Below are 60,948 nucleotides of genomic sequence, written 5' to 3'. Positions count from 1 at the left end.
AACTCTTGACATTTTGTTTCAGCTGATTTTGCAACTTAGCAGCTTTTCAACAACAAAGGGTCACAGCCCACTAGTTGGGGATTGTACTGAGGTATGGGATGATTACTGTTTAGCAGTTCTTTATGTAATGTATTTCTAAAACTTCCTGTTGCCTCTCCTATGTATTTCTTGCCCTTGCTCCTAGAACATTCACAGGCATGTTCTATCCTAGCAGAAGGCTGATTTTCTACTTCTCTTCCTGTACTTTCACATTGCCTCCCAGGTTACCTCAGAAAAACCTTCCTCTTGCAAGTCACTAAACCCACTGGTACAATGTAAAAGAATGTCATTCCCTAATGCATCCTGCTAACTCCAATCCAATAACAGAGGTAAGCACTGAAGACAAGGAACACAATTTTTACCTGGTTTCTGTTCATCTGGCCCAGCTCCAGCCTGCTGATCGGGCTCACCTACCTATCACAGATCTTGTATAAGCCTGTAACCCTCCATGAATGGTGCTATAATTTTTCTGATGTATTTGTCTCACATGCATATACATAGGGGCTAGAATTTAAATTAAACCACATCAGACAAAGCTCCTCATTGCCTTAAGTTTGAGAACCTTTTTCTAGGCAGCAAAGATATATTGACAAAGCCTTTTCCCAATCATTAGTTTAGAGAAGGGCTGTGAAGGGTTCCATCTGTTTAAAATGCAGAAGGGTCCAAAAATTTCCCATCTCCTGCTCCTCCATCTTCATGAATCAGGACTTAGCCCCACAACCTGTGTGAGAGCTTGGTCATTCAGGAGTCTCTTGTAAGGAACAGACAGACGTACTGAGCAGGCAGCAGAGCTGCAGCTCATGACTCTTCCTGCCAGTGGAGCAGCCATCGTGGGCAGATCTGTGCAGCCTTTCTCCTCCTGCACCTCCTCACATAAGACCAAGGCTGCATCTGCCCTGTTTCTGACAATTGGCAATTCTGTAGCTCTTCTCATACTCATGGTCTAAATTTGATCCTGGCAACAAACCCATGGGGTGAGGAGCTCTTATCTTCCCAATTTTAGAGCCAAATAAATGAGCAAGTCACATTGTCTTTCTGTCTCAAAATTATCAACAGAAAAGGTTTGAATTCAGAGCCTTGTACTTAAGCTTTGAACGTGGCATGCTCAGCACTCTCTTCCACACTTGACTTGCATAAGAACTAAGACACATAATATTTCTGAAACCGCCAATTATTTTTTTTCAAGCCTGTAAAAGTTTCACGATGCACAGCTTGCAATTCTGCACACCATTCAAGCAGAAAATGCACCCACAGGAGATCACAGAGCAAAGGAACAGACAGATCCTTATCCAACCTCCAACAAATGCTGCAAAACTTTAACCCACACGATGACCCCCTGACCTCTAACTCTAACAGGCATTAACCACCAAACCTTTCTCCTCTCTAACAACTTCTGCTCAGTAGATTCAGATTCTTAAATTCAGAGCGGCTACTTTTAATCCATAATTGAAGTATGTTACTTGTATTTCACACCTGTGCCTTAAAACTGTTTCCCCTGGGCTGTTAGCTCTAATAAATCACAGCTTGCCATGAATCCAAGTTCTTTCAAATAACAGGGATTGCCAGCAATTGAGCTTCTCAGCCAAAAGCAGCATCAAAGACAACTTTGCTAGAGCTGTACAAAACCAGGCAGCTGCCAGCAAGATTATGAAGAGAGGATGGGTTTAGGGCAAGTTCCTGATGTTGGGCTGGAAAGAGAGAGAGATGGTGGTGGCTGGGTGTATGAAAACCTGCAGCTGTGTAAGACTGCTGGTGTATTGATACTTCCTAAGAATGTAGATAAGGTCATTCAAAGTGCTGGCAGCAAGTCTGGGAGCAGTGCTGATGTGGACCCTGGGTGGTCCTGCAAGGACTGGCTGAGGATGGGCTTTCACAGGTGCCTCAGGAAAAAGTGAGGGAGGAGAAAATTAAACATTGGGATGTTTAATACTCAATGCTGCAGATATTTTGCTCCTAGTGCTAATGGGACTGATTAACCCACTTGTGTTTCCTGTATAAGGGAATGCAAAGCTGTGTTTTAAGGCTTGGAATTTTTAAAGTTATGCTTGAGCTATACTTCATAAAGGTTTTAAATTTACTTCACTAGCTACATAGATCTCAGTTTTACTTGTAGTTCATTTGAGATCCTGGATAAAGCAGGACTACATCTACTGGTATTTCTCATACAGAATTGTTAATGCAAGATCCCTCATTCCTTCTGCTTTTATGTGCAAAACCTGCCTAACACATTTACTTCAAGACAGAGTCTAGTGTCTCAAATTTTCTGTGCAAAGCCTAAAGCTCTTGTAAAAGTTAAGGGTCTTTTCATAAAAGAGAATGAGATCCAGCTGTGAAGTTTCAAATTTCATCTCTTCTTCAAACACAGAATTTGGACTGGAGTTCACAGTTCCTAAATTGCACTTCCCTGTTTGGATGCTGTGAATTAGCTGGTCTGTTCTTTGGGACAGCTCTTTTTTGTTCTCAGCAGCTTTGCTATTAAATGCCAATTTAAGACATTTCCAAGCAGTGACCTTGCCTTTCATTTAGGTCTTGAAGAGAAAAGGATTGTCATACAAAGAAGTAAGGGAAATACATTGCTAACAGGCGACATCTATTTCTGTCGTGAGACAGGTCCCATGAGAAAGACATAGACTTTGTATCAGCTTCCTGTGCTTACAAGAAATACGTACTTTAGAGAGGAAAGGGATGAGTTTCAATTTTACTATTCTTCAGTTTCACCTTATTTTGACAAATATTTATCCCAGAGACCTTGCAGATCTCAAGAGAAGAAAGTGCCAAGTACTATTCTCAGCTTTAGTAACTACTAGCGGTACATAACAACTCAATAATGAAGGCTGAGATTTGTTCTTTATTCTTAAATTAGGCTTTATTATGCTATGAACAAAGACAAGGAATCTACACTATCAGCCAAGAATCTCCACAACTCATCCATCATGCTTGCTAGCCAACAGAAAATGAGTTACTCAACATCTTATTTGCAGTGTAGAAGTACAAAAAAAAAAAAAAAAAGGAGGATTTTGTTTGCAAAAAATGGGCAAATGGCACTAAAGCCTTAACAAAAGTTTGTTTGCATAAACCAAATCCAAAGTAAACACTGAATTGTCTTTGGCTTTTTTAAGACACTGTACTCTCCAATAACCTCCGAACAACTAACACATGAAGTTTTAAGCAAACATTAGGTTAAACATGTGTTGCAAGTACTAAGCAGTACTTTCCTTGCTGAGTTGCTCTAAATACTACACTCAAATAGTTCATGCTTTTAAATCAGAGCTGACAAAAGAAAAAAAAACAAAACCCCACACCAAACCCAAAATCCAACTCCCACCCAAATAAAAATCCCATGCACACTTAGGAGCCAACTGGTTTTAAATCCTATATTGAATTTTACATATTGGACTACTCCTAATCAAGATACTGATTGATCACATGCACTAGAAAATAATTTCAAATGGTAAATACCCTCTTGAGGGCTGAAAATTACTAATAGATTATTTGACAAGAAGCTGACATTTAATTTCCTGAGCTTTTGAGTCAGTACAAGTAAATTGTTTGTCTGTGGACACAAAGATCTTCAGAAAGAACCTTCAGAGCACTGTGAGCATTTGAATAAACCCCAGAGGAGGGATCAACATTATTGTAATCAGATTATTTTTGATCTTCTGCCACTAGATGGTGTCCGGTTACCTGAGCTGTAACCACAGCTGCATTAATCAAAAAACAAACTTCAGGCTTGCTGAATTCTCCTGCTTACAGCTTTTGCTGATGTTTTGGGTAAGGTATTTTCAAGGGAGGTTTGGCTTTTCAAGTCTTACTTTTGATCTCTGTATGGTCTTTTAAATGGGAAAAGATGAAGTCTTTGATGAGGATTCTTGCATAAACAGAAGCAATGAACTACAGAGCACCTTAACTGCAACCAAGGGAATGTGAGCCAGGCTTGAGCAATGCAAAATGTTTTTTCTAAAAGTAAGGGGGAGAACAAAAAGCAGAGTAATGCAAAGTCCAGAGGGCAAAAACCAGCACCACTGTCCAAATTAGTAAGCATCCAAGGATCATAAAAGTCAGTTTGAAGAAAAACGAAACCTTCCTGTGTGTGTTGTGCAGTTTGGTATCTGTGGTGTTTTACCTCTCCTTTGAGAGCTACTGCAGAGCTATTGAGAGGAAAGCTGCAAGAAAAAGAAAGGGTACGATAGCATGGAAGAAATGTGGGGTCCAGGCTTGAATGTGCAAAGGCAAAGAGCATTGTCTGTTTTACCCGTGTAATGAAACACAAGGACAGACAGAAAACTGCAATGCTCCCCTCTGTTCCCAGATCTGCTAATAAATAAGGCACCAGGGGGCCTCAGTCATTCACGAGCAAGAAAATCACATTATCTCTTTGCTGAATGAACACACTTCAAAGACTTCATTTAAGCAAGAGAGGCAAGAAAGAAGCAACAGAAAAGGAGCATTAAAATTCAGCTACGTAGAAAATTGCAGTATAATGACTAGAAAAGTGACTCAAGCTCAGTCTTACTTTTTGCATCTGAGTTTCAAAGTACGGTTTTGTGGTGGAAAAATAACAAATCCCTCTTACTGCTATCAAAATTGGGGATGGAGTGATTTAAAATTGAGTTTTTTAAAAGTGTGTTTGAGACTCTTTGATCGGCTCAAGTGTTGAGAGTGTTTGGAGCTACCTGTGCTGTGTGTGAAGGAAGTCTAGTCAGTGATGAAACTCACAAATTCAGAGATGTTTAGCCATAATTTAAGAGAGCCCTCTTCGAGCTTTTCCTTAGTGATACCGCAAATACAAGCACAAAGCAGATTCTTATTCGATAAGAATATTACAAATCAGTGCACCCACCACAATTTCTTTTCACTGATGTCAGTCAGGTTGCATGCAGTCTCTCCCACACATCTGGAGCTTGTAACTTAGCACACTTGAAACCATTCAACAGCTGCCTGGCAATAAGATTAATTCAAAGTAACATTTTCTACAGAATAACTTCAATTTTACTTTCTTTTTTTTCTCTAAAACACAAGAATTACAGCCATTTGAGTGCTGTAAGGAGACTGCGCAGCAAAGTAATAGGGTTGTGGGATCCAGTTGCAAGCAGCCTAAAAAAACCCCAAACCTTCTCTGATGTCCAATCTATTTTCCATTTGAGGCAGCTGCAGCTGGATGCATCTTGGGAGTTCAAGGCAGCACACTGATCCAAGATACAAAGAATAAAACATTGTTCTCTTGCACAACTCTGGGAAGCTTCTCAAGTCATGAAAACAAACAGAAAACCGTATTTAAAGGCTCTCCCTTTGGAATTAGTGACTTGCTTAACCACCTGAAATGCTGAATCAGAAATTAATGTAATTTAAGTGATACTGGGCAGTTTTGCATTAAGAAAATTATACCTGAGCCATGTGCAATGTTATGGCTAACTTGAAGATGATAAACTGTAGTTAGATGGCTATTTAGCTGATTACACTAATGCAGTATTTAAAGTTTAAAGCATTAGTTGTGTTTTGCAACTTGAAGGTATACATTGGCAGTAAGGAATAAATTCTGAGGTTTGCCTGAAGGTACGTCTGCATTCAGAAGTATTTTGCTGCTGAATGTTTCAGCATCTCAATGAATGGACTCACTGATTTTTAAACATTCCATGAGACCAATGGCAACCTAGAGCAGAACAAATGCAGAATCCGAAATACAGAGAGATACAGAATATAAGAGATCTCATCTCCAGCATAGCCTGCTGTGATACAGCAGCAGTTCTTTATTTTCCAAACCCATGATTATACTTCAGATTTCTATATTAAAATCATTATTTTGTTCATATTACTCCTTGTTAGTAACTGAAATGACAGAATCTTTAATTTAAATGTGTTTCATATGACAATATTAATCCTGACTTCAACATATCAAATCATTTGGATTAAGGTCCTTCTTGGCCTACTGATTTAGTCCCCATCCTGCATTTGCAGCACATGTATCTTTGCAGCAAATTCTGAGGGCTGCGCTCTTGAACTTCATGATTCAAGACTGCAGCCTGACAGGTGAGCTGCTCACCTGATACCTATGTCAATAGCCTTGCTTTTAACCACTTAAATTTTGGAAATTTTCACATCCCACTAGTGAGTTTGAAGCTGCTGCTATAGCCTTGTGCCAAATATTTTTAAGCAGAAAGTAATTTGGCACAGAATATCTCTTGACACTGAATAACACTGTTAGCCATCAGTGCTCAGTGAATTGCACAAAAGGAATGAGGAGCAGATCCAAAAGGGGGTCTTACTCATCATAGCTGTGGCACTGAGACCCTCATATCCCCTCCTGCACAGTCAGCCACTACAAGGTCCAAATTTCACCTGGTGCATACACAGCTCAATATTTTGACCTGTCTAGGGCCCAGCAGAACTTCAGAGCAAACATCTCTTTGTGTGTCTCACAGCACCATTCCCAGGGAAGCTCCCTCTAGGTTCTCCTGCCTTCCTGTATCCAGAAAACTTTTCAGCGGCACTTTGGCGGGGGGAAGATTTCTGTGTTTGTGTCAGTCCTTCTAAAGTTGAAGTTTGGTGGATTAATTCCCCTCTCACATGGGGTATGAATACAGCTCTCACTTTTCAAGGCTCCTCTCAGTCCTAGGGCTCTCAGGGAATGGGAGTTGTAGCTCTAAGAATTCAATCCAGGACCAGCAAGTGCACAAATACCAATTTTGTGTGCTGGAATAGGGCTCCTACAAGACAGAAACGCCAAGAGCCATGAAGAATAACATACTTTCAGAATGACCAGGAAAAGAAAGGACACAAACTCTCCCAGCTTCCAACACACATACTCCCTAAAGGCAAGCTTGGTGTAAGTCTTCTTATATCCTAAAGAAAGGGCCTAGAACCAAACCCTTTTGGGGAAATGACAAGAAGCAATGGCCACTAGTCACATTAAAGAAATTTTACCATTGGACTTGGACTGAAGTGTCCAAGGCTGTTGCATCTCCATCTTTGGGGATTTCAGAAGCTGACTGGACAAGGTCCTAAGCAATCTGCTCTTACATGGAAGTTGTACCAGCTTTGAGCTGAAGACTTGACATGCTCCAGAGCTGCCTTACAATCAAAATTTCTCCATGAATTTTCTCAGAATGCATATAGTTAACAAACTTGAGAAATAGTATCATGACGTTGGTCATTTTATTTGCCTTTGAAGTCAAGGTTATTGAGGGTCATGTGTATAAAAGCTATGGTTCTAGAAGAAAAAAATATTCTGGACAAAAATCTGTGAAAGAAACTTCCTGTGTGTTTCTTAACTGCTCTACATTTGCTGCTTATTAAAACAATGTTTGAAAGAGGGCTTTTTATATAAGAACATGCTCATTCTCCTTTTACGATTCTTCATTAAAGCAAAAACCAAGCTCAAAATGAAAGAAATAAAAATTGCATAACTGCAGAAACATAAATTTGTCACAGCACTGGAGAATGAAAATGAAGCTAAATTTTCTCGCTCCATGAGTAATAGAATACTATTTTAGAACAAATGTGCAGGCTACAGAGGTTTTCAGACCCTAATGTCATTTCTCACAGGCAGTCAATCTAACAAAGTAAGAAACAGACAAATATGAGTACCTTCAAGTTATCCTTGAAAAACTTGGATTCCAGGGAACACCCAGTGAGGACTGAACTTTCACACGGAGCACATAAATCCCACAAGAGAAGCAATTTCCTCCTTTCTGTCTTAATCAATGGGTAAAATTAAAAACATATTTACTGGAAAATTACAGGCTCCAGGTCTGTAAAATTAATCAGCAAAACCTAGCAGAGAGATGGGTATCACAGACAGCTGGGGTAAAGCACATGAAGAACACAGACATCTGTCATTACTGAAAGTTTTCCTGCCATGACAGAGCACAGACATGTCTGTCTGGAGGAGATACATCATGCCAAATGTTTTTGGCCCAGGACCAAATAGACTTTATTTAATAGATACAAGAGGCCATATCAGATGTCATCCTCTGACTTAATTGCAGAGTGTAAAAGTACAGAATCTAGCAGACATGTCAGGATCTAGGCTGAAACACCTAAAAAGCAAAACCCATGGGTTCTTCAGGTTAAGGTCAGATAAAAATGCCAGTGTGGCCTGTCAGTACAGAAATCTATCTACAGAAATCATATAAGCACAGAAATTTATTGCAGTATATCAGTCTTTTACTGTTTTCAAGAAATCAGTGCCATGGTTGCACTGTCACTTGGGAAGCAAAAGCCTAGCAGGATACTCTGCCTAGAAGAGGATGAAATGTGTGGTTTGCCATCTCCCATACGTGTATGTTTGAAGTTACAACCGACCATTAAAAAGAAATTACCAATTACAGTGCAATCCCTTAAAAATACATGAGATACATTTTCTCAAATGTTAATCACTAATAAGACAACCTGTAACACAACCCAAGGGGATAAATCTCATGCTTACAAATGCATCAACAGGGACCTCTGGATTCAAGCTGCTGGATAGGTTACCAGCTTCTTAGCACACTAGTGCTTTGCTGCTGTTTGGTATTAAAGGAGGTCCCTGTCACACACCTGCTGTACAGTTAACATGCACAGAAAGTCATAACTAGAGGATCTAGTCCCAGAAAAGGTGGTGCAGGTGGGTATTAGTTGGGAGTACCAACTTGAAGGGGAAGCTGCACCATGAAATGCCAGCAGTGGCTCACTGGAGTATCTGGGGCTGTGTCAGAAATGAGGGAAGTTATACACAGCAGCCTGCTGTCCCTCTGGTTGGGAGCTGGATGGACTATTACTGTCTTCTGGCTTATCTCGTTAGGTGCCTTATCCACAGAGAACAGAGATGTAAAATACATCACCTGCTCTTGGGTTTTGCCTTCAAGCAGAACAGGGTCTGAAATCAACAGTGCCTGAAGTGCCTGGGATAGTATGGTTCTAGTGGGAAAGGAAGAGACCTGGAAAGGTTTCTGAAATCCAGTGTAACACATCTTGCTAATTGCTTACCCCACCTCCCAAACTTCACACACTTCTGCATCCACTTCCATAAAACCTTCAATTGCCTTCCACAACATTTTCCCTTTTGCTATAACCCTGAGAAGTTCCTGGGAAGATTTCCCCAACGCTGCTGTGCAAGTTACTGGGTAAGATCCAGAGGCACTGTGTGCCACAGCCCACTGACATCTGTACAGCCGACCAATTTCCTCATGCCAAGGGCCCTGCACTACACAGCTCCTCTGTGTGCTTCCTGTGTGTTCCAGACACCCCATGGATAAGGAAACACTGCCTGCTTGGAGTGAGCAACACCACCACAAACCAGATGGATTCTGGTGAATACTGAAGACTCAGAAGCCAAAGGCTGAAACACAACATATCTTGGTTATTTGTGGGAATGACAGTTTGTCCTCATTCATCAGCTCCAGATTCCTTCTGGTCAAAAACCCCATTAAGTTACTGCAGTTCCATCTGCTTTGCCACAAAGCAGCAGGGTAGCTCACTCACTGCATTCCACTGCCAGCTGAGCCTTTTGTGTGCCAAACAAAACTCCAGACTCCTCAATATGTACATTTGTAGGATGCAATATACTGACCTTTCACCAATTTTACTGCCATGCTGTCCTAAACTTATAAATAAGCTAAAGGACAGACTTCAATTAGACTAGAATTTAAACAAAGAAAGTGATTCAATCAGTTCATTAACAATCTCCTGCCACATCCCCAGCTGGGCACTCAGGTACTGGAGGTAGTATTTAATTCTTACAGACAAGCCAAGCAGAGGTCTTCTCACAACTGTATTCTCTATAGCCATACCTGTTTCATATCCTGTTGGCTTTTTTGTGTTTGGTTTTTTGGTGGTTTTTTTTTGTGTGTGTGTTTGTTTTGTTTTTTTGTTTTGGTTTTTTTTCTTTCCCAACAAATTCTCCAAGGAATACATTATGAAATACTACACAAAAGCCCCCAGTTTGCATTTAACCATAGGTTAAACTGATGCATTGTGACACTGCCATGGAGGGGCCATTATCCTCTAGTAATCACCTGTCATTCTTAATCATATGCAGGCAAGTTAAAAATTTAATATGTTGTGACAAAACTGTGCTAGTGGATAACTGCAGAGTAAGCTGTTTGTCAGCCTGGAACAACACACTGGTCAGAATGCTGAGCTTCAGAAAGCCACACTGAATTTTCACCATGAGAAAGGTTATTTGCAAGTTAAAAAGTGAATAAAGTTGGGGTTTTCAAACACCCTTCAGATGGAAAGGTAGCCAAACCATCCAATTAAGCCATTAGGAAGCCACCCCTACTTTCAGTAGTTTCACTATTTTGCTACTATTACAAGACTGGTAAACATCATTAATAATCCTATCAGTAGGTATATTCATGTGTCCTGGAACATCTGAACAGATGCATTTAAGAAAATCTTTAACTTACCTCTGGAATAGCTCTAGGAAGTATTTTGTCTTTTCTTTAAACAATGAAGCAATTGTTCTTCATTCCTGGAAAACCTGGGAATCTACAGATTTTTGTAGCAAAAAACCCATGAACTGCAGTTAAACAGAATCTTTTCTTCAACCAGAGACTGATATGACTACCAGACCCAGCCTATTATAACAATAAAAATAAAAACTTATCACATCATAGTTTCCATTATCCCTTTAACCTCAAACACAATGTAAAAATACATCTGAAATCTACTTGCTCCTGAGACAAGTCTAGAGCAATTGAAAAAGCAATAGTTAGAAAAAGGACAGAGTAGGTGAATTTGACCCAGGTCAGCAGGAGAAAACCCTGTCTTATGGAAAGATACCATTAACTCTCTAGGTTTAGAAGAAGGAAACCAAAACTTCACATTTTCAGCATCCAAAATACTTGTGAACTTTGAAGTGGAAAAACATGATAGACACAGGAAGACTATCCCCAAGTGGATAATGCTAGATATGTCATCAAAAGTTGACATATAAGTTTATTACTGTAATTAAAATAAGGAACTCCACACCACTGATCATTTTTAGACACCAAAGATTTAGCAAGATTCAATGAGAAAGCCAACAGAGGAAAAGAGAACTCTGGAGTGCCAGCACACAGAGACCACCCAAGCACCAGCAGCATAGCTGGCTATTCAAGGCCAGCCAGTTAACAAAAGGTATGAAGAAAACTTGAGGGAACTTCAGCAGACACTCATCCTCAAACAGCTCTGTTGGGGGTTCTCAGCAAAGTAACCCTTTTGCTCTGCTGTTAAACACTGCTTTAAAGCTGGGGCTCTCACCCTGGTCCTTGCCTGAGCTGTGCCACATTGGTTCAGGTTCTGGCCAACTCCCCAGTGTAGCTGTGGGCCTGTCTCACCACTGTGCACTTGGCTGGCAATCACTGATCCTGGTCACTATGCCCAAACCTGAATATGATCTATGATCCTGACTCAGTTTCCCAGCTTGACATCAGACCTACTCTTTCCACTGCAGATTTGCTTGGTGTTCTGGCCCCTGGCTGAACCCAGCTACTCTCACTGGCACTGTCAGCCTCACTTGGGGTACAGCGGGACTGGTCTGTGACTGGCTCCCTTCTCTGAGGGAACAGCTTTGCCCTTGCTGCACACTGGCATTGAGCTACAACAGTTGAATTTAACAACAAGCATTAGCTGAGAAACAAAACATCATGCTAGGGCTTTTTAAAAGTTCCTCATTCTTAGGGCCTGGAATGCTGAAGTTGTGCAAACTTTTGAAGATTTGCAGACTGCCACATCTACAGTACTGAGATGGATCTGCTAAGGCTTCCCCTCATTTAGTGCGACCTACTCCCAGATGCAATACCTGAGTTTCTCAGGCTAAAAACTCAGTTCACAATGATACTGCTTCTCTTTGTGCTACAGACTACTCAGACACTCACAACATCAACACTAGAAGTTCTGCTGAAGTATTGGTGATTGATTTGCATAGAATTAGCTGACTAGTGTTTAGGAAGTTAACAACCATCATAATCCAAGAAGAAATATAAAGTTAAAAAAAACATAAAATCAATGCATACAGTCAAATTCCATGTGCAGTCCCCAGAACAGACCACAAGTAATCTCCTGTTGTAACTCCAAATGCCACCCCTTGGATCCCAGTAGTATTCTCCTTGCAAAGCACCCAGAAACCCAGTACCATTTGAGCATAGGGATAAATTCTACCCCTTTTTATGCTTGTCCTTGGTCTATATTTTCACTGTTAAAAGTCTGAAGTAAACCTAGGTGTAACCCTAACCCTTACCCTAACCTTAACCCTAGGCAGGAAAATCAGGCCTGGCCTAGGGCTGCTCCCAAGGAAAAAGCCATGGAGGCAGGCATGTCGTGGCAGTTTTGCACTCCCCTTGGGATGGCTTTCACAGCTGCAGTGTGTCTGGGATAACTGAATTATGCTTACTTGACAAGGATTAACAAGAATTTACAACCAGCAAAAAGATTCAGCCAAAACAATCTGAATTGAACGCCCTTTGTTCTTCAAGCACCCTCATATGTATTTGTTTTGAAGTATCCTACTGCTTCCAGAATACAAAGTCCCAACAACAGTTTTTTCCCCCTGTGATGCTGCATCTTGGAAGAGAAGCACCATCACTAGATATGAGTTAGCTAAAACACAGAACACAACAAGAAAATATATCTGAGACACCACATATCACTTCCTTCTGCAAGCAAGACATTATTTTTTATAGAAAATAAAAACCAAACATTTTTATTGACTGTACTGTAGATACCTGTACAGAGTGTAAACTTTAATATTTCACCAGATATGTGAATACTTCTGGAGAAAGAGTTATCAAGCACCTTCATTTCAACAAATTTTTGATATTTACAGTAAGACATACCTGATTAAGTGTATGAATAGAATGAATTAAAGGGTTATAAAAAGTTATACAAAAAGATCTTTAAAATGTTTATATGTTTTGTTATTTTATGATAAATATACAATTAAAGAGGAAGATGTTACACAGTTAAGACTCAGAATTGGCTCTGTTTAAAACTATCACCATTGTGTCTGAAGAGGGAGTGAGGAAATGGGGATGTTAGCTTACTGCTCTGATCATGACACACAGTGAAATGTGCTCTGGCAGGAGCCCCACAAGCCCTGTTTTGGTCTGCCACAGGTTGGTTTGCAGGCAAGCTTCCTTTCCAACACACAGTGGGGAAACCAAATTTCATTTCCAGATTTAGTCTGCTAATTTGACATAAGTATCCATTTAGATTTTCCCTCTCCAAACTTACTGGTGATGATGAAAACATCAACTTCACTTTGATTTTCAGAACACCGTTTTTGCTGTTCCTGAACACTGGCACATAAATGGGGCATCAGCATATTTTTTTCTTTTAAGCACCAAACTGGAGGTGAGCTTTCTGAAAATCAGATTTTAACTGCCATGGTTTCTTATGGTCTATAAAAAGACATGGCATGGTTTGCTAAAGAAGAAAGATTGCTAAAATAGAATTCAGAGACCACTTTGAGGCTTATAGGATCATAGAACATAGAACATAGAAATACTATTTTAAAACCTCTCAGAAAACAAATGTAACTATCTCTTTAAAACCACTTGCCTCCCAATGAATCACCATTCATTCTTTGATGACCTATCAGCAATTGTTCAAAATATCTAAATTTTGTTTAGTGGATTTAAGGGAACTACCCAGGAATCTACCTCAAACAGAAGAAAGATAAATCTCTTAAAACCTAACAGAAACTTCAAATATATCCACTGAACAGTGTTGATTATCTATAACAAATCATGTGCTGCAGAAAAGGATCACATGAGCCAGAGTGAGAATTATAATCCTTAGAACACATGGATAAAATACTTCTGTAGTACAGAAGTCAAAAGTTGATATTCGAGTTTTTGAAGTGGAAGAACTGGTAGTGAGATGGAACGTGGTTGGGCAGTAAATATGTGCTCTTACTGGGTATTCCCCCTCATCTGTTCAATCTTGGGACCCTCTGATTATTTCTCAGCTAGAGATAAGCCCAGCCACATGTATGATGGGCTAGCCATACCACTTCTGCAGAAAACTGCTGCTCACTCCAAGGTACAATTCAGTCTCAGGATTTGAGTAGTTCCATTCTCGTTACTCTGTTCTGTGTTTTGTTTCTTCAATTTTGCCAAGAGACACATTCTCCTTGTCTGGGGCAGATGCAACTAAGACCTCCTCATTTACCTTTAAAAGCAAAGAGATAATTTTACATGGAATAAGGTGAATATGGATCCAACCTGGGCAGCTCTGTCTTACTTAACTGCTAAAAAACAGGCTCTGTGTGTGTATGTGTGTGTGTGTGTCTGCATATGTGCATAGTGGCTTGCTGTCAGCAGCATGGAGCACTTATCTTTAGGGCCTGATTGTGTTGATAGGAGTGAATTGTTTACAGCACATTTCCAAAAGGTGTCTGCTGCTCTAAAGCTTATTTTAATGCTCAGTTTCTTTCTATACAATCTACTCCAACTGTGTTGTCAGGGCAGCGGCAAGTACGGCCTCCTGGGGTAGCCAAGCAGAGGTGAGTACAACCACCATTATTCACTGTACAGTAGTTATGTCCTGGGAAAAAAAACAGAGATGCAAAACCTTAGAGAAAAACAAATGCATACCCACAATAAAATCTGAAACAGACATGCTCAAGAGACGTTAAGATTTATGGCTATGCTAGGGAAACAAGACATAATGAGATTAGGAGAGGAAGAAAACTATGCTTTGGGGAGATAGGAGTCACCGTATCCCTTGTGTCAACTTGACATTCACATGAAAGAAAGATCAAGATATCAGAGTAATAGAGGCAACATGAATCAAGTGGGCTGTTTCTAAAACACCCTTCATAAACTGGCCACGTGGTCACAGACATTAGAATGAAGAGAAGTGAGTTAGTAAATAGAGAAGTGCAATGTGGGGACAAAGTCCAAAATGCTACAGAACATCATCCTCAGATACCAATCATACAAAGACAGAGGAATGGTCCATGAAAACAAACACAAATTAATTGGGTGGTTGGGAAAGTGTTAACATTAAGGACTGAAATTAAAGAGAAGCCAGAGCCAGAGGCAGTGGATCAGAAAGAAAAGACATCCATCCAGAAAACCACTTCAAACAGACGTAAGACATAGAAAGAAATTACACCCAGATTCTGAATATTACAGGTATAAGCATATACTCAAAGCACACAATATTGTTAAATTTTACACTCCCTACAAAAATGGATCAGTGAATTAACTAGTAATAACAATATAACTGATTTTTTAATTATAACATTTGTATGTATTTTTAAGCTCTGAGCCAAACCTCCACTAAATTGTTTTTTATTGCATATATTGAATAATTTGAAGAGAAACTATCCTAAGGCTTTTTTTTTAGTCCCTAAGTAAAAATAGCACAACTCCTATAATTCCAGCCATATTGTAATAAAAACCAGCAAATGCTTCTCCTGAGATTTGCTAAGTACAACATAACTGCACAGTGATACTGCTTCACAAAAACCAAGTTATATTTCAAGGGTATCAGCTTCCTCTCTTCCTCTTTTCAATAGCATATCTGGAAAACCTCACATTCAACAGAGCAGAAGGGCCAGCTCAGTCCAGCCACTTTACCACCTGCTGCTTTCTGAACATTCCATTTTGAAAAACACGGGATCTTATTAAGGACATCTGGAAAACCATAATATTTCTGTAGTTTATAAGGCCCTAGCCACAAATATAGCATTGGATTTAGAAGATGATACATTAGCATTTCTGCCAAGTCAGATGCCCATCTTAATCATACACATCCTTTCACAAAGGAGAAGAGGGCCCTTCTCTCCCTCCAGTCCTGGTTTCATGTGGGAACTACAACAACTGCTTTTATGGAAAAGAAACTAGGGGGTTTTTAATTTCTTAATAGAAATCTAAGGAGTAACTCAAATCTCCACTAGCCAAATCGGTTCACAGCTTAGAAATAGGAGCTGCTACCAAGTTCATTTATACAGTAAAGTGTTACACAGCTGTAAAAACTCAAGAATTATCTGGATTACCTCCTGGGCACTGAGCAAAGGCTGTGGTGATTCCATAGAGTCGTGAGCGCTTATGAGGCTGGAAGTTATCATTTTCTATTGAAATCGTGCGGTCCACTGCTACAACAGCATCCCTGCCAGATGAAGAAGAAAATATACAGAAGTGAGATGAAGGTGGAAGAGTAGGGGAAAACAAAACAACACCAAAAAAAGTCCCCCCAAAAAATAACAAAAAACTCAACCAACCAGTCAAAAAAACCAAAACAAAACAAAAGCAAAAGTGGAAAAAAATTTGAAGTTGCTTCTTTTTTACAATTAGGAAAAGATACCAGAAGTAAAATTTGCCAAGACTTCGCCTTTCCTGGACAAACCTAGTATGTTATTGACCTTCACTCTAGGCAGAAATTTATCAGGGAGACACCTTAATAGTTTTGAAGGTATTTCCAGTACAGCACAGAGTCCCTCTACAGGAGGGATGCATGTGTTAGTAGTTTTGGCACACTTTTCACATTCTGCTCCTCTGACAAGTATTGTGGTATAGCTGACATTGCAGCTACTAAGCATAACAATTATGGAAAATGATGTGTTTTAGTGGAGCCTGATCTCCAGAAGGAATATAGCTAGTCATGAGCAATCCTTCCTTCCTAAGTATAAAAGGGCAGTCAAGTGACAGACCTGCAGCAGCTTATTCTAGAACAGCACTTCCCAGATGTTAGTTTCTAACTTGGAAATTCTTCCACAGTAATAGCTACTGCTTCTGCAATTGCTAGAGGTATTTATTTTAAAATGCAGGGACTGGATTTTTTTTCCAGACGTTAAAGTAAACCTCTAAGTCTTGTTCAGATGGCAACTGTTTAGAGCATTTGCAATAAAGAAAGTGTCATCAAGATAGTGAACACTTTTCTTCCCCTTATTTTTGATTGAACATTCATATAATAAAGGGCATAGAAAGCTGAGAGTGATGAAATGTCTGCTCTCTACAATGCAGCTGCTGTAAGAGAAACAAGTTACTGCCCACTCCTTTCCCAAGAATGTTCAGTGTTAAAAGCATTTTCTTCAAGGACAAATCTCTATGCTAAAAAGGGAAAACTCAGTTAACTGGCAGCATCAATAGGTCAACTCTGCATATCCACTCCACCCTGCATCAGCTATTGCCAGGAAAGCAACAAAACAGGAACGTGTGAGAGGTCAGGCATGAGAAATGCAGTATATACTTCAGTTTCTACCAGGGAGAATAAAAAAGATAAAAGTACTCCACAATTTCTTTAGCAGATAACGTACCTTCTCCAGTCTGTATAGTATAAATTTTTCCCATAGCTTGTAACACCAAAAGGATACTGAATCCCTTCAACAATCTTTCGTCTACCAAGGTGATTAGGGTTCATGCATTCCAGCCTCTTGGTACCTGGATGCAGTGAAACAATTAAGCCTTTGAATCAGAACAAGAGAGCTCTCATCAGGGATGAAAGACAAGCACAAATATGCAAGCATGAACAGGGTGGAAAGTCCTGGAAATCTTTCAGTGTACTGCTTAGTCAAAGCCTTCCTCCATGTCACATGTGTGCATGTGCCAAAAACTGAATGGATAAATACTCCAGTGCTAATGCTACTCAGCACACCACTGAAGATAAAGAAACACAGATGTCCCATGCAGCCATGGCCAATGTTCACAAGCTGAGATTCCAGCTATGGATTCCAGAATCCTCGGGTTGCTGTGGAAGCTGACAGAAGGCCTCCTCCATTTCAGAGGGATACTTCAGCTGCTAACTGGTTCCACCTCCTCTGGAAGATATTTTTGCAAAGTTTGTTTGCTTCCTGAAATATTTGTTGGGTTGGGCCATGAAGGTGAGGCTGTAGGAAGAACATCTAACTAAGATGCAAATAGGGTGCAAAAAGGTCTAGCTGCAAAGCCACTGCAGGCTGGGAACACTGCTAATGACTGTAAACACCAGTAGGTTTTTCCTAAGTAATGTGTTTCAGAATTAGACAAAAAAGGAGAAGAGGCATGTGTGAAAACAAGACTGGAAGAGAGAGAAAATAACCAGAGATAGCAGAAGGTTGAAGGTTGGAGAAAGTGTTTTACAGTGAAAAAGAGAACCTGGCCATTTTAATTTATCCAAAATTTGAAAGTGTAAAAGCATCTCTACAGGATGACATCCCTGTCAGAGTCTACAGGGTGAAAGAAAGCAGGATCCCAAAAGATAAAAATTAAATGACAATTAAAAGCACACATCCCCCCCACTCACTGTCACAAAACTAACAATGGGTTTGTGGCAGAACTTTGATCCCTTGATCTTTTGTGTGCATTGCTTTTTCAAGACTTGCTTCAGTCAAATATAAGCCAGACTCGGCCTCAGGTTACAGGCCTTAAAACAATACTGCCAGGATGACATTCTGTGAGGCAGATTAGATAAATCTGTGGTGTTCCCTAGTCTTAAACTAAGAACTTCTACAAAGCCCTAAGCACTACCTAAAAAAAATAGCCACATACAAGACACATAAACATAGATGTGTTGCATTCCTAGAAAGATTTGTGATCAGAATTGAAATCCTTCAGCTTGCACACAGTCTCTATGTGAATAGCAATGAATAAATCATTAAAGCCAGAAGCAATGGCTGTGCATAATTTCAGGACCGGACATACTTACGCTACTACTATTATGAAGAAATATTTTAGCCCTCCTTTACCTGCATCTACCCAGCACAGCATTGAGGAATAAGGATCAAATGTCAGTCCATTTGGTAACCCAAGATCATCTTTAACAAGAATTCTTCTGTTTGTGCCATCCATGTATGAAGTTTCAATTTTTGGAGCTTCTCTGTTCCAGTCAGTCCAGTACAAGTTTCTTAGGATGAACAAAAAGGGTAGAGTTAAGACAGGGACTCATCTCAAAAGATTGTTGTAATTAAGAAAGTGCTAAGAACACATAAGTAACACACAGCCCCTAAATCATTTAAATAAATAAGAAGGGCCATATTGCACTTTGATATAGAAGTCAAAAAAGTGTAGAAAAAGTGTAGCAAATATACTTCCATTAAAAACAAAAGGAGCAAGCACAGACACAGGAAGAAATGCTTTCCTTCCATTGTTTAGCTTATGATCAAAATGCCAGCCAAAATGACCTATATTGCAACAGTTCTGAGGGCTGTTAAAAATGTACATCTACATTTCGAGTTCTTCATCTCACTTCCCATCATGTCTGCTCAGGCTAAAGCAAGAGTATTTGGCATACATTTGGGACCCATTTGAAACAATATTTTTCTTTTTAGTGTACCAAGTAAGCAACACACAATGGAATCAGAGTGGTTTATCCTCAGCAGAGATCCCCAGGGAAGGCCATTAACTCTCTGATGTTTTACTATTAATAGCCATTTTTTAATGGTAGAATTTTTTTCCTTGGATGTACATTCTGTGCCTGAGAATATGCATGGCCCCTCAGTGGCACCTTTGTTGTTACTCCTTAACACACACACAATTTACTGTAAGATGGAAGTGCATGATGCTTGACCTGAACCCAGAGCCTTACTCCATCACTGGGGTTCTGCATGGAACACAGGTCATTAAAATACCAGATAAATAAAATCAGGCTTTGCACATGTTTCTTGACAACACATCCATACCCTCTCACAGGATCCACAACAATTGCTCTGGGGTTCACCAAGCCAGTGTCAAAAAGGATGCGACGCTGGCGCCCGTCCAGCCTGGCCACTTCTATTCTATCCAGTTGAGAGTCAGTCCAGAAGATGTTGCGGCCCAGATGATCTACAGCTATCCCTTCAGGGCTTCCCAAGTCTGCAGGAGAACAGAGAAAAACATTCCTAGGCATTATATTTATTCCCAATACACTCTGTCAGCCTCAGTGCTGCATAAGGATAACCTGTAAGAGAGATGTTTTCTTCAGTGTTCTGGCTGTGGTCCCACAAAAGCTACTTTATATCAATTAGAAGAGGAACATGCATTTTACCTGAAAGTTTAAATACACAAAACTCTCATAAAGACATAAAATGAAAAGTTCCATGCAGAACAAACTCACCACACAAAGAAATTGTACTTGGAGGGGGAAACATAGAGTTTATAACAGCGAAAGGAACAGCAGGTACTGTCAAAATCTTATTCTAACATACTTTGAAGGCCATCAAATGGATTTTATAACCCTTAATATTTCTCCTTCTTTAGTACCAGCATCCTTGGTACCCCTATGACAACTGAATTTATGCTAAATTATGCAACAATTAAACAAATCAAACTCTAAACACTAGAGACAATGACATTAACTAACTGATGCAATCTAGATCCAGTTCTTTGTTTTTGCAGAGCTATTCTTTTTGGAACACATTTTAGCACAATATGAGCACAGTTTTTCTTTGACAGTTAGTTGTTCCAAAAGCAACAGGAAATAGCAGATAATGACCTTACTGCTCTAGCATCAGTAATTTCTAACTTGGATGCAGGATGCAGAAAAAAATTACAAAGCTTAATTCAGCCACTATGAGAAACTGCTCTGTTTTCTTCAAGGTTCCATTGAAAAAGAGCAGGCAGGCCATAAGGAATTTAAGGAAGCCAAAGACAAGTTTAAAAAAAGAAAAGAAAGTCTATTTTCATTCAATTTCATTTCCAAAAAAAAAAAAGGAAAGCATTTTACATGGTCACTGCCCAAAAGAGGCAAAGTGATCCTTTATACCAGCCACCTGTTGAAAAAAAAGCACCTATCAAATGCTGATCCACACACTGAATGGAATGTAGCCCATTAGCCTTCTTTTAATTCTTAGGTTTATTCACTGACAGCCATTAAACAAACATTATGTGACACAAGCAACCTTTCTGGAGAAAAGGCACTTGGCCCAGAACATCAGAACATAGGGCTCTCTAGACTTTGCTACTGGGATGTTGCTGTAACAGTTGTGCAATAGTTCAAGCATCCTCTGCTCTCCCACTCAAGTGGATTGCACTTTATCTGCACACATGACATTTTAAGTTTATATTAATTGCTGAAGAGGTGGAAAGGAACAAACAAGATTTATCTCATTGTTTCCAACTCACAGCTCATGGCCAGAGGGGAGGGGTGATGGGCAAGAAAGTAAATTTTAATCAGGCATTTCTTTACTCCTCCTGAGGGATTTTGGGCACACTTTGACTCAGTTATACTGACTTTACATTGATGGCCTTTATTTCTCTAAGTGCTTCTGTGGAGCTAAACCTGTCAGCTGCAAGAAACCACCTCACATATACTTCAGACCTTCAAATGATCCTACTTCTTTCCTTGCTAATGGCAGGGTCTGCTGAGGGTGGCCTCATTTTGAGATGATGGTGGCAACAGTCCCCAGTGTCTGGGATCAAAAGATAACTGACTAAATGGTAATGGAGGAGCTCCCAGTCTCTTTTAGGAAACACAAAACACTAGCAGTCAAAAGATTTGCTGTCACTGATTCCCAGGCGCCCCTGCTCCCTGACTAGTTTCCTTGTTTCAATTTCCTTATGTCAGCTATATGTAGGAGATTTAGCGACGTCTTAAAGTAAATGTCTCTTCTGTGTGGTTGATAATGAGCCAGAAAAAACTATCCCCCAAGGAGGGAAGGGTAAGGGAATATTTCAAAGCCTCATTTATCACCAGCATTTCCAGAGACAAAAATATGTTCCTGCTATATTGTCATCAAGCCTGATACAGTCACAGTCTCTGTCCCTGAGGGCAGGTTTGTACAGACACGCACAGCTGATAAGACTTTAAGCAGAGGAAAGCTCTGCTTCCTAACCTGCTGCCACAGCTGCAGAGCTGAGAAAGCCTCCACAGCTGCAGGGGTAAAGGAGAACTGGATGGGGCTCCACAATTAAACAGTGTTTCTGCAAAGCAGCACAACTTGGATCACAAGAATTTTATAAAAAAACAACCAAAAATGTAGTACATTCCACAGAAATACGCATGAACTGAAGAAAGCAGCTGGAGCTCACAGGAGGAAGAAGGCTAAGATCAAAACAAAACAAAAAAATTCTCATAAGTCTTCTGAGGGGGAGGCATTTTCCTATTTCATGAAATTTGAAAGTTTCAGTTTTGGCCTGCATAGAAGACACACATTCGAATGTTGAATATTCAATATTATTTTGATCCGAATCCTTATTGAAATGTCCATTAACATAAAAAAACTAAAGTGCAGTCTCCCAGTCTCTTCAGGAAAAGCATCCACATCCTATGCAACCAACAGAACAAAAGAATTAATGGGAAAGCTTCATACATACAATATTTTTTAGAGCAGATAAAACTTATGAGGTTTCCATGTGACATTGAAACATCTTGAATTCCCTTAAATAATCAATCAAATTTAGCTGAAAACCTTCACAAATAATTTTCCAACATTTTACACATTGCAAGAATTTTAATGCCTACACACACTCTCATTAGACAGACATTAATATCCATATAGAGTTTTTAGCAATAGTAATTTTCCTCATTTTTAAAAGTGCAGATTCTGAAAAAAAAAATCACTAAAGCAAAAATATTTTCCCTGCAGAGTTTCTAAGTTGCACAAGCAAGCACAGGATTGCACTGCAGGTTAGAGTCCCTTTCGTATTAAATATGTTGGGATGGAAGAAGAAGTCTTATAAAATACCTCAGCCATCAAATGGTATAGAAACACGAAGCTCCATAACTGCTGGAATAGTTAGGGATGGCCTTAAGCTCTCCCGTTTTCCTTCCTAGGACAATGCTAGGATCCGAGCCACCCCCATCTGCCATCCCTAAGAGCCTGAATGGAGTCTCACTGACTACTCCAAAGCACAAAGTCTAGGCAGTGATTCTCTGGATCCAAAGAAAACAAAACCAAATTTATTGCAGAGTTTTATAACTGGCTGATCATTTTTCTAAAATAATTTAATAAGTTTTTTAACAATGTCTGCAAAGAATTCAAAGCAAAGGTGACCTCCTCCAGTACCTTGACTTCACAGGTGTTCTAGGATCTCAAGGACACTAGTATTTAAAATGTGCTTCCAGCTACTTTTGCTGGTTTTTTTTTAATGACACCTCCCCCAACCACCCACTTTGTTCTGTAAACCTGTCCTTCCCCTTAGTCCTCTCCACTCAATAACAGGGTTTAACATCCAAGATGCATGGGCTTGCACTTAACCCTTCTAATGAAAATGAACATGGACTGCAGAGAGCAGCAGTCTTGAAGGAAAGAGTGCAAGAACAAGATAAAAACTGGATAAGCACTAACTCCACAATACCCTCTAGCCTAATTCTCAAATCCTTGAACAACCACAAACCAAACAAGGTGGCTTTACTCACTTTCCATGCTCACTTGAGTAGCATGGGAAAACCACAGCTGAAATGGTTTCTAACAACTCTTCAGCTGTTTGATCCCCAAGCCAAGGAAGAGAGAGCAGGAGTTCTCTTCAGCCTCCATGCTCACCAGTCCTTTCTCAGCAGAGGAGGCTGCTAACAGGTAAAGTTCAGGAGAGAAAAAAAATACTACATGTTACAAAATCTCAGCTATCCAGCACCTACCTTGCTTGCCAAAACAAATATCAGACACCCTCCAATGGTATTCCATATTAATGAATAAACACAACTCTTAGTCAGCTCAGGCAATTTAGTACATATTACTAAATTCAAGTCTAATACCATTCCTAGAGAATTTTCTGCTGTTACCTGTTTTGATTATGGTTGTTGGCTCCCCACCGTGCAGGCTGGCCCTGCTGATCGAAGGGCCGCTGATGTCTGTCCAATAAACCATCTTGTCCATGCAGTCATAAGCAACTCCAATAACAACTTTGTCCTGTTGGACAACAGGCAAGTTAGATCAGCTTAGGATAAACAACAGTTACTCATCAGGTAGCATTAAATTGTGCTTTTAAGTCTCAAGCCTGAAGAAACAAAATTCTTGAGGAAATGTGGGAAATGGGGAGGAGAGGCAAAGAAAATCATTGGGTAACATTGTCAAATATCTTAGAAAAATACTTCCAGTTCAAAGTCCCTTTTAACTATCAGACATCATTCACCATTATTTCAAAGAAGCATTGGAGATACTAGTACTGAAAAGTTTGTCTGACTTCTACAGCTTTACCTGCATAGCCATCTAAAAAAAGTTCACATTGATATTTTACTGTGTCACCCCTCCATGTACCTTTTTCCTCTCATTCTTTCCCTTTATGGGAGAATAATGACTTCCATCAAATCTGGCTTGCACTGACATCCAAGTCATGTATTATGGCTATGCTTCCTATGTAGCACTCTAAATTAAAGTTCTAGCAAAGTAAGGGTTTAAAATAAAAGTTAGCTTGAACAAGTACTACATAAATCATTGTGGTGGAAACAATATTCTCAGTAACAAGAATTTATATGCAAATTTTCAGGCAGAAAGAAGATTGAACTCTAAACTCAAAGTCTAGTCCTAACTCCCTCCCCCAGGCAAATCAAAGGGACTATCAGGCTAAAGCAACAATTGCACATGGATTCCCAAATCTGTCACTGTTGCTGCTTTTGCAACACAGCTTCTTAGAAAGATGTTCCAAACCCATGAATTAAAACAGATGCACTTATTCATCACTGTACATTAATTCTGTGGGTTGCAAAACAGTATAAACACCTCTGGTACCACTTTGCAAATACACAACACAGACAACACAAAGTCAAAAATGCTAGCAGAGACTGAAAGTTTCCTTTCAATTGAAAGTTTCAAGAAAGAATTGCATCTTATCTCTTAGAAGTTCTTTCCTCAAGATACTTCTAATTAATTAATTCAAGTCAGATCAAGTAAATAATGAGACTAGGTGACAATCCATTCTCTGGAATCATGTCACCTTCAGCCTTACTGGACCATTTTTTATACTGCATTTTTTTTTTTTAATGTTATTGCAGCAGAACTTTACATAAGGGACAAAACCTTGATTTTGACCTTACATCACAGCAATTTATGGTACTATTTAATGAAGTGAACCTGGATAATTTAGCCAGTACTTGATTTACTAACTACTCAGTATAATATATAAGGAAAAAAAAAGAGATCAGCATGCTACTTGATATTGCCATCTTTTATAAACAAAGCAACACTAGAATGAAAAAAAAATCCTAGGCCTTGGGCAAAACAAATGAATGTGATGAAACTGCCAGTGAAAAGGGCTCGCATGTGACACAGGTGGTGGAAAAGAGAGGTTCTCAGCATCAGGAATTCATTTTCTAGGAAAAAAGATTATTGAGATGGTAGTAATGAGCATGGGAAAAAGATCTACCACCCACTGGGCTTACACATGGACAAGGAAGCAAAAAAAGAAGAAAGAAAAATATATGTGTAGCCAAGAAGTGGAGACAACTGACTGAAAAAACCCAGGAATAGATTAAGACTTGGGAAAAAAACTTTTAGGGAGTAGGAATGGAAAAAGGAGCCTCTCCACCTACTGATATTGTAGGTCTCCCAAACTTTTATACCAGAGTTAGAAAGTCAATAGAAGTGTGAATAGACAGTGTTTATATGAAGGCATGTGCTGTTGGAGGCATGTGAGATTAGATTTTTGTCTTGTGATTTATTGTGAGCCATTCTTTAAAAGGAAATAATTATTTTTTTCTATACCTTAGGTTTAAGATTTTTAACTAGTCAGGTCAGGAATTTTCAGTATCAAATTGGTGGCATACTGAAATTCTAATGAAGAGTAAAAATTGTGTTTTCAACATATATTATTGAGGTATGCAGACAAACAGCAGCTTTCATCTTTGCTAGGAAGTCTTCTAAAAAATATGGACTTAGTATAGTAAATGACTTACTGGAATATGCAAGAGTGCTTTTGCACCGTTTTTCTTCATATTGTTTCCCTCTAGTGGAACATGTTCAATTTTACCACTTTGGGCAAAAAGCAAGTGCGTTCCTGGCGGCAGAGGTACCGTGTCTGGTCGAACAGATGGCCCAACAACAACAGGGGGAGCGGCTGTGCTCAGACCTTGTTAACAGAGAAGGAAACAGATGGGCAAAAAATTAGCTTGTACATCACAACAAGGTTCCTTACTATTTGCAGAGGCACAATTACAGCCAGCCTTCTAAGAAGGAAACAGTCCTATAAGCAAACACTAATAACTATAATCAGATGCAGAAAGCTCCTGAAATTTTCCCTTTGGCTGAAAGAGAAGAAGCAATTGACATAATAAGTCTTTTCATGTTTGCCTCTGTAATTGCTCTTTTGCTTCAAATGTTTAGAAAAATCTATCTTATTTTGCAGCTGAAGTGAGGAAGACGTAGGAAGGAACATCCTTCATTTCCTGAGGCAAGTCAGCTGTTACAGCTCCCAGAAGGCAGGGACTATCTGGGCCTCTCACAGTTTCAAGGCAAAGAAGCAGCTAGAAAACCTTCTTATTCAGAAGCTTACCACAGCTGTCCAGATGCCCTGGCTGAAGGAAAAGTGTGTGTTGGGGTCACTGAAGGGCACGAGACATACCACAATGGGACACCAGAAACCTGCATTGCTCCAAGTCAGTGCTGTATCACAGGGAAGGACTAAGCTCCACATTTGGGAGACAGCACTCAGATGGAGAGATACCCTCAAGAAACAATTGCTTCAGCCACTTACATGGTGGTCGAACTCCTGGACCGCTTCTGGTGCCATCAATCTCATTTCCATCCCTATCCACACACCAGCAATATCCACTGCCAGCATGGCACTGAGTGGGTAGGTAATTCCCATGCTCATCACACTGGGGAATGAAGTGACCAACTCTTACATCCCTTGGGAAGAAAGCACCTCCACTGCCAAGAGCTACTTCCCGTTCATGCTGGCATTTGGTCTTTTCTACTTCTGGGGAAAAAAACAAGAGAACAAAACAAACCCCAGTGAATATTTCTGTTTTAGCTAATAACTACAGTCCATTAACAGTTAGCATATGCTGACCACAAGAATTCTTACCTCTAGTGGAACATGACACTGTTACAAACCTTGAAGGCACGTGCCTTCAGAACAGCTTCAACCAGTCTGCCCTATGTAAGTGTGACACATTTGCTTTAAACTTATTTTATCTTTCACTGCCTAGTTAAAAGAGAACAAACAGGTCCCCTGCATCTTCCTTCATTGAAGGGTCATAAACAGAAGCTGGAAAACATGGTTGTTCTCCTTGAAGCAGGTGAGCAAGCACATTCTGTCTGACTTTTGACCTTGATGTCTACTCACTGGCAATTATCCATGAGCCCTAAAATGTGACTAATTAGACAGACCCTACAGTGGCGGAAGGTTTCTTTGTAATGCTAGAAGTTGAGATTCCCTTCAAAGCCACAAGAGAAAAGCACAACATCAGGCAGATGCCAAATTCTCTACAGATCTTAGGAGGAGAACCAATTAATTGCTATGATTTATATTAGGTTTTTAAAGTTTGGTTATGAAGTTTGAGCACTCATTTGATTCTTCTGGATCTAAGAAAGAAATTGCAGGGACAGGTTGTCCACTCCCTGGTGAAGCACAGAGAAACATACCATGGACATTGGCTACATCATATGCATATATATTACTGCAGAGACTACAAAGGAAAAAAAACTTTTCAGACATCAGATCAGGACATTCAAGGATCTGACTCTTTATGTTTCAATTTTACAAAGTAGTCTGAACTAAAATTTACACCTTCTTACTATATTATCTATCATGCAGTAGGGAAAGTCATCTGGATCAATACATCTTCTAAAAGCCAAAGAACATAATGAAATTAAAAGAATACAATAAAAATAATATATTTCCTTCTCCAGACAAAGAAATCTGGCTTGGTTTTACCACACACTTTAGATCCCTGGGAGAGAAAGATGTAATTTTGGGAGAGTATCCTTTCCCTGTCAATGATTTCTACAGACATTTAGAAATACTTAGCACAAACTGTCTGCTGAAGAGTCTTTAACACTACAATTCCATTTACTCCTTTACTTGTTTTTACACTGCCAGGATCAGGACAGGATTAGTTTTGTGTGGCTCAGACTCAACTGACCCCAGCTGAGCAAAAAGCTAATCCCATGCATCCACAGACTGTTGTGGTGTAAATCTCTGTTCTGTAAAAAAGAAGGGAGGTTTTTATTGATATTTAAACTAGTTATGCAAGCAAAAGCTTTGGACAAGTTTCATGCACCTGGAAATAATTAGAGAAATATAAATGACTGGAGAACAGCTCACTGAACAACTGCTGCAATATTTGGCATAGATTTTAATGTGGGTGGTGGAGAGCCTTGAATCAACCTACAAAACCAGGCCCTGTGGGAAAGCCACCATTATCTGTCTCGGATTTTGTTTTCATGTATTCAGTGTCCTATGCAGTATGCAGGTAAAAGAAATGTTGATTCCATTAAACAGATGGTTTTGCCACAGGTTTTCTATTCTAAACTCTCATTATAGGCACTGCTCATGGGAGAAGGAAGGGGGAACACGGAGTATTGGTAAACTAGCCCCTATGCACATTTTTGTCCAGTGCAGAAAAAAAATCATAATTTAATTCCTATCAGCTTTGAGAAACACTATTAACTCCTCCTCAGTAGGATACAAGAAAAAAGGTAGAAACTGTTCCTTTTCCTCTTCACATCAGAAACTCATAAAAAGGGTATATACCCACAGGTTACAATTTTTTACTCAATATTCTATGTGAATTGTGGAAAGGAGGGTGTATACACTCCCAGGTAGGACCCAGTGGTTACACATAAAATATATTAGTGTTGTCGGCAGCTTGAAATACCAATATCTGTTCTAATTTCAAGACAATGTTCACATTAATATCTGCAGATTTTACTCAGGAATTCTGACTGTATTTTTCAAGAGAACTTATCTTGCAGTGATCAAGGCCAATCTCACAAATGGTCTGCTTATGCACTTAACAACACTGAAAACAAGAGACTTGTCAAACAAAATAATTTTCAAAATTAGTACTGAATTTCTAGAAGGCAGAGCATATAATTGTTCTTTCTAAAAAACCTATCAATTTTATTTGCATAAAAATATTTTCAAAAACCCTATTGTCTCTCACTTTTAGGAATAGATGTATATTTTACTACTTTGCTCGTAAAAATCCCTTATACAAGTGATCGCCTTATTAACAGTATCAAGTACAATAAGTAAGCTATGTCAAACAGACATTCTGAAAAGAAATAAAGCTAGGGCTACCATGTTCATCTGTGCTGACTCAATAATTTTAACCTATCTTTCAACATTTTGTTTTGACTCTCTAATATGAATTGAACCAGTATTAAAACTTATCAACCAAACAAGTGACTAAACTATAGTTCAACCAAGCATTTGGAATCCATTCTCCATTTTTTTTCTTCTTATCTCTGAATTATGGCCAGGATTACTATGCTTACAGCTAAGAGGCACCTAAAGAAATGCAAGTTGAAACCCAGTCCAGCATTGTAGCCTGTGCAACAAGGAAGGCACAATAATATTGGATACAGATGACAGTGGGTTGGGATAAATAGTCTGCTTACGCTGCTTATACTGCCATACTTTTTAGTCAGTGAGGTTAGGAGAAGATGCTCTGATTTTGCAAATAGCATTAATTAACTCTCCAGAATTACTCTAGCTATGACAGAATCTGAAAGATGAGATTGACACGACAAATTAAGCACATTTCCTGCCTTGATGAGCTAACAGCACAAGCTAGACAAAATCAGTAACAAGAAAGGGCACATATTTAGGTAGCACCAGGGCTACTTCTTAAGCCGGCATCCAGACACAAACCTAAGAGCCAGTAAATTTTCTTCACTTGAGCTGCTTAAATGTGGTTTCTTAGTGAGCCTGCCTTTAACATAAGTACTGTAGTATTGCATCCAGTCAAGACTCTTCAAAGATACAGAACAATTAGGATTAGGAGAGTTCTCTGATCTCATGATTGGCATGAAGAAAAAGTCCATTAAATACAACTGGGAGAGCCAAGAGCAAATAACCTGGTGTAATGATGCTGTCACACCTACTACTGCACCTGAGTGTAGTAAATGGAAAACCACGCCTGTGTCTAAGCTCCATATACCGAGATAACTAGCCCTGATTTTCAGGAGGTTCTTACCATTCTTGAAACCCACATTTGAAAGGCAAGGCAAACAATCATGTCAATGATGATAAAAACAGTTACACTAGGACTAGTTCATTCTGCCAGAGATGAAACAACCAATAAAAGCAGGACCTAGGTAATCACTGGTGATGAAAAAAAGCAGGGGGGAACATCAGCTTCTCATTAACAGCAGGATAAGTTACAGTATTTTTCAGTGTATGCATTTAAACATTACCAATCAGCATTTGCTGTAAAATTAAGTAAAACCCCATCCTCACTGTGTTTTACTGCAGTGTATGCTTGACTGCTGAAGGTAATACACTGACCTAATAGCTTTGTGTTTTCCTATGGTGCACTATTTATGCACACAGGACTGTATAATTTTTGAAAATAAGCACTTAATTTGGCAAATAATTAAAAACTGAAGGAAATAATCTGAGTCAGAAGTCAAGAATCATGAACTAGTGGTATCTTTGGTAAATTCCCATATTGCCTTAGTATTGCTTGTAAATTTCCCTATTAAGAAATTTAATTCCATCATTTGTATTCCAGAGGAAGATATACAACCATAGGTTGCATCATTTGTGGAAGTGAAACAGGCCGCATGAGAAGGACAGGATGTAAATGTAGAGTTACGCTCCTTGGAATAAACTGTGTAGACAAGCCTCTAAAGATAGATTAATCTTTGAAATGACAACCCAAAAAAGCTATTAGCAGATCACAGTTTGGTGGTGTAAGGATTGTGAGAGAGTATAAAAAATAATTCATCCTATACACAGGGAATATACAGGCATAGAGAAGAGTATTAGGCTGGGGAGGTGATTAAAGAACTACTGCATCCAGCTCTGGCAAACACAGTTCAAAACAACAGTGAGAAATTGAATGAGTGTATGGAAAAATGCTCCTAAGACAGAAGCTGTAGAGCAGAACAGAGAATTAAGGTGCAATGAAGAATTTGTGTCCTGTGGAACACAGTACAAGTCAGACTACATATATAGAATGGTGCGTCCTAAACTTCAGCTAAATGATCCTTTTTCAGAAGAATCAATTGGTATTTTATGAGTATTAAAGATTTTTTTTCAGTTGATTAATGAATTACCAGAAAAAAAATGGAATTTAAAAGTCACTGAAATAGATTATGGAATTTGTAAAAATGAAAATGGAAGTAGCATGAATATGGAAAGATGAGATGAAAAACATACACGTACACATTTCTCACATATGTGAAGAAATAAACAGAATGGAGAAAAAAACAAATTAAAGCCAAATACAAATATTCAAGGAATTTTTTAGCCATAGAGGATTGCTCTTGTAGTAGCCATGTAGAAAATTATTTATGGACTTCTCTTAAAAAAGCTGGAAGCTGAATAAAAGGATGAGAAACTGAGATGTATGGACTTTTCTTATTCAAAGACTAATATTGACATTTTTAATTGCTGTCCTTAGATGCTGGAGGAAAAAAAAATTAAAAACCCGAATGAAAAAGCTTCCCTTTGTCCCTTCATTTTCCTTTGTAATTCCTCACTTACAGTTTTGTCCCGGTAAGTGTGTTTCTCATGTGAAACCAGTTGCACACAGATGATCAGACAACAGCTCTTAACAGTTCCTAGTTCCAAGAATCCAGGCTTGTTTCTGTTTAGTAAACAGTGTCTGGGGTCTGCAGGGGTAGAAACACTCAGACATCTGGTTTTTTTGAAATGGAAAAATGAAGCGTGAGGAAATAATGAAGTACAGACTTCCTTAATAGCTGGGAGCAGCAGGACATTCCAGCATCATTAACTCTTTCATTAACCTGCCGGATCACTCCTACAGACATTCCCATGTCTGTGACTCAAATCCATTTTTCTTGTTTCAAGAGTTGCCATTGAGACTTAACAGTAGGTTTCATACAATAATAAAGACACCAAACAAGCAAGTAATTGTACACATGGGTTGGAACAGAGAACAGCAAAAAGAACTGATTATTTGGATGAATGAAACTTTCCATGCTATTAACAAACAGGAAAAACTTCAGTTACTACACTGAAACTTCTTAGATCAAAACCTCAAAACCTTAGTGCGTAAAAGTGGGAGAAAGGGTCTCTAATTACAGCTGAATACAATACAGCGTCCTCCGTCATCTCCATTCTGAAGCAACTCAAATGCTAGAGTAAACTAAACTACTTTTGTGAGGCTTCAGAAAGTATAATTTGTTTCTGTCCCTGGCAATGATTAACTGATGGATTTATCCTTTCTAGAAGCACTAAAACTTTAGCAACAGATGACACCCCAAGGGCAGCTATTGTTCTATTAACTCTAAAAAGGGAGCAGTCGCTAAGTTGTAAACATTGCCATTGACGCAGACTAGCTCAGCAACACAAATACTTTGTACTTCAGTCACAATTCAGCAAAAGTGAGACTTCTTATCTACCTTTTTTTTTTTTTTTTTACTGCTCAAAACATATAATTGATACTGTGTTTCTAAAAGCCTGTCTTCTACTGGTAATACAAAACCATATTAAATGGAATATCAGTGAGGCGTATATGAAGACTAACAAAGCCTGGCAGATCTCCACCCACTAAAACAGTAGATACAAAACTCTGAAAAATATTTTGTTACTGCTATTAAAATTGTTACATGGAAAAATCCCTATTCAAGACAATTGTGTTAAGCAGAGAATGCGAATAAGTGTACAGGATAAGTAGGAAATAAAGTAACTACAAAATAATACCATGCACATAGCAGTTGACTAGACACACTAACCACGGCATAAGAAAAAGTGTTAAGAATAACAAAACAACCCCCTACTTAAGTAAATCATCAGATACACTCAGAAGAAATTAATTGTGTCCCTGTAATAAAGTTAATTGGTTGATTGCAAATATCAGTCTATGAAACCACCTGTTTCATCTACAAAGGGCATGTGGCAGACATGAAAACAACGTTCTTGCCTCTACATTTCTGCCTGAAGAATTGGAAGCTGTAAGGTTTGATTTGCTTCAAGTTATTCACATCAAGTTTCTCCTCTAGGAGAAATCGTTTTGCTTTTATCAGCTGGATAGTTAGCTAAATATTTTGAAACAGGTCACAAACACCAGTTAGTTCCTCATTCATCTACCACTAAAATGAAAATACACATGGGTAATCATGCATGAAATGTTAGCTAAAAATTATATTAAAAGATGGACAAAGTGGTGAAAGCTATGCCTAAGAATTAAACACTCGAAATCCTCCTGAAATTTACCTATGATATAAAAATCTACAAGCACTGGGTGATTTCACATAACGTGTTACTGTGCACATGGTGAAGTGTCATGTAAATATGATCTAAAACTAGAATCAACTTTGTGATGTTTTTTTCTCTCCTCTGTACAATCCTTTGCCTTTTGGTTTCAAAAGCTGAGCATCCACTTGTGGGGGGGGAAAAAAGGTCAGAAATTCAGAATTAAGGAATATAGAGGCAAAAAAAAAAAATTAAGTCTCAGGTAGTAATATCATGCCACACAGACAAGCACTTTGAAGCAAGCACCTCCACTGTTAAAAAATAACAAAACAACCCAAACAAGATACCCAAAACCTTTCTTTCCTTCTGGCTCTAGGATATTCTTGTTACTCTTGACTGCACAGTTTGAGTTTCAGTCTGTTGAGAAATGCCCACCAGCAAGAATCTTAGAGGAAGAAGAATTTGGTTTGAATATACTGAGAAGCTAGGGTTTATTTTCTGGCTAAAAGATTCACCATCTACAAAACCTGACTGCTGTCCCATAGGTTTGCCATGCTTTTGAATTAAAGTAAAACAACAACAACACTTTGTGCTCCAATGTTCCTTCCTTTTTTTTTTTTAGCACACCTTCAAGATGAGTTTTATACTTCAAGCCTCAAAGTACGATGGAGAAACAGAAGTATGAAGGTAAAGAACTTCCTCCTAAATAGAGAATAATCTGGATAAATACAGAAACAAGTGCCAGCTGGAAACTGTAGTCTTTCTAGACCACAGGTATGTGGCATGTAGGCATCTAGATCTTGCTGCAGACAAGAGCCTCGTGACTTTGGTCTCATTTTTCACTTTTCTCCTCCAAATATTGCATTCATTTGCATTGCTAACAATTCCAGATATTTTATGGTAAGTGATTACTGAGTATGCAAACCAAATCACCCCCACAGCCAAACCTTTACACAAGGCAACTTCAAAAGATAGTATCAGCTTGGGGCTGAAAACTGCTGGGGATAGAATAAACAAAACATAAAATGGGACATTGAACAGAACACCATGAAAAAGTGATAGCAGTCAAGATACAGTTTTGACGCAAGCTTGGTAAAGTCCTAAACTTGAAAGACTTGAGAAGAATAAAGACAGCAATGTGGAAGTAGGCACTGTGTTTCAGAAGGGAACCAAATTAAGATATATATTCTCAAAATCCCAAGTTATATTTCTGGTCCAACTTTCAAGAACTATAGAATTTTACCTCCTAACACACATCGGAAACCATCCCCACGATAACCTGCCTTGCAGTGGCAGCTGAAAGACCCAGGAGTGTTGTAGCAGAAAGCATCTGGATGACAGTGGCCCTGTTGACATTCATCTACATCTGTAAAAGAAAAGATCAATCTCAGGTGACTGCTCCTTCTGATGGAGAAATCAGAGTGATGAAATAAAGTACAAACCTGTCACATTTTCAGGCTCTTATTAGGCTCTAAAATAGGCTACCCTATTTTAGGGTATCTGATTAGACATACAGACAGTTCTTTGGAAATACATCTAGTACAGAAATGCAAGGGAGATAAAAAAAGGGGCTGAAGAAGGGGAAGGGGAAGCATGCCTGTATTTTAGGTTCTCTATCTCAGCAAATCCCAGGATTCTCCTATTCCAAAGGGTAATAGACATTATTAATTCACACGTATTTTAGACATACATGTCCATGTTTCCTGAAGAAATGACTTAACATAGCAAGAGAAATAGGATTTGGCTAGCCATGTTTCCAACATGTAATTAGGTAAAGCTCCCCCACTGCACTCAGACTGACATGAAACAGAATGCAATTTTTTTTTTTACATAACCAGAGCATTTGGTTTCACCAAGTTTGTAATTTAAACCAATACAGTGCAAACAACTGCAGTAGACAAAGGTTTGCAGCTGCAACTACTGCAATTCCTGCAGCTGTCTCATCTCGGACCTTTTATGAATCAAATATTAAAAAGTAAATTCAAAAGTGAGAGGAGGAAAAGAGAAATGCTCAATAAAAATTCCTGCCTGAGGGACTCAGACTATGAAATTTCTTACTTGAAATGACAAGTAGGTATAGGACACAGCAAAGACCAGCCCAGTAGTGCAATGCAGAGTATAAAAGCCCCACAATAAATGGTGCTACCCACCCTCACAGGCTCGCCCGTCTCCGGAGAAGCCGGGGAGGCAGGTGCAGATGTAGGCAGACCCTCCAGTGTACACACACTGAGCACGCTGAGGAATGTCACAGTTGTGTGTGCCCCTCTGGCAATGGTTCACCTCAGGCTCCACAGCTGGAAGTTAAATGTGCAAGAGAGGAGATGAAAATCTGAACTTGCCTTCACAAAGTCTAAGCCTCATAGTAAGTTCATACAAGAGAACAACATCTATGAAAGATTACAGGAGAGATAGGAAACAAGCAACTGAGGGGTTTTTGCTCTGGGGGATTGGGATTTCTTTCTTTTTATTTTTTTTTCCCTGAAATCTCCCCTTTCAGTGGTGTTAAATCTTATGAATGTTTTACAATGAACTGACTGTTCTCAGCACCTCACAGGTGCTTGTTAATATAGAATGGGGCAGAAAGGCTACCATAGTGACAGATCCTAATATCCATACCAGCTTTGGCTGTCTAAAGGAGTCCTGAATGAAGAAATGTAGGGCAGCTCACAGAGCTAACTCACATATTAGCTAAGTGGCCAGTTCACCGCGCTGGGAATTCTTCAGATGACCTGCTACACTAACCTAGTACTGACCCACGGCTGCTGTCACTTGGCAACAAATAGGAGCTGTGACTCACTCAGTGGGAGATAAACACATTTGTCAACTACTGGAGAGATCTGGGACCAGACCTGCAGCTTTTCATAACTCTCTCATGTTGACAGCTGTGGCTCTGAAAGCACTGCACTACTTTGCACATAAATTGTTTCAGGAAGTTGCTGGAGTTCTGCCTATGCTTACCTATTAAGTCAGAGAACAGGGAAGGAAACCATGGTACTTGAAAGAGGTAAAATACTACAAAAATTCTGGGCCTGAAAAAGGGTGTCCAGTGTGTACATCTAGGAACAGAGTTCCAGCTGCTCTAACAGAGGCTGCTGTAACATGAAGCTGTCTTTACACAATTATGAGAAGGATTTGAAAGGGAGCCAAGACATGAGTCTACAATGTTCATTTCATCACAGCACACAGATGGAAACTACCACAGTGTCAGCAGGGAAATAACAAAAATCTTCTATCAGAGCCAAATCTGAAAACACTAATTTTTTCGGTTTCTCTGGAGGAAATGACATCATTGTTAGAACCACTAATATCTTGATGAAGTAAGTTTTGGATTAAAAAGAAATTAATTAAAAACAGTATTATAAATACATAAGGTAAGAGTTGGAGCTCAAAGGGAGTCTCCAAGTCTTTCTGTTTCTCATCCTACAAATAGGAGGACAAGATTTATTTACAACTCTCTTATAAAGTACTCAGTGAATCACACAGCTGGTATGAAAAAAAGGGCTGGCTCCAAAGGAGCTGAGTCAGAACTGGTATCCCAGAGCAACTTGCAAAAGCATAGAGGGCTGCTGTTGCCCCTTCTGGGGTTCAAATTCTTGGTAGGTTTTAAGACCCTCTACTGCGAAAAGGTTATTATGACATTTATTTTCAATCTGTTGGGAAACTAGAGTTTATCTTCTCTCTCTTCAGCCTTAAAAATGCAATTTGTTTTTGGTTGAAGGAAGGGATCAAACTGAAATCTTTCAAGCTGGGCAAGGAATTACTTAGCACTTGCTAAAAGCGGAACATCAGCTTCATGGGAAAGTGGTAGAGTGAAGCTGGTGAGGTCATGGCTGGAGGGAAGAATGTTCCCTTTCAGGTCCAAGTCACAAAACTTCAGTGTTGGACATAATGGAAGGAACATAAAACTGCTCTTCCACATCTCACCCTATCCCTTCCAGTGGCCTTGGTAGAAGGAGCTGCTTTTTCTGACTGTTCTGCAGAAAAGAGAATTAGGGTGCACTGTGACTTAGGGAACAGACATGAGTTGTAATTCTTACTGGAGCAGAGAAATTTGGCTTGTGATGGAGTGTAATACACAGCATGCAAAGACACAAACTCAAGGAAAGTAATGCAACTCTCTGCTGTGAGATGAAGTCTCCCCATTCTTTGCTGAAGAACAGTCTTGGCTATAATGAGCAACGACCTGGATGCATTAGCTGATCAAAGGGGAGCTAAACGTCCACCACAAAGCTGTCACAACAGAAGCAAAAAATCCTCAGCTGTTATCAATTCTTTCCAAAAGAAAGAGGAACTTCCAGCCATACTTGAAGAGTGTGTATAGATTTTTTTGGTACAGAATTACTGTCAGATTGCAAAGAAAAATTCTAACAAGGAAAAAAAATCTCCATCCTATCCTGACAGTTGCAGCTCTAGAGGTAGAGTCATTATTCCTTTTTCGTTATTTGTCATTATCCCTCTTCTATCTACCATTTGTGGATTCCTCTTTCCAAAAGGAATTTCTACAACTTGAGTGAAAAACAGGGCAAAGAGGAAAAAGAAAAGATATCCCTTGTTAGGACAACCTTAGTCTAGCAAATACAGATTAACTCAGGCTTCCTCCAGAAAAAAGTTGTCAAATTACAGAAAAATAAACTAGTTTAGTGACAACTACTGAATATGATATTTAATGGTCCATTAAAAATTACCTAAGAGCCAAATTGCAAATATTTTAACAGTGATCTGCAGCTACAACTCTTTTTCATCATGATATATTATCACTTCAGAATAGGTCTGCAATAGCCAAGACACACTGGTTTAGAGCTGTGCATTATCTTGTCCAAGGGATGAATTTGTAACGGAAATCTCATCTGTTAAATTGAACTATGGATTAGACATAAGAAGCAAAACACAAATCCCCAAAAAGTCAAAAGAACAGCACTTAGAAAATGCAGGAAAACCCAGTAATCATATGCTGCAGCACAAACTCCACTCACGCTAAAAAATCAGCACAGATCATGAAGCACTGTTTTCTATCCCCATGAGATGGATCACAGCCCAAAGGCTGGTGGGCAATGCTTTTCAGAAACATGAAACTCACCAACACAAGTCCGCCCATCTGCTGCAAACTGGTATCCCCCAACACACTCGCAGCGGTAGGTTCCCGGCTGGTTGTTGCAGTCAGCATTGCTGCCACACAGCCCTGGCTGCTCTGAACACTCATCAATATCTAGGGCATTAAAAGGATCTCAGTTATTACAAAAATGCATTTAATATGGATGCCAGAAAAACAGAAACTGGGAACTCTAGGTTTATAGCAGTCTTCTGTATTTAGGCCACGGCTTGGATAAACCATACCTCTTAAGAGATATTAATAACCCGAAAATAAGTTTTGAGGTAACTGTGTTCTCAGCTACTCTGCACCAAAAAGAAGAAAACGAACCAGGAGAAGTTCTATCATGGAGTAGTAAGGGGATGCCACAGGAAATTGCAGAAGAAAGAGAAGCCAAAGAAAATGTGACCTGAGGTGATCAGAAGCAATGATAACTACTGGGGGAGTGTGAACTCTAGGAAAGGCTTCCCCTTTCATTTTCCATAGACATCTCTAATCCACTGCTGCCCAACTCACAGCATCGGGGACTGGAAGGGACAGAGTGATGCCATTGCTTTCATTAGCAAGTTGATTAAAGGGTTGGAGGGGAAGGAGACTTGTGCTTTGGGTTTTAAAAGCCCCCAAAACTTTTTTAGGTAATAGGGATGACACATTTCATTAACATACAATTTCACCTCTTGAAAACAAGTATTAGTGCTGTGATTTGATTGCAAGGCAAAAACCAAATACACTAAGAATACAGAGCTAGAATGAACTGGGAAATATGAGTCTTTTGGAACAGAAATGGATTTTCAAAGTAGAACGTGAAAAAGATGATTTCAATGAATTGCACATATCTGTGCCCTGTCCTCATGTCCATTTCCTACTTCTCATCTCCCTTGAGGACTTTTAACCTAGTTGACTCATTTTAACCAGAACTTGCATTACAGTTAATTTCTCACAACTAAGTTCCCACATACTTTATAAAAAGATGAACTGAGTGGGAAAGATGCTTGGCAAGATAGGAAAACATACTCTTCAAACAGTCAAACTTGCTTACTTTGATTATTGAGACACATAGCCCAGCAACCCTCTAACCTTAAAATCAGCCTCTTAGGGCAGTTCATTTTGCTGGAATGGCTAGTCCTGAGGGTCAATATACCCCAAGGAAAATAAATTCTACATTAGCTTTTATTTCGCAATGTACTGAAGCGTTTTGATACCATAACAAACGTTTCCATCTCCACGGAAGCCAACTGAACATTCGCAGAAGAAACGATTCCCAGTTCCTGGACGGCACACAGCGTTGGTGTCACAGTTATGAGTGCCAGTGTAGCAAGGATTCCGGTTAATATCAGCAGAACCATCTGACAAGAGAGACACCATATTTAGCCTTGATGACTTGCTCCAAGTAATAGCACCCAGTTAAGCCCAGGAATGAGGTTCCAGATTTAATGTGTTTCCAGGTTTAATGTGCTCATAATGCACATTAAACAAGGAAACACTTTTTGCATCAGGAAGAAAGGGCCTTGCAGGTGATATGCAGGTGATATCAGATATGTATGTAATAGCACATGTACTCCTTGTTACTTGTACAGAGGAATACTGAGTTTAAAAAGAGCCATAAAAACCTCTCTAAAGAACAAGACAGAAAGAAAATTCATTTTCCGGTCACTGAAACAAGACTCAAAACATGATTCCTAACAGTTTGGTTTATTCCTTTAATTAGCAGAACTTTATTTTGTTACAAACAAAAGTGAGCACAGCCTGGTTTTATACTCATCTGGTGTGCAATTTCAAATTGTCTCTTTGCTTTCTTTCTGATATTAGTGGAAGCTTGGACAGCTCATCTAAAAAAATACCCTTCAAAAGCAGCCTATAATTCAAAGATAAAGTGCTATGTTTCAAGATAAATTATAGAAACTCACCCATGGTAAATCTCATTCCCCTCTTTTGCTCTCTTCTTTGACAGTGTCCCCCCCCAAAAAAAAATTAATAGAGGAACTACAAATTAGGCAAAGATAAACAACACACTCTATGCATCCAAGTGTGAATAGATTCAAGGTGATGTATTGAGAGTATTTCAAGGAATTGGACATAAACCCCAGTGAATTTCAACAACATAGCATCACTTAAATACTATTCCTCAAGTAAAAATACAAATTTTCAACAATTCCATTTCTCTCCTTCACTGGTGGATCTGGACTGCTACTAAATAATGAAAGTAATTCATGTAACTCGTTAACATCCATCTAGGGCAGGCTGAAAAAAAATGGATGACTTCTCTTAATTGCTTACAAAAGAGAAAAAGCAAAATTTGTATACCTATACAAAATACGTACCACTGATGGGGCCGATGGAATTGCTCATGGCGTATCGCAGGATCTGCTCGTCCCTGTTGTACAGGACAAACACACTGTCCACCGAGAGCTGCTGAGTGGCAGGAGCAGAATGGGGGGAGTCATCGTGGATGCATTCATCAAAGGAGATGGTCTGGCGCCACTGATAGGCACCCGTGTACGTGGCAGCCACTCCATCCCTTTCTGGCTCTGTCACCGTGTACTCCCTCGAGGACGATGAAGTGATCACTGTGACATGACAGCAAACACACTGATCAGAGCAGAGACCAAAAGCACCCTGTCAAATGCTATCTGTAGACTTGCAGTCTGTGTAGTGCAAATGGGAATTTCAAAGGCTAGAAGCTGTGAAAGGGGATGTACTTCCCTGCAAAGGGACAAGCACTGGAGTACACTTACTCTGTTCTCAGGGATCACAGTTTTTAGAAATGAGTAATTTGATTTATTTTGACATATTTTTAAAAATTAACTTTACTTTCTGTATTTCCAAGTAATGAAAGGAAAATTCAACTCAGCAAACTCAGAGATTCCTTTAGGTTCCTCTTTAGATCTCCAAGCTAAGGACAGTCATCTCACCAGCCTAGACTACACCCACCTTTTAGTTCATTGTAGGCTATTAGCCTTGGATTTTAACAGAGTCCTGAAGAAGCTGCATGTCTGAGAGCTCCTGCACGCTTCACAACGGTTTTCTATACTGGGAAAAATTGTGAACAAAGCTCTTCAAAAAGATCTGGGTTTGTGAATCCTCCCACCGACAGAAAAGTCCTCAGAGCACCAGTATTCTTTGTTTGGACACCAGCATACACCTATATCAATCCATTTGCAGCAGCCAGCTAAAGCTGGATTTCTGCTAAGTCCATTAGATATGCCATAGGGCAGCAGATTTGCAGCTGTTTGAGTCCTGGTAAATCAAATCCAGCCTGAAGGACACCTCCCTCTAGCCTCTGACTTTAACTCAATGGGAACAGTATTTCTGCCAAGTAGACAACTGTTCTGTAGAGCAGACACTGCCCAAACTCTCAAGTTGTTCAGCACAAAGCAGAAGCTTCCTGCTGCTTCCACTTCCCCCTCCTCCCAGTCTAAAACATCTGGCGAAGCACAAGCACGTTCATTACTGGCTACCAAACTCAGACATTAGTGAAAATAAGGCAGTGATGTAACCACACAATTTTCTAGCTCTAGTAACCAAAAGTGCACCCTTGGAGAAAAGTGCAGTATCTCCAGAATTCATGTGCATGTGGATGCACCACAGGCTGCTTCAGGTGTAGTATTCATCTCTTTGACAGCTGGGCTGGCTGGCCAGCAGCAACACTCCAACCTCACTTCTCCACTTGCTGTATTGAAACACCCGTAATTTTATCCAGGAAGAGGAAAGCAAAATAATTAAGCAAAACAAGATTGTCCTGGAAATAGGGAATGAAGAATGGTTCTCTTAGGAAACCTAGGATCTGTGATAAAGGAATTGAGAGAGAGGAGTACTGAAGAGAAAATGTAGGAAGCTGATAAGGGAATTAAGAGGTAATTTCCAGTTGGTTGTTAAAATTCAGCTCAAATAATACTGATAAATGCTTGCAGAGTCATTGTAATGAAGTTGACATGAGACATAGTGGTAAACAATGGGTTTAGTCTCATCAAAGATCACAGCTCACTTAATGACATTACCACAAAAAGCTATAAGCCAGTACAAAGCTAAAGGGCTGCGGACTCACAGAGAAAACCTTTACCCTTGCACACTGCAATCAACAGCATAAAAAAAAAAAGGTCAACAAAAAGGGAATTCAAGAGTGTTTTGCAAACAACAGTTCAGAGAAAGTTAAACCTGTATTTTTTCGATGAAAATATTAGAAATATTTGCATTGTCCCACTCAAAATCCACCTTCTTTTGAAACCTTTTCCTAAGGGGTAAAATGCAACTTTCTAAAAGTCAAAGTCAAAGGATCCTAAATACACTTGCTAAAAAGGTAATAAAATAATGTTTTTCAGATAGTCTCTGCTTCGTGCTATGACATTCTCATAATTTCATTCTTATGGAACCTTACCAGAACTAGAAGTGTGGTAGAGTTCAGTGTAGGGCTCAATATGGACTGATGCCCCAGATGGGATTTCAGGTATTCTGCCCTCCATTTCTGTGCTGATGGTGAGGTGACCATGCTCATCAATGCCACTAAACTTCTGCTTTACAACGAGCTTCTCATTGTTGCCAAGAAAAGTTACTTCTGTTTGCCGTGTAAACTCACCACCTAAAGAAAGATAATTAGTTTAACACTAAACTTGATAGAAGTTTCCAATTCCTTCTATTCCAAATAGATAGATAAAATATAAATCACTATTAGATGAAATATAAATCACTATTGTCTGCAAGTTTTGATGTAGCACAATTGCTAATGTCTTGTGTTTCTAATGAAATAACTTTCAGAGGTATACTGGTATTATACTTGGATACTGCAAGCAAATTTTTTTCAGCACTGCACAGGATAAATCATAAATCCCTGCCCTGAGGCAATGGGGTTTTAATAAAATTAAAAAGAGGTTCTGACTAAGCTAATAGCAGTAGGCCTTATCCTACCATTTAAAAGGACATTTTAGAGAAAATTTCCATTAGGAGTACAGAGAGTTAAAAAAAGAAATCAAAATCCAGTACATCTGTTTCCAAATCAAAACCAAGTGGAATGTATGTTGTAAATTCCAGAACAAGCTTCAAACATACCAAATCCAAGAAAATCCCAAACCAAAAAGTTGTGTTCAACTAAATTCATATCACAAGTCAGTAAAGGATCAAATTTTCAAAAGAAACACATGTTCTGCTAGAACAGATTGAACCTACAGCTTGAATTCACAGCAGCACAACCAACCAGATTTGGCCTTAATCTCTTATGAAAAGCTCGAATTGTGAGCTAGCCCACTAGCTAACAGAGTCATTTGCATGTCATGCAGCAGCTGTTTCTGTAAAGTGCTTCAGACCCTCAGGAGGTCAGGTTACCGTTTCTCTTTTGCTCTGTTGGTACCATCAGAGATTTAACAAGTTAAATCTCTTGAAGATGTAGGAGAAGCTTTTTCTGGTAACTATGTACACTCTAGTAACAACCCCCCAACAGATCTTTTTAATAATCTCTTTCTTGAAGAGAAATTGGCCAAGCCAATCTTCTCTCTAACACACTTAGTTGATGTACACTGACAATAAATTAAAAGGTCCATTGTCTATATATTGTAAACAAGAAAAACAGTGAGAAATTTGATTACAAAAAACCATTTTGCAGCTCAGAAGAGATGTGTGTTTTCACTCTATATTGATTCTAAATACAGATTTCTTTTCTATCAAGAAAGAGGAAAGCATAGCAATTTTGAACATTATTTTAATTTAGAAGTTACCGGTAATGCTGAATCCATTTTTATATCCTTGCTGTTCCACAGCAAACATCCATCCTATGATACCTCCAATAGAGGCAAGAGGTAGTAAAGAATATCCCAAAGTCTCTGGGATTGTGCTGATAGCAGTGTAGGCACGCCCTTGGTTCATCACAACATAGGAGTGGAGATCAGTGTTCTCAAATACAACTGGGACAGGGTTGTTTCCTACAAAGATTCTTCCTCTGACCTTGCCGTTGACTCTCTGAGGAGAACCTGGCAAATCAATACAACGCATCAGAACAAAATAACAGTATTCCCATACTCTCCAAGGAACATGTCCAGAGTGTTTGCAATGTTCAGTGCTTAGTGTTGAAATAAATGGCAAACAAATCCTCAGAGTTCAGACAAGAAATTGCCACGTGCTCACTTGCTTATATAGACACATGCAAGTGTGTTGTCTTATGTGGATGATTAAATGGCCAAATTTGCCTGAAGGGATGCTCTTTACCCTCATTGAAAGTTCTGTCTGCAAAAATAATTTCATAACTCTGTTACAGTGTATCTGACAGTAAGTGGCAGACCAACTCCTCAAGATCACACTTCACATCAATACACACTGAATGCAAATTTGTTCATTCACTATTAGGAGACTAATGCCATTAGGCATTAGAATAATTTACCTGTTATTCTTATCTATTACATTTCTTGGCTCTGAACTATTGGCCATTTTGAAGACTGTTAGTGCTATACAGAAGTAGCTATTTTGGATTGCTAATTTTCTCCTGTTTATAATTTCCTACATGGAGGTTTTAATTTCATTATTATCAGATCCTTATTTTCTTTCTATGGAAAATCCAGTTTTATGAACTGAAAGCTAAGTATTAGGTTTTGCTTTCCTGGTTTATAAACACAGTCTTGCAGTAAACTATCTGAGCTGCTGAAATGCATCTGTATTCTGAGCCAAATCACTACGAGGATTACAAGTGTATACATAAGAAATTCCTTTATGGATTTTACACAGGAACAAAGTTTAAATGGGTACTTAACAGAAATCTGGCAGATCACCCTTTAGTAAAGCAGCTTAAGAATCAAAGAGGAGCCATGCTCTTTGGTTCAACGATCAAAGTTAATTTGTTCATCACTTTGAACTGTCCATTTCTAGAGTGAGGACCATATCGGATTATAACACGTTGGAACTTCATGACTAATTCTAGGAAATACCACTGGATGTTATGTTTTCTTTTAAATTATGTCAGTTACAGAAGAAGTTCATTTCTTTCTAGAAAGACACATTAAAATGCATAAAGCCTATAACTGACCACTCAAAATAATTTGCTTCACTCAAAAAAACATTTTTAAAAGTAGAGCTCACTGATTCAAATGCCTTTCACTATATCTCAGTGATAAGTCTTTCAAAAAGTTTTTATCAGGTCTTTTTTAGAATTGAATACAGGTCACCTCTCATTCAAGAATTCCATATGTAATTGTTGCTAATGTATCTAAATTTCAAACCAGTTACCTTCTGCTACACACTGTCTGCCATTTCCTTTGTAACCAGCAATACAACTGCAACAAAACCCGTTGGGATAATCCTTGCAAATAGCGTGAACAGAGCACTGGTGACGGTTGTTAGCACAGGTCTCTTGGACATCTGTGTGGTAGCGAAAGACTGTAGAAAATAAGAACAGACATTTATATTTCATGCAATTACTGTGGTATTCACATATCCCTGGACTAGTTTAAAAGTATCTCTGGACTGACTTAAAGAGAAAATGAAAATCTGATCAAGGAAAGCGAACTATTACAACTGATATTGGCTAACCTTGCAATATGCAGACAACTTTCTCCTATTTTGCAGTAAACCTCAGGGCTTCAGCTGTTTAATTATTTAGTTAGAAAACTGTTTAATTCTATTGACTTCAGAAGTACTGTATTAACACAGATCAGTTAAAATTCCCATCAAAGCTAAAGACAATTTTAATTTGTTCTTGTTTCTGAATCAAAACAAAAAGGGGACTTTTTAACTTTAAAACAAAATATATCAGTACAGTACCCAGGACCATGCAGCAACTGATGCTCCCTATAATCCTAACTGTTTAACCCTGTTATTTAATGGAGGTAGCAATTCTCACACCTGCTTCAAGAAACAATAAACATCTGGGAAGTCAGTCACACTACTCTGAAATTTCTAGAAACACTTTGTTAGAAGTTAGAATTGCTAGTTCCACCCTTCTAAGACTTGAGGCCATGAAACCAGCCCAAAAAATTTACGACAGCTTCTATTCCCAACCTTCATTAAATCATCTATATTCAGTAACACATCTGAGAAAGGTCTTAGAGCTTGACTAGGGAACTAGTTTACTAGACTGACAAAAACTGCATTTGAGGTGACATCCAAATTAACCACCACAATAAATAACACAAACTTATGACGTGTTCAGATTTTCAGATATTAAGCTAATGTAAAGGAAACATTGTTTCTTTTGTAATTCAATTTCTTTCACGTGTCTTTTTGCAGCCTGTCCATGTTAGAAGATGCTAAACAGCACAAAAGACCTTACCTATTCCAGTTTCATCAAATTCTTCCACATCTATGACTTGAGGTGGCTGTGGGGGGAACTGCTGGATCCGGAACTGGCGAGGTGGAGCTTTTGCTGTCGGGAAATTTTGAGGACTATAGAAAGACTCAGTTGAAGGTGTTCCTGTTACATCTTGGAATGAAGTCAGAAAGTCTTCTGCAGCTAGGTGAGGCACACTGTATGTGACAAGGTGCTGATCCTCTTCAGTGCTGTCCGTGCTACTTGTGATATACTGCTGTGTTATTTCAGTGGAACCATAGTCAGACATAAAGGGCTTAGAAGTCATCTCCTGGTCTTCTTCGTTGGGCTCTACACTCTCCAAAATATTGCTGATTTTGGCAGGCACGATACTGTCAGATGAGCTACCAATGTCAAACACCCAGACGCCCTGCTTTCCAGCATTGCTGCTTCTGTCAAAGAGAAGCACATGCCAAATAAAGTAAGCTGTGTGGTACTTCTAGCCTACACACAATGCTATCCTTCATTGTGAAGTGTCAGGACAAAACTGTCTAATTATCTTCCCTACATGACATTCTTACCTACAGGTACAGTTTATTCAGCTGTGGAACACCCCTGACAGTTTGGGTAACTTTTTTTTTCTCCTTACCCAGAATTTCTAACTTTCTTGTCTCCAAAGAAGATGAGAACAGAAGAAGATTTTAGGGACACAAAGATCTTGCTACCACTTACTAAAACTTTCTAATTCATTCCCTTTCCTGCTAGTTCGCTCTTTCAAAAACACAAGCTCACAAAAACAACCTGCCCAGGATAGATTATGAAGAGCTGAAGTAAGTGGTACTACTTATAGAAGAACAAAGTATACTGGAATTCCTACCAGTGACAATGGGAATATGGACTTTTAACAAATTACACCAAAGTCCTCAAGGGGGTGGATATTTCTCAGTGACAGATCTTGTGATTTCTCATGCAATGGCTAATGGGATCTTATTAGGTATCATTGATTCATGCTACAATTAAGAAAACCATGGAACTCTGATGTTTTCTTGTGGAGTTTAAACAAAGAAAAAAACATACTTGTACAGGTTTCTAATGCTGTCTTCATCATTAGCAATGACATTGTAGGATCCTGGCTTTTCCCAAAAGTAGTAGTTTGTAGAGGCCTGACTAAAGCCAACCATAGCAGGAATATTTTCATCACCATTCTTGGAGTATGTGCTATAGAATTGCAAACTATCTTCTGGATAAAGGAAAATAGCATAGGAACTGGAATCAGAAGAGGCTAAGACAGCCTGGAATGTGTTTCTCTGTGGAAAAAAAAAAACCCCACACATTTACATCAAAATAGTTAAGGAAAAAGTAATCTTTTTCTTTTTAAACCCAAAATGAAAATCAGAATTTTCATTAAAAAGAAAAAATTATCAAAAGTAAAGTAAATCTGTAGGAAATAGTCAGACAGGCTACCCAAAACATAACAGTTATAACTTCTGTAGTGCTATAGAAGGCTATTTCATTTTCTTAAAATAACAGAAGTGATGTACTAGACTAAATAAAAAATTCTGTAAACAGAATGTTTGAAGTTCAAGTTTCATGTTACTCAAGTCATTTCCCACAGGAACACTCCTGCCTACTGTAGGAACCATTGGGACAGCACCTCAGATATCAGCGGCTCATTGCTATCAGGGTGCAGTATTGTTACTATAAACACAATGCTTGTGCCAAGTTCAGCAAAAGAAATGAGATGTTGACATAAAAAGATGTGCTAAGTAATGTTCTCATCAACTTTGATAACTATAATACAAACTTTATAATCAACTTTGATAATGGTATACAAAGTTATATATCCTTGCAGGATAGTACCTGCATGGTTTAAAAAGGGGAAAATTATTTGTGAATAATAATAAAAATAACCTTTAGCTGTTTCTTAAAGCAATACTAGCTACAAAACATGAGCGTTTTCTGAATGCAATATCATTTGTTCAAAATGGGCTTAAGATTCTACTAGTCCATATAGTTATCTGTTTTTACATAGTTTGATGTCAAAATTACTTAAGTCTTCTAAAAAATGCAAGCCAGCATGATTAAATTTCACAGAGGGAGGTCAGGATAGTGTGGTTCAGTTATTATCACAACACATTTAACATTCAAAGTAAGAGTCATTAGGAAACACAACTAAATCATCTATGTAGTTTCAAGCATTATCTTTTGAATTAATAAAACATTATTAAAATAAATCTCAAGTAAAAGCTCTGGAAACTCCGACTTTGCTGCAGCTTTTTCGACGATGATATACATTCTAACGTCTGCAGAATTAATTTAAACACATAGAAGGTCAAGCCTTCAAAGCAAAAGGTTACAGTTTTACACTTTAGAGTATGTGCCCAACATCACTTAAAGCTCTGATTGACATTCACCTTTTCTTCCAAAGCATGATCTTCTGGTGCCTGGAAAGGAGCCACAAGCTTCCAGGTAACAATAACAACACTGCTGGGATCAAAAGCAGTCTCAGGAAAACCTCTTTTGATATAGTCTGATGCAAGTTGCAAGACATCTGAGGATGAATCTTCTCTGTAGTACACATTTCCATGTCCATCTGTTGTGTCCAGGTCAGCCATAAAAGGAGCAATAGCCCCAAAACTCACTGGGAATTGACCAAGGTATCTTTCTTCACTTGAGGGTTCATTCACTGCAATAATCCCATTAGTGGCAATCTAATAAAAACATGAAAATTATAACACAAATACTGTTCATACAACTGTCTCCTACACATGTGCTCCAGATCACATTATTTTAATTTTAATTCCAGCAGAAATTGAGTCAAAAGTCAGTTTTGTATTTAAAAAGTAGCTGTGGTTTTTTAAGCTGGTGTGTTTTTTATCCCATGTCAGGAGTCTAGAGATTTCGGTTGCCCAAAATCAGAGATCAACTGTACAGATGGAACAGCCTTTTTTTTCCTAGATAAAGATTTTAGCTATTTTAATTTCAGACACCTATTGTCTCTTCTAACAGGGACATACATAACCTTCCCACCAATGCTTCAGAAGCTGATCGAATTTCTGAGCCAAGAATCAATTCACACATAGATGCTAAGTCAAAACAACTGCTCCATGCTTATATATTGCAATAGCCTGGGTAAAAGTCTTTTGGGAAGACATACAAACTTCTCTTTGCCTGGTCAGGGCTGCTTTAGTGTTCACTTTACTACAGCCACCCTCCTAGGAACTTCTCTGCTACTGTGCAAGGATTTCAAGCTGCTGCTCACTCCAAAGACATGCTGTGAGCACAGAGCACAGCTCTTATACCAGAAGCTATAGAGCCTAAGAGACAGAATTTCCACAGCAGATATAGGCCACCTATAAATTCCTTTATATCTGAGTGCCCTGACACAGTCTGATAGGAAAATGGATCTAATACTTGAAGGGGGTTGGAGGAAGGAATTTACACATGTAAGTGAAACTCTCTCTGCAAATGCATAGGTACTGGCTCAGGGAGACTCAACCCATCATTGAGATGAAGATTCACAGTCAGCCACCTCTGACTAAAACTGAGAACAATACATACATACACAGGTGCTAGGGCACATCCAAGTGTGACAGCCAAACTCCACTGGCAAACCAGAGCCAGCTCTCACACACACAAGCAGTGAGCAAGACTGCAGGTGTCAGGCCTTGAGGCTGTGCACAAAGTACTCACACAACAGCTTTTTGTGCCCGGCCCTTCCACCAGCTGTGTTAGGCACTCGCTCAGCCACATACAAATCCACCTTCAAGTCTTGGACTACCTGCTAACAAGACACATCTGACTACCTGCAGGCAGCCAGGTGCTCACTCTAGAGCTGCTGCCACAAACAGAAAGGACTCAAAATGGGACAGAAGTTCCAGAACTGCCACTATAAGCAATGAAATTAAGACTGCAATCTCCCACAGATTTATCTCACTCAAAAGGATTCTTGTAAGTCCAAGAAGAACAAACTGTTGCTGGATCTTTTTACACAGTCAAGATACTGTCAACATGATAAAATCTTTAAAAATGCCTAGAAGTGGGTCAGAATGGCTGCTGACTCAAACTCCAAGGCCACCTAGCCCAGTAGCCTGCCAGCTTAGAGATTCAGCAAAAGAAGACATGCACATACTTCTCCAGTGAGCCTCCAAGTGCATCCACCTCAAGGGATTCCCTGTGGTTTGACTGTTTTTCATCAGCAGATGTATTTGTTGAGTCTTCCCTTAACACATACAAACTCTATGCATCCACAAAATCCCTTAAAAAGGAACTCTAGGAATTTGTGACTCAGGTCTCTCCTACTTTTGTTTGTTTTCAGTCTGGCTTCCACCTTCATTTGATGGCCCTAATTTTTGTATGGGACATACAAAAATCCTACCCAGTCTCTCCCAATATGCAACTTCTCCTCCAGAATGAGGACCCCCAGCCGGCTCATGCACTCCCTAAGAGCTGTTCTTCTCTGTCTTTGATCACTCTGTCTCCACATATTTCTTCACCCTTTTCTACTCAAATTTGTAAACAAGGAGGCCAGTAGGAGACCACACATATTCTTCACAGAGAAACTGTGGTCTGTGCAAGCCCATCAAGGATGCTGGCTACTTGTGCCTTGGCAACATCTTTAAAATCTGGACCACCACTGCTGCTACACACAGTAAATCAGAAAAAAGTGTAGTATGAGAACTGATAGTACAGATGACTCCTCCACAAACACGAAACACCTATACCTTGAACTCTCCTTTGGCTATCCAGAGGGTCAGAGCATGTCACAGGTCAGTGGTCAGTCAGCTTGGTTTATAACTGGATAATGCTTATCACAAACCACTAGCTAAATTTAGCAAATAGTTCCCACAGTATATCAGAATTTATTTTAAAAGTGGCTTGACATACGCTGACTGTATTTTCTGCAAATGTACAATTTCATTTGTAGCTAGAGTCTAAAATACTAAAAAGATAAGATCATATAAAAAAATAGGTGAGTTAGCTTTATGCATGAACAGTATATCTAAGATAGATAAGCAGAAAATAATCTGTGCAAAAGTGGTTGGGAAAGCAGGTCGTTAGAAAGGCAGAGAAGAAGTTGAATATTGTGAAAATTTTTAAACTAGTCATTCATGACTTGATAGTGGCCACAGATGCTAAGGTGAGCTGTGAATCTGAGGAACAAAGAACTAAAAAGACAGCATGACTCATTACAAACCTTACAACTGGAATTGGACATATAAGAGAAATCTAGTCCAGGAAAGTTCCCAGAACTCCTACAACATCTGTACACTAGAAAATGCTTCATATTCCTGTAAAGCAAAGCTAAAACATGACGGAAAATAAAAATCCACCAATTACACTATACCACTGTAAGACAGGATAGAGAGTGGTGGACATTACAGTCTGTTTGTTAAGAACTTTTTGCAAAGAGAGGCACTCCCTCTTTAAAGTAATAAATTTAGTGGAAGTTAAAAGTTTTCCTTCTGCTTTCTTACATTTTTTTGTACACAAACAGCCCTACTCTCTCCTAAATCTTCTTGTGAGAGATGACTGGAGTTTGAGGTATTTTAAACAAATTCCATGCTGCTCATCAGATCTGGTGTGTGTAGATTTTGTGGCTTCATGATCCCCCATTTATGGCAGAGATTAAAACAGCATTAAAAGAAAATACAATCAGGAATAGTTAATACTGCAGAATAAAGAAGAAGCCAGAAGAAATGGCCCTCCTCTTTTCACCTCTTAGTGGCATGTGTCTAGCTATACCTTTCCTATTTGCTAAAAAATTTAATGTAAGAAGTAAATTTATTAAGGAGATGCAAACCCCATTTTTTAAACTTTTCAGCTTTAAATGTTAAGGGAACGTTTCTATAACCCAGAAAACATTTGCAAGCCATCACATGAAAATAAATAAACAAGCTGCTCAATTTGTGCTGTGATTTTTAAGGCAAAAAAAAAAAACAAACCTCACCAATAATGAAAAAAATATTTTCAGCTTTCAGATTCAACAATACATTTATATTGACAAAGACAGTGAATACTCCTTTAACTTCACCCTGCTTCTTTCAAGGTCCCAAACATAGATTTAAGTGTGAATCCCAAAACAAAGAAGTAATTTGGGGTAAGTACTGGGTTTCATCAAAACATCATTCGTGTCAAAGGGAAAGGGGGGAAAAGAGGCCTCAGGTGGGCGTTGTCTAAGGACAAGCTTTAGAGTAGTCTTTCCTTTTAGGGTATAACACTATTTAAATTGACAGGAACTAACATAGATGTATTTTTAGCATGTTAAACTTCTGGATTACACACATAGTTAACATACATTTGTGGTTTGTAGCAGAACCAATAACTCACATACACAGCTATAGGTCCACCTTGAAAACCAAGTGAGAAGGGGAATTCAGAGTTAGGAGTATTTCTGTTAAAAAAAAATATATCTCTGTATGTACAACAAAAAATTAAAGTTTCTAACAAATGAGGCACTTTTTCCCTGTTCAATGACTAGGCATTTTATGGACTTGAATATTTTGGCATAAAAAAATGTTTAGAAAATTTGAATTTATTTTTATAACGAAGTGACAGTTGACTTAAAGCAACAAAGCTTTCTAATACAAACATGACCAACTATTAATTTAAGAAGTTAATAAAAGTAAGGATTAAAAAAATTGAACCAAGCCTGCATTAGAGGTTCCTCAATTCTTTACTAAATGGAGGTAACCCCTAATCCTTCAATTTTTCCACACCAGTAAGTTTTAGTGCAAACAGAAAAAGCCTTAATAGAAGCGTGCTATTAAAACAAATAGAATAGTATGGGTTAGTGATAGACTTCAACGCTATAAATCTTACAAACAAATGCACCATATTGAAGATTACAATATGTGGAAGTCTGTTTCCACTTATATGAAATAAAAGTGCTCTCTTCTGTCTGTGAGAGAAGATTTTGCTGCCAGGGATTTTATGACAACCTGGTACTAAACAACCACTTCACAGAATGCTTTGCCTTTCTATTCATGTGTGCAGCTAACTTAAACAACTCAGCTTCTCAACTGTTAAAAAAGATAGAAAGAGAATCCACATAAAATTTCTACATAAAATTATGTGCACTAAATGTAAATTGTATCAGCTTGATAATATTTACCACCAATTAGCAATACATTGGAAGCTCCAGCCAAGCAAGATCATAGAGCTTCATAAATACACATTGCAAATATACAATAAAAATGTGTATTGTGAAAATGCATTAAAAACTGCTCAGCACATTTCCTTAACAGGTACACTTCTCCTCTCCCTACCCCTATGAAGTTTGTACTGTGCTTCTGTTCTGCAATCCTTGTGCCAGATTCAGTGCAAGAAGAAGCCTCTGCATAGTGTACAGACTGATACTGAAATGACATTCATTAAAACTGCCCATTCTTAGTACTGAGAGAACCTGGCAGAGCCCTGGAAGTGATTTGGAAATAGACTCTATATGGGTATTCTTCCAGACAAAAACTAATTAGAACTGTTCCTTTTTGAGGGCGGGACAAGTAACAGGGCCATTAAACCAAAGAAACCTAGACTAGTTAATCAATTTACTGCTCTTTGAAAACTCTGTCCTGCCTCTGTCACTTACCTGACATGCTACTTGTTATCTTTGCTTCTCTGTGGCTGAATATACAGTCCACTAACTTTCAATAATATGTTTGTGCTTTTAAAAGTGTATTTTTTACTTGGTTTCACTAATCAGTGACCAAATAGAGTACAGAAGGCAAGACAATGAACTAAGGGTCAAACTGAAGTCTGAACTCTCCCTAATACTTCATTTCAGTCAGCTTCAGTGAACAACACCCGTTTTCCATACAAGCATGACCCAAATCCCTCAAAATTATAGATTCAGATATGACGTCAGGATTTATCTAAGTAGTGGCAGTATGGACAATGAAAAGGAGTGCAATTTAAGTGTCAGTACTAATACACCTCAGTGTAGCATAAACAAGTTATATCTTCAGTGAATACCCATGAAACAGACTCAAGTGCATGGGAATACATCAAATTTTGTATAAGTACATCAAATTTTGAATGACTACAATCACATGGAGCTCTAGTTTCCCAAGTGTCTCCATGTAGGTTAATCCACTGAGTTGCCTCTTAGATCCATGATACTAAACCACACTGCTTTATCTGGCCAGGGAGATGAGATTACATTTACCAGATTATTACACTAAACACATTGTGCCTTCCCTACCAAAACCCTTCTAAACATGCTACTCAGCATGTTCAATTGCTAGCCTGGGGCTTAAGGGGAAAGAGGCAATGATAAAGTCTGCACTACCCTTGCAGTGTTCTGAAGACATGGTGCCATTTTAAACTGTTCTCCTTATGGCTGCTTTTGAGCAGCTCCACCCCAGACAATCTGTTTTCAATCCCACCTTCAAATACTGAACACCCTCCATTAGCTATAAACATGCACACACCACTCTGGGATGCAGATTCAGCTGTGAGACATACACACAAGGCTGAGATGTGCTTGCAGCCCAAAGCCTGCAATTACTATGGATATGGACTTCCTCCTCTTTGATCACTCTTACTGTCTCCACATATTTCTTCAACCTTTTCCACTCTATAAATTTGTAAACAAGGAGGCCACACATATTCTTCACAGAGAAATTATGGCCTGTGCAAGACCATCAAGGATGCTTTAAGAGACTCCTAAAGCAACGAACACCTGAGAATGCCCAAGACATTAAGGAACAGAAAGTGCTTAGAGGTGCAAGTCTCCCAGGGCTTAGAGGTGCAAGTCTTCGACAGGTTAGGCTGCTGGTTAGACACCCCATTTCAGTTTTGTGACTCTGGCATGCCCAAACACACAAAGCAGACCACAACGAGGATGTTTCTGAGCTGAACACTCTGTATGAGCGCAGAAAACGCCTGGGGGTGGCATTCACCCTGGTTAATCGATTGCATTTTCTTTGCCCTCCTACTATCAGTTGCACTGTCTCCCAGCGGATGCTGTGCGCCACGAAGAATCTGCCCCGGCCACAGGGTAAGAAGGGAATTAACACGGCCCCGATACCTGACTGAACACAACTGGAGCAATTAAGTTCTTTGGACCGTCCTCTGACCTCGGCACTCACACAACCCACCCGGAACCCACAAGTACCACGGCGCACCCGCCCAAAGCTCCCCGAGGAGTCCCCAGGAGCGGTTCCGACCCGCCGGTAGCCAAAGGGGGCCCCACACTCACATAGAGGGAGCGCACGGCCGCGCCGTAGAAGCGCAGCGCCGTGCTCAGCTCCAGCGCCGCCGAGTGCACATCGTCCCCGGGCTCCAGCGCGGTATCGCCGCGGTCCTTGCCGTGGGGCAGCAGCGCCAGCGGCTCTGCGGGCAGCGCCAGGACGGGCAGCGCCAGGGCCAGCAGCGCCCAGCGCGGACAGCTCGGCGGGGCGCGCATCCCGGCGGCTCCCGGCGCCTGCGGCAGCGCCGTCCCGCCGCTATAAGCGCGGGCAGCGGGGCCGAGCGGGCGGGGGGGCCGCGGCCAATGGCAGCGCGGGGCGGGCGGAACAGCGGCCCCGGGACCCCGCTGAGCCTCCCACAGCCCGAGCGGGGCTCAGCAGCGGGATCGGCCACGGGGGTCGCTCCCGGCTCGGGGCTTTGCCCGCGGGAGCAAAGCGGGGTCCGCGCCGCCCGCGGGGACCGACCCTCGGAGCGCTCCGGGAGCGCGGGGATGGAGACGCTCAGCCGCTTTCGGGATCAGTGTCGCTTGTGGGGCGCGAAACTCGCGAAGCTAAGTCGGTGCGGGGTCGTAGGCATCCGGCAGATGCTTTCAAAGCACCACGGCTCTCCGCCAGGGCCAGTGGGGTTTCTGCGTTAGTTTGGAAAATGTGTGCTCAAAGTGACTCCAGCAGCTGCAGTACTTCCCAACAGCCAGAGCACCGAGACCAAATATCAAAATCAACATGAAACAAAAATATGAATCCCCATGCTGTCTTCTGAAATAATTTTGATACCGGGTGCTCAGTGTCGGGGGAAATGAATAAATGCATTGGAATGTGTTTCACAAGTTAACACCGTCCATGTCAGAATTGTATTTGGCTGTAAAATAAAACTAAAAAATAAGTCTAACAAATCCACAAGCAAAAAATTGCTGTTGATATGAAATATAGAGAAAATAAATATGGTATATGTAAATATATTACTTCTGACTATGTCTTCTTGTTTTATAGCATAGTCCTGCTCCCTTGGAAAGCTCAGAAGCAACTGAAGAATAGTTATATTTCATATATTTTTCCTAAAGCGACCAAGTGAGGACAGCTGTATTTAGGGATTAAATCTTGGCCAGTAAAGAATATGCTGTGATATGTCCACAGAAGGTTTACAGCAGATAACCATCTGAGGAAATGCAGCCAAAATTGTGCCCACAAGTTTTTTGCATTGCTTTTTACTTTAAATGCCTGCACTTTTTTTTTTTCCTAGTAAGAAAGTGTGATTTTGCATTTGGCAAATTGCAAGAGCACAAGACATTCCTGGGTAGAGCTATAACCATGCCAGCCTAAAGGGGAAACACATCTAGTCACCATTATTAGTAACATCTATTTACTATTGTATTCTGTATGTCAGTGAAAACAGTCACTGAGACAAAGTAGTGTGGAGGTCCGGGAGGAAGATGAGTCTGCTCTCCTTGAGATACTCACTGTACCTCCACCTGCAACTTCCTTCCATATTTTCAGAGCCTCTAAGACAGTAACTGGTGGATTCAAGGAATCTGTGGCTTTATATATCCAGGAATATGTGGTTAACCACTCCCACAAAGCAGCCTTTTGGCTGGATCACCTCCATATCTGAGCACAGACACACATACAAAGATGACTCAACATCCACCTAAGGTATCTGTTTCCTCATTTGACAAATCAGTACTTAAACGCAAGCCAACTGCAAGATCTTACCCACGCTGTATGTGTGCACTGGCATACCACCAGCTGCCTTCATCACAAAATCATCTTCCTATTACAAAACTGCCCCCCTATCATAAGCTCATTTCCAAATTTGCAGAACCTAAAGGTTCTTGTGCTTGTGCAACACAGCTCCATAGCAAAGAGAAAGATGGAATTAGAAAGACTAACACAAACACATTCACAAGAGCATAATTTCTGTTAGGCTTAATGTTTTCCACAGCCACATTTACTACAACAGTGAGACTCAATGAAAGGAAAATATAAGCCAAACAAGAAGAAAATCCTGAGGGGGTAACATTTTCCTGTTGGATTTACATGGTTTCCTTGTATTATGTCCAAAATTTGAAGAACAAGGACCACTGGGAAGGTAGAAACTTAGTGTAGTAAATTTGAAATAGATTTGAAGGCTCAAGAGTAAAGTATCTTCATCTGCATGTTTAAAACGGGTAATAGCCATGTTAGGATAAACCCTTTGTCCATTAGTCAGCATACTGAGATTGTTTAGTCTATACTTACCTTAAGAGGATTGCAATGTTTCTGGTTTAGTTGCAAGTTTACTTTCTATACAGCTCCCACTGTGAGGAGTTTTAAGCATTGTTAGTTCTAAGACAAGTAAATAAATTTCCAGTTGTCCTTTCTAGCATCTTCAGCAAGGACCTAAAAATGGGATGGAAAAGCATGTTTGCTTATATTGTAATTAATTGGGAGATATTAATTGGTAATTCCAACCAGAGTGGAGAGTGCAAAGGACTTCAGCAAGATTTAAAAACAGAGGGAAAGTATTTAAATGCAAACTGGAATGTCCCAATTGAGAAAGACCTTCCAGAAAGTCTTTCATAGCTCGTAAATACCAAGAACTTCACATTTCCATTACACAGTAAATCAGATATGGCAGCAGTTTACAAAGCAACAGTATTCCCTGAGCAGCCACTGAGATCCTGTACAACAAATGAGCTGGGTTCATTTTGTTACAAGGAGGTGACATTTTCTAAAGGTGTATAATGACCCGGCTTTTCCAGAGATTGCTTGTGAGATCAGAGGTGTCACAGAAAATTCTCCACTGGAAAGAATTCAGACTGAAACCAAAAATAAAGATCAGGGGACAAAAGGAAATTGCTAAAGAATTGAACATATGTACTTGATTAAATTATAATGAGGAGATTTGATTAAGATCATGCTTCAAAGATATGTATCATCTTCAACTCAAATATCTGAAGAGTGATACCAAACAGATGAAGGAATTAAATGGGTGAGTTTGAGGATTACAGGTGACTAGGACATTGAAACAACTAGAAGAAATAACTAAAGAAACCATGTATCAGCAAATGCTTCCTAACTATGGGGTTTATTTTCAGATAAATCATAGATTAGGCATAGTGGAAGCAGAATGATAGAAATCTTTGAGAAGTCCACACTAGGTTGATCAGATCACTAAGCAATAGACCTTAAGGAATAATTCTGTATTTAACAATGAATTGAGACAGTCCAACAGATCTGACTTGAATTTCTATGTTCATACAGTGCTAAAATAGCTCGCAGATATACACACACACATATTTGAGAATTTCACTGCCTAAATGTGAGATTTGGAAAAGGGGGTACAGATATGGAGAAGCCTGACCTTCTCAAGCCCCTCCCCAGGTTTCCTTAACAGAGAAAACAGAGCTAGTGTTCTCTTTGCTGGCATGACTGGAGTAAGGAAAGTAATGCCCTGGGCCTCCCATGAGGATGTTCTGCTGTCCAATGACAACAAAGCATTTTAGCGGATGGATCAAAGGACAGAGTAACCCTGTGGTCATAAACTGGAGAGAACTGAGTATTTGGGATACTGGCAGGAAAGAATAGTACTGAGGTCTGCTGAGAAGGAGCATTTTTTAGAGAGACAAGGTCATGGGAATCAGAGAGTCACAAGCAAAGGCAAAGCTCACAGGAAGATCATGGAGTGCACATCATAAATTTAAATCACTCCATCTTAGAACTTATGTTCATTGTTCACTAGAGTGGAACACAATGAGATTCTTTCTGTAACTCTACATGAACCAGTATCACCAGGCACGGCACTTAACTCTGGAGCATCTTCCAAAAAAGTGCATTTTGCAGCAGAATTTTCTACAGAAAGAAACTAATTCTGAGGCACTCTTAGATGCTTTTGAGAAGAAGTTCACATGAATGGTGATATTAATTCTTGGCCTCTGCATTAGGGCAGAGTCTAGAAGATTGTAGAATCCCTCTTTTTCTCTCATGCAGAGCTATTGCAGGGCAACAAAAGGGCAGCAATTCTGCAGGACAATCTTCTTGGAAACTCATATCCTGTTCTGGAGAACAGCTGGGCAAGAATGGGAAGGTGTTAACACTTGGCCAATGACCTGGTCAGTACAGGAGAGCTACACTGCTGTAATACAATGGTACACAGCAGCAGCAGATTCCTGCCCCTGAGCAGGGCAAGGAGCATTAGAGAAACAGAAGTTCTTAGACCCTTCCTAGGTCTGGTCCAAGGAGACACTTTGTATTTCTGGGGTTCTCTTAATTTATTTCTATCTCTCATTATTAGAGTTGGTAACTGTATTAGCAGAGGACAGAAAAAACCTCAGATAGGAATTAATACTTGTAGAGAGCCATGAACACTTTTTTCATCCCAATTTAATATTTAGGAAAAAATCAGATGGAAAATGGAACAGAAAAATATCAGCAGTGTAAAATGGCTAGACAAAAAAAAGTAGCCTTACAATCTTCCCACCTGACATGTAGTCATATGAAAAATATTTCTTCTTTTTAATATATATATTTTCAAAAAATCCTTCTTACATCCTAATGCTTGATCTCTTTCAAGAACAGATTGTTTAATCCAAGAAGAATTCTAGAACTTCTCTGTAGTAAGAGAGAATTGTAACAGGGCCAGAGAATATATAATTAGTCTTCTATTTAAATATTCAGCTCAGCAGTAACTACTACATCTACTCCAACTCTTACTGTTTTGTTATTATCTAAAAGTTTTTGCTTTATGCCATAAAAGTCTCCAAACAGACAATAAAAATTAATTCAGACTTCTAAAAAATGCAGCGAAGACAGGAAGACAAAATATACAGTCATTTTCTCATACACACAAAAACCAGTTACAATATGAAGGAACATTGTTTTTCAAACAATGGGAATGGGATACGGAAAACCAGTTTGAATGGGACAGGAAGACAGCTATGGAAAAGGTATCATTTACCACCTATCTTCTCCAAGACTAAAGAAATAATTACTCTGACCCATGATAATTGTGTCAGATTTTGGAACAGAGATATTACACAGAGGTAAAACACATATCCTTGTAGTCTGGCGAAGTATTTAGTATTGTACTAGTATTTAGTACATCCCAAGTTAAACCACTGCTTCAGATTGAATGTGCACCCAAACCAAAGGCAATGATACATGTTGTATTCTCTTTTATGTGGCATCCAGATTTTGACTGTGAATTTCAGGTGCAGATGTAACACATTAAAAATAGAGACCACACTGAGTCTCAACAGAAAAGCTTTTAGATGGCAATCAGAAAGTAAAGAGAGGCCAAGCACAGAT

General features: G+C 39.3%; 1 protein-coding gene across 1 annotated transcript; it reads right to left on the bottom strand.

Annotated features, from left to right (window-relative positions):
• Positions 1-12,775: 12,775 nt before the first annotated feature.
• Positions 12,776-55,883, bottom strand: NID1 (nidogen 1; the record flags this gene model as incomplete). The annotated part of the gene is made up of 20 exons (XM_084202533.1): positions 12,776-14,544; positions 16,004-16,116; positions 17,264-17,387; positions 18,671-18,828; positions 19,604-19,775; positions 23,623-23,749; positions 25,732-25,904; positions 26,529-26,753; positions 34,411-34,533; positions 35,318-35,461; positions 38,245-38,373; positions 39,459-39,602; positions 40,578-40,823; positions 42,632-42,832; positions 43,962-44,213; positions 45,460-45,609; positions 46,502-46,929; positions 47,555-47,784; positions 48,892-49,188; positions 55,677-55,883. The coding sequence occupies 20 exons, from the start codon at positions 55,881-55,883 to the stop codon at positions 14,423-14,425; spliced, it is 3,765 nt and encodes a 1,254-aa protein (XP_084058659.1). The 3' UTR covers positions 12,776-14,422.
• Positions 55,884-60,948: the final 5,065 nt, after the last annotated feature.

This window comes from Fringilla coelebs (genome assembly GCF_963513975.1).
Source record: "Fringilla coelebs genome assembly, chromosome: 3".
In the NCBI taxonomy this organism is placed as follows: Eukaryota; Metazoa; Chordata; class Aves; order Passeriformes; family Fringillidae; genus Fringilla; species Fringilla coelebs.
This window is presented reverse-complemented; position numbering and strand designations above follow the sequence as displayed.